We start from the raw sequence: 59,318 nt of genomic DNA, 5'->3' as shown, positions 1-59,318 counted from the left end.
AGGAGGATTTTGTCAACAACAGGACTAAACAAAACTTTAATTGTATTATAAAAGTCACCCAATAAAAACTAAAGCATGAAATTCCGAATCGTGACATGACATATGGAACAGGCAACAGTTGTAGACGGAAAATATTTGATCACTTTAATTCTATGGAAAATAACAGCTTGGAAATTCTGCAATAAATTTCTCTTTTTGAGTTCCACAGAAAGAAAAACAAACAGTTTAACTACTTTGGAACAACATGAGGGAGAGTAAAAGTTGAATTTTCACAACTTTGGGGTGAATTCTAATCAAAGTTTATCAATTGCCAGTTTTTTTAATAAGCTGCCCAGCACATGTGGGACATGGCCATTGTAACCACACTACAATAAAACCATTGAGTACAGTTAGTAGTTGTGATGAAAGAAAACCAATTTGACTTTCATCCAGTATATTAAGCCTGGGATTGTGACCTGCAAATGTACTGCAAAGTAGGAATGACTTAACAGTATTGTGGTATGAAGTGAACGTGACTGGGCAAAGAGGAGTGCTGTCATTCCTTCAGCTCTTTTTCCCACACTTTCTACCCGCAGGGCCAACAATCACAACCAGACCAACCACCACACATGCCTTACCTCATCCAGCACACATTCAACACAAACACATTAAACACTTTCTTGCACTTTCTCTTAAACACAGGATCCAAAAAGGGGATTATGCAGCAATGCCATAGAAGAACCATTTTCTGTTTTCCTAAGAGACTTTCAGTGAACCGTTCTTAAAAGAACCTTATTTTTCTTAGCGAGAAGAACATTATTTATCTAAAGAACCTTTTCCATTATAAAAAAACATTTTGTGTGATGGAAAGGTTCCATGGATGTTAAAGGTTCTTCATAGACGAACATTTTAAAGGGATAGTTCACTTTGAAATTAATTTTTGGTACGTTTTAGCTTACCTCTAGGGCATCCAAGATGTAGGTCTTGGTTAGGGTTGGGTATAGTTTGAATTTGAACGATTCTGATTCCGATTCCTTGTTTCGATTCCGGTTCCTAACGATTCTCGATTCTGATTCTTTTAAGAGGCAGGGTCAAAAAAGTTTAGCTAACCTTGCTAACCAACGGTCTTTCTGAAGGAAATACTCCTTTTGTCACAAATTTTGCATTTTGCCGAGATTTCGTTATTTTTAGAAAAGCGAAGCCACACTTTGGACCACCGACGTCTACCGGAAGTGTTGGCATAGTCATGTTCGACTTGCGCGGTTATGCCAACACTTCCGGTAGACGCTTCTTCGTTGGTGTTGTTCAGCGGTTTCTTCTTCCGCTCGGCGGACTGTGAATATCGAAACTAGGAATCGAAATTTTAAATTTTGAATGATTCCGGGAAAAACGAAAAGTTAGTCCCGGTTCCAATCGATACTCGATTCTCGATGCCCAACCCTAGTCTTGGTTTCCACCGTATTTTCTATTTTGATATTTTTAGGTCAAACTGCTCTTGTCTGTCAGTCATATAATGCAGGTCTATGGTCACCACCTCAAAGAGCATGCACAGAGAAGTCCAAATTAAACATGATTTAATGACTCGTAAATGGAAGTACACATTGATGGCCTAAGACACGAAACGAGCGGTTTGTGTGAGAAAACGAACAGTATTTATATCGTTTTTACCTCTTGAAACCACAGCCGAGTCCAAGTGATCTGAGGACGAGGGCGCTTCGTTCTGCGCAAGCGCCAGAAGTGATCTTTCACGCGTGTACGTCACTCATTGTTTACAAAGAGATTTCAGAAGTTTTATCCTTCACGGTGAAGATCCAAATATATTTAGATATACAGGAAATCGAAATGGAAGACGATTTCGATATATCAACAGACAAGGTTGATTTTTTTTTCCACAACCGCGCCAGAGATCACTTGGACGATAGGACGTGGCTGTGATTACAAGACAGAAAACAATATAAATGCTGTTTGTTTTCTCACACAAACCGTTCGTTTCATGTCTTGGGCTATCAGTGTGTACTTACATTTATAAGTCATTAAATTATTTTTAATTTGGACTTCTCTGTGCATGCTCTTTGAGGTGGTGACCATAGACCTGCATTATATGACTGACAGACAAGAACAGTTTGACCTAAAAATATCAAAATTGAAAATACTGTGGAATCAAAGACACCTACATATTGGATGCCCTTGGGGTAAGCTAAAACATTTCAAAAATTTATTTTAATCCCTTTAAAAGCGGTATCACTTATGCATGACTACACATCTTATACCGATAATAAAATGTGTATGGTTAACTTAACGGCCTGGATAGGACAACACAGTGTAACCAGATATAAGGAACAACAAGAGTGTTCACCTCAGCAACACATAAATAGTAAAAAAAAAAAAAAAAAAAAAAACAACAGCACAATACAAAGCAGTTCGTAGTTTGGAAATATGCTAGGAGCTTATGATCAAATAATGTTTAATACATGCAGAATGGCCAAGTAATACACTGGGGTATTGGGGGAAAACCAGCTAAATGTGTGAGTCATGGTGGGAGTGTCTTCCAGCTGAGCGCCTCTCCTCCGGTCTCTGGGAAAGGGTTCAGTGGGCCACAGAGAAAACAGGAAGTTCTGGAAGGAGGGTGGGGGGAGCGAAGGAAAAAACCCACTGCCCTTGGATTACATAACATGGCAGGAAATCTGCAGAGCTGTAACAGTCTATGCCAAAGTCACATGAAAACCAGCATCTGGATGCACGTACACGCTCTAGCGCGACATTAATATGCAAATTGGCCTGCCAAACACTGTTAGGGATCATACTGTTCCCCACAGAGACATTTTTTAAGTATGCAAACATGAGGTAATTAAGCTCACTAAGAAACCCATACACTCGGTAAATGCATATAAACTTACTGCACTTTTTGCCCTTAGTTTCCTCCTAATAGCAGCATTCACACAAGGACAGAGACACACACAAAGCAGACAGCAGAACCTCAAATGTCTCCCTGCAGGCCTCTCACATCAGATCAGCGGCATGTGTCCTCTCTGACCTAGGCGGAGAATGAAGTATTCCACTTCACATTGCCAACACGCATCCAATCAGATATGCTCCGACACCTAAAGAAAACACTTATTTATTCACACATGACGTATTAAAAGCAAGTCTTTGCACACCTCGGAGATACTAAAAGCCATTACACCACCAAATTGCAACAACATGCTCCAAAGTTTTAAAAAGAACTGCATAAATCTCTCTGGAATGCTTGGTTTTGATTAGGTTGTATAATAACAGCTAAAAATTATTCCATGCTCTTCCCATCAATAATTACACAATTATTGAATAATTATATAAAATAATAATTCAAATATATGTCAATATATTTTTTGAAGTAGTTGTGTATAAAAAAATATTTATATTTTTATTTTATACACTACAATTTAAACGTTTGGGGTCCTATTTTTATTTTATTTATTTTTTTAATAATGTAATACTTTTATTTAGAAAGGATGCATTAAATTACGGCAAAGGCATTTATAATGTTGCAAATATTTCTATTTCAAATAAATGCTGCCCTTTTGAACTTTATTCAAATAATTTTGAATGTCAAATATAAATTATGAATGTCAAACTGTTTGACATTTATAATGTTTCTTAACCCCAAATTAGCATGCATGAATTATTTCTGAAGGATCATGTGACCCTGAAGACTAGAGTAATGACAGGAATAAATCTGATAAAAAAAATATTACTTGTTTACTCTATTTTTAACCATTAAGGGCCAATCCCAATTCTACCCCTTACCCCTTCACTTTCCCCTTCCCCTCCGTTTTGCGCGTCCACGTGAAGGGGTAGGGCTGTGCCAATTCTCTTTTGGTTGGAGGGGGAGGGCTAGGAGGAAGGGCCAGATAGCCCTTCAAACGAAGATTTTTCGGGAGCACACTTCAAACGAAGGGGTATGAGAAGTGTCACGGCTACAGACGCAAAATGGCTGCCCAAGCGAAAAAGGAGACCCATAAATGCAAGTATTTGTGGCTTTAATAAGTATTGTAACGACAAATAATGATTTGCTTTATGTTACATTCAATATTGTGTTCATTATTTACGGTCAGTTTTTTCACAGAAACATTTGTAAAAAAAAAAAAAAAAAAAAAAAAAAAGCGCTAAAATTACTGTAGTTTGCTAGCGATAGTCCCGCAACATATTTTCATGTCTGGCAACTGGTGAATGTAATTGCTGAAGGGAATTGGCTTTATTTTACCTTACATCTGCTATGAACGCATTGTTTTCTTTTGGTTATAGCAGCTATGTGAACACGACAACAGTGCTTGGTGAGTATAATAAGAGACTTCTTTCAAAAACATGCATTAGAGTATGAGTGCAATCTGAACAATGTTAATGCTTATACTGACAGAATAAGTGTAACAGTGTAAACAACAGGAAATGTGAAGCATGCTGACGTAAGGCAGAATTATGTGAGAATGTAACATGCTATTGGGACTGGCATAAAACCCTGTGATGGAGGAGTGTTTTTTCTTTTATTGTGAGAAGGAGAGATGGTGCAAGTGGGAGCTCGGAAAGAACAGAAGTGGAGACGTGGAGTCAGTCTTGTAAAGAAAAGAGGGCCAAGGCGTTATTGAAACATCTGAGACCGTGTTCAGTCTAGCACGGGCCTATTTACATCCACCACTGCTGAACGGACTCATCCTCCAAAAATCTCTAGAGGCAGGAAGGAAGTGAGGATTTGTCTCAGTAAAAGAGGGAGCAAAAGAGCAATATTGGGGAAAAAAAGAGATAAAGGACACATCCAAGTGCTGCATCTTTACATGTGTGAGAGTTGAGAATCCCTAATGCCCAGCCAGCTGGCAATAAGTAGGAGCGAGAACATATGCATGTGGTGTATCCTGTCAAACAAAACCAGAGTGAGTCAGACGCTTGTTTAACAGGTGGCTGATTTCCGTAAGCCTGAGAGGACTGACAACAAACACAAGTCCAGAGATATCCTGCATTAGACCAGCATGCTTCCTCAACAACATGAACTGAAAAAAAAGGACACAAACAGTGGCCTGAAAAAAGAAGAAGTACAAATGGAAGTTGTGGGAGAGTGGCTGCTCTTAAAAAAAACGTGATTTTAGAAGAGTGCAGTTACATAAAGCAACTTGTTATTCTACTCCTGCTAAGGACTCAGAAAAAGACAAGGATTCAAACAAAGCTACTGTTCATCATCCCTTAGTCACAGCTGTGTGTAATCTAATCCAGGGGATTTCAAACATTTTTATGCCATGTATGGGTGTGAATATGTGTGTGTGTATATATATATATATATAATGGCTGTCAGTTAAACGTGCTATTATTGGCATTTTTATCTTGCGATTAACGGTCTTTTTGGCCTAGCAAACTTTGTAGTTTTCTTTCACATGCTTTTGCAACAGGACGCGGGATGTGCGCGCTGCGCTATGAAATCCATTCATTTCAATGGCTTGCGCCGTGCGAGGACGTTTTGTTGAAACTCGTTTGGGCTTGCGAGCTTGCCAATTATTAGTTAACATTACGTTTTGAGAGGATGACGAGCACGAGACACCGAAATGGATGCCAATAAGATTCTGAATGGAAAGTTTACTTTTAAAAAGTTGCAAAATGGTTCCACTGACAAGACCAAAGTGATCAGTGTGTTTTGTCGTTGTGAACTGAGCTATCATCATTGCAGAACGTCCAGTCTGAAATACCACTTGATGATGGCCACACACACACACACACACACCTGATGCAAATTCTCCGCCCCCTCGTCAGGAATATCAGGACCTTGTCAGTATTTCTTTCACACTTTTATTGATGGACAGGGTTACATTGTGTGAGAGATTGTTTGCTCCAAGTGAGAATTTTTTATTGTCAATTTGAACACAGTATATGCCAATGTTGTTTTCAATAAAAAAAGATTTGCACAAAGCAAGCCGATCCACTTTTCCATGTTGATAAGAGCATTCAAATGAGAAAAAAAAATGGGACAAAAGGAAATCAAGAAACATTTAGAATAGATACAAATGTGAGATTAATCCCAAGTTAACTATGACATTAATGCAATTAATCGCGATTAAATATACGTGTCTGTATCCAAAATATTAAGCCACAAAAATGGTTTTCAACATTGATAAGCACCAAAATAAATAACTGAGCACCATTAATAATTGTTAATTAAGCAGCAAATCAGCAAGTAGAATGATCATGTGACACTGAAGACTGGAGTAATGGCAGCTGAAAATTCAGTGGCCAGAGGAATTACTTTTTAAAGTAATTTTTTTCCCCCATTTTTTAAAATAATTATTCACAATAAGACTTTTTACTCTATTTTTGATCATATAAATGAAGCTTTGACAACCATCAACGCCTTCTTATAAAAACATTTTTAACATCTTACTAACCTAAACCTTTTGAATAGTAGTGTATATTCTCAAGAAAAGAGCCATGTCTATTTTGCAACCATAATTTTACTGTATTAATATTTTTTCTGTATTTGCCAAAGTATTAGAAGCATTTTGTTTGTAACAAGTAAACTATGGTAGACATTATTGTGAAACTGCGAGAAGCGAAAGTGGCAAATAGTTATTTTATGACCAGTTGTTGGTCAAAACACATGCCAATCAGACTTTTCTTGACTCAGTGGGGAGTACTAAGCCACAATTAGCAATGTGGATCAAACAAGTCAAAGTTTAGTGCTGTCATGCAAATTTCCAGTTTATCCTTCCACAACATCATCATCTCAGTAGATGATCTCAAACGTTTAGAGGGCGTGTTTATTCCTGGAAAGCCAGTTAACTGTTACGTACTTCATGGTTGTAATGAGCTTCATGCAAATCTGAGTCCTCCTAATTGACCGAAGCAACGCCTAGGGCAGTTTCCCCAGGTTCCACGAACCAGACGTTGAGACCATAAAAACAAGACTGTAACGGTTTATGTTGAGGAAGTGCTGACGACGGGAAAAACCGCCCCCAGACAAGACACAGTGACAAACCACTAGGAGTTTAGAAGGGAACATTGTGCTCTTAAGTGATGGCCAAGATGGTTCCCTGCAGCATTGCTGGTAAAAGCTATTATTGCGAACTGATGGCCTCTTATCGAATAAACCAAGCAAGGCCGCACCAGTGTACCCAATCCAGTGTTATTGAGACATTACCAGGCAAGGTCCTTCCCTCACCACAGGAATGAAAAAAATACGAGTCTCCCTGCTTATTTTGCATGACATTCACGCTGAGAGATGTGTGGAATTCTAGTTCCGCGTTTTAGACCAGATAACAATACCCTGAGGCTTTCTGATAAAGATACATGGGCTCGAATAACAGGATCCATATAGCGTTTAGGGAGTTGCAGGCAAACGTATATAGACGTAAATGTATTGTTAAGTAGCAGGACACCAATGGATCACGGTCAAATGTGGGCAACAAAGTAGCAGACAGGCCGGCAGCCAACTCAAACAAGGAAATGGGTCGTCCAACCACCCTGCCAACATCTGACCACCACATATGCACAAAAAGGAACTGAACAATGGCTCAAATGCACGTTCAATTGAGTTATGCTACTTAGGGAAACGCGTCAGAATTGGCTGGACTCAGTTTGCAACTTATTTTTGTCCAGATTCCATCTAAATCTCATTTGGCTGCAAAGCAACAGCATGAGAAACATTCAAACCAGACTAAATAGCTCAGATATGTTAGGAACCCAGCTGAGAAAAATGTGATGAAATGCCACAAATTACAACCTTGGGAGCATGAATGTGAAAAGATAGTGGGCCCGACCTTCGTTAAAGTGTGGCATTAGTCTTGTGTGTTTGGGTTAGGACTAAAATAGAGATACTGGGTCCCTTATGAAGATAACATGATGTCTTGTGCCAGGAAATAATGTGTTTTCCAGTTGACGACACAGTTATGGTGTTAAAAACAAGTGCTAGCGCTGAAGTCATGGATATTATTAATGTCAACACAGTCCCGTATTACGGGCACTCATGCAAATTAGTTTATGGTGAAAATGAGCGATTACAAACTGCAATGTTTGTGGTAACCTTGCCTCGACGTTACGACACTCTAAATTCTGGTAAATACTATTCACGCTTTCAAGTAAGCTCTTTTGGTCAAAAACAAAGACTGATCTACTCTTCAAGGTTCATTACGAGCGTTTCTAATGTACTTTCACCAATAGAACAATCGCTTTCCGGTTACATCTAGTTCTGTAGGCAGCTAACTGGAATCAACAAACTCTTGCATGTGCCCACACGTCTGTCTGTAGTATTGTTTGTTGCGTGTTAAATTACTATCAGTGTCTGTGTCTGACTGGCCGTGGAGTGTATTAGCTGCATTTGTTAGGATAGCTCCAGATGGCCTGGTGTTTTGTCTAAGGGGATTAGGATTATCTTGTAGACTCAAGACGAGTTTAAGAGCGATCACACTGTCTCTGACTACGCAGGGCTAATCCAAACTCCTCAGAAAAAGAGGGAGTTAATAGTGGAATGGACCACAATTCATGCACACTTGACCTCTGTTATTGATATTGCTGCTCTACTCACTACATAGGCTGCAGCCTTTTAAAGCCCGAAGAGTGCTTTGTTTTTTTATGTGTACACTGCATGTCAAATTTCTTCATCAGCATAGTGAGTGTAGCTACTGTATGTGGCACAGACAATGTTTCTAAAGACCTAGGTATACTTCAGATGACCACAACGTAATACTGGTCCAGTCGAAAAAGAAACTGAAGAGACGAACAACAAACTACTGGAGAAAGCACCAACAGCAGATTCCCGCATTGACAAGCGCTTGTGTGAGTGGGTTATTAAATATATGAATATATGTGTAAAATGTAAACAAGTTCAAACGCATTTTATTTGTGTTAACTGCATATGGTTCGCCTATGGTACAACCCCAACACTTAAAGGGTTAGTTCACCCAAAAATGAAAATTCTGTCAGAATTTACTCACTCTCGTGTTGTTCCAAACCTCTATGCGTTTATTTGTTCTGCTGAACACAAAGGAAGATATTTGGAAGAATGTTTTGATCAAACAGATCTCATTCCCCATTGACTACCATAGTATGTTTTCCTACTATGGTAGTCAATAGGGAATGAGATCTGTTTGATTAAAACATTCTTCCAAATATCTTCCTTTGTGTTCAGCAGAACAAATAAACACATAGAGGTTTGGAACAACATGAGGGTGAGTAAATACTGACAGGATTTTCATTTTTGGGTGAACTAACCCTTTGAAATACACAGCACTCATGCTGTGAGTAAAAACATTGGGATTTTAATTGAGGGAACCTCGATGATACCAACTTTTGGGTTGGCCAACAAAAATACATGAATCACTGCAGTGCTCTGCTAACAAATTGGCCCAAATAAGGTATTTTAGAAGAGCCTTAGTGTTAGTAGCATGCATACTTATGCTGCCTTAAAATGCTGCCTAAGTAGGGAGCTCACTCGGGCTGTTTCTGAAAGCTTAAAAATACTGCCTTTTGAGGATGCATAAAAAAAGGCATCAAGGCAAGTCCGAATCCAATGTCAACTTCACTTCCTGATCATAGATGGGCAGCACAGATGTATGTGCCACAATCCTGTGCTTTCAATTCTGTGCCAGCTAAAAAATAAAGATGGCATCTGAAAGTAGCAGTTGGAGGTCAGTTTGTGTAAATGTAAGTTTTTGACTTTTGATGAGATCTCTTAAATATTTGCTTAGTTATCAACAAAGCTTGCTCTAATTTGCTGTAGATTATTAATCCATTATGCTGCCTCAGACCTGAATCTTGTCCAAAATCAGTTTCCTGAGGAACTTTCATGTGCAAAAGCAATTCATTGCCAGTTTTCAAACACACCCTGTGTTTAGGAAACAGATCACACCAGAAAGCAATACGTGTTCACAAACCCTTTTTCGTCAGAATCTTTGGTTGAAATCATGATATTCAAACAATTTAGATGTGATCGCACCTACATAATGCAATTAATCCAAAGAAAGCTACACACACCTGGTTATTAAACTACGGAGTCATAGTAGAGAATGACAGACAAAACATTTGACGGCGCCCAAGTCCCTGAACGCACACAGATAATATTGTTCACTGTCAGGACTCAGGTCACAGTACAACAGGTTAAAAGGTATGTTATCAGTGTTTATCCGGTTTATGCAATACATTATACACCTTAACTAACACCAATTCTGAGGAAAGACGGTGAGCTTGAAGCGCTGTCTTCCGCATGGCTATTACTAACGTCAACACAAAGCTGACCTCTGGTAAGGACAGGGTGTACAGACTGTTCCACTGCACTCCACAAAGTGATTCATTCTCTAGTTCACACCATCATTACTGCAAAAAAAAGAAAATGAGAGACAGAGATAATGGAGGGAAAACGAGAAATGCTGAGAGAAAAGAGAATATGAAGACATGACCTCCCCATTTAAGTTGATATTCAGGTAATGAAGGGGAAAGGTAAGAGGAGAGGGGGAGTATCAGAGAAAGTGAAGGAGAGAGCGAGATAAGACGATGAAAGGAAACCGAATCATGCATGTCGGTTGGGTTTCGAAGGCTACCGAACCTTGATAGGGGGCCAGCAGAGGGAATGGACTGTGTCTAACCATGACCCTTATTCACTTCACACAGACACACTGTGACACTGCCCTCACCAACACAGGGATGAATCCCAATTCTTATACTTGCAAAGTACAAACTAATATACACTAACTTAAATAAAAAATAATAAACACTTGTATTCAACCAATATGCATTATATCGATCAAAGTGACAATAAAGACATTCATAATATTACAAAAGATTCAATTTAATCCTAAAAAAAAAAAAAAAAAATGTTTCATGGTTTCCAGAAAAATATTAAGCTTCACAATGGGCTCTATGCACGGCGGTATTTCCGGTGAAGAGGATGCTCGATTACTTCCGCCGATCGTAGAGTCCAATGCAATACTGAGAATTTATATCGAATTTTATACTCTATGGCAATAATAAAGAAACGTTAGTCAGAAAAACAGACTAAACAGACACCCCTCGTTGTGTTTATGCTTCTTTTAAAAATTATATTAAATAAACTTAACTATATATAAAATTACATCTAAACGTATGAAAGTTTAATTTCAAAGACGGGAGGACAGTAAATTTTGAAGACTCTGCCATAATACGGTTTTCCCCGGGTTTCCTCCGCTTTAATCTCCACAACCAGAAACAGACGAGCATCCTTGCGTCAAATGCGGAACTTATGCGTGCATATAGCCCATTGATTTAAAAATGTATTATATATAAAAAAAAAAAATTTGAGGACCAAAACAGCGCATTTACTTTCTGAGAGATCATGTGACACACTGACAACAGATGACATACACACAACAAATACTTTACACAATATTTACAAGCAAACCACAAGATATTAAGTAATATAGATATTAGCCTTTTTAGGATTCAGTGCACACTTTCCCAGTTCTTAGTAATTGTGACTTTCTACGTGCATTTTAAATGGACTAGTGGAGATCTAAACACGACTGAAAATAACAGGATAATTAAGCAAACAAACTTGACCCAATTCTCCAGTTCTCAGCGTGGCTTAACTCGGACTATTTAAACATTACATCAGCTGGTTTTCTTTTATTCAAGAATCAGTAGTTAGGAGGGAGAAAGTGGGGGAAAAAAGAGAATCAAGCCAACAAGAAAATAAACTGGCTAATCATCCCAGTGAGAAGTAAACAAATATTCTTGCATAACGAACAAACTGCATTAAAGATAAGAAAAGCAAGCTAAGGGTTGAACAAACATTAAAAGCATTGTAGGAAAGTGTTGCTCACAAAAGCATTTTTTTAAAAGAAAATTTCACTCAAAATATACTGAGTAGTTGAAAACCAAGAAGTTGAAAAGTTTTGAAGACTGTGCAGGTCTTTTCCATGCAATTGCATTTGAATGGGGACTGAACCATAAACATGGTCCGATGATACTGGGCACAAAGTTATCACTGTGAATTCTTGAAATGTAGATCAAAAGTCACATTAAAAGCGTTCAAACACTGAAAACCTTGATACCTCATTAATTGCAACTGCATGATGCAACTTTTTTTTTTTTAAATCACAAGGCAAGCATCTCAACAAAAGAAAGCCAAACATTTCGGCACAACATAAGGATGAGAAAAAAATCCAAAAGTGGTAGTGGTCAGACTAGTAAAGTAGTTAAGTTTTTAGTAGTTAAGTGCAAGGTCAACAAACACCAGCTGTCTGCCGTTTGCCTTCTTTTTCCATTCACTTTCATCCTTGAGAACTCCCTGATCTAAATGTGCTGTTATCCGTCAAGAGGAAGCTCAGCTGACCCACTAAGACTTTCCCGCCAAGCCTTGAACTCTTGTAAAGCTAAAATAAAACTCACATTCACACACACACACATGAGAGGCTGCCTGTCACTCCCCTTATAGCGGAATCACCGGCACCCGCTCAGTCCAAATCAGTGACCCAAATCAGCGCAAATGTGGGACAGGCACTGTGTAAACACTCTCCCTTCCCGTTATTGTATGTGATGTATATTTAGCCTGAACAGGGAGGCTTATGAGGGTTATGTTGTGGACTTGAACTGAAAATTAAATGGCACGCTGGAGCACATTGACATGGAGCAATGATCAAAAGAGAGGGAGAAAGAAAAAAATAGGTAGCTTGTGGCTCCCAGCCAAGGATTACGAAATTGTGTTTCGCGGTATGAGCAGGTATTGGTGGCTCATCGCCCAAGCAACCCTGATGATTTCATGCTAAAAGTTTTCCGACTCATTTGATTAGACAAAACACAAATTTGTTCAGGTGAGTCATTTAAATTATAAAAAAAATTCACTTTAATGACGTTTACATAATTTATGCACTGGAGTTAAAGATCATTCGGTAAAAATCTTGAAATAAAGACACTTAAACCAAAAGGCAAATGCAGCTTAAAATGCGAACTGAGGATTAAGAATATATTTTGAATAATGTTCATGCTGCTCTTTTCCATATAATCTCCAAAAGAAAACATAAAAAGGTAACCCATACAACTCAGGCTATATTCCAAGTTTTCTGGTGCCGGATTATGTCATTTATTCATTGTATGGATAAGAGCTGTGTTTACATTCCTCAAAATGTCTCGTTTTGTGTTCCACGAAATACTGAACGGGTTTGGAAAGGCATATGAGTCGTAGAAAAAGCAAAGGCACTAAGAATCCTAAGGAAAGGACGTCCACGTAAGCTTATCCGATCAGACGATTATATAAATATAATATAAAGACTTCCAATTAAAAGTCAAGCATCAGATTTAATAATGAAAAAATAACCTCCGTTCTTGATCAGCAGGCGAAAATGTGATCCAGTAATCCAACATCAGCAGTGATGAAATTTGAGTTCAGTCAGAACAGCCAAAGAGGTTAGAACAGCTCACCACAGTGTGGTTTAAGAGCACCAGTCGTGGTTAGATGTGGTTAAAAAGTGCACCACTCAGACAAAACAGCAGCGGGGAAGACATCTGTCCAGTGGAAGTATACAAATCCAGACATTAGTAGTAACCCCTGGTCTTTGGCAGATGGGAAAACCCATCAATCCATGTGTCTAAACATCATAGACCCTGAAGTGTGTTCTGCTACTCCAAAGGGAAAGTTGAGGTATCACTGCAAACCAACGAATCTAAAAGCACATTCTTATATTGATCTGAAAAAGACATTACGAGCCCTTCATTTCTTTGGTCCATATGTGAGCTTGACCCCAATAAGCCCCATCAGCGCCTTGAGGTGGGTGCTATAGAACAGGTACCTGCCTGTCAATGACATTTTTATGTTCGGTAGGGTTTGCGTCCTGATCTGAGGCTTGCTCGGCTTTTCTCCTCTTGCGGACTTGATAAAGATGGTTTTTGGACTTCTGGTGTGCTGGAGGTCAGGACAGTTCAAATATTAGCATCAATAGTCTTGTTGTAAGATGTTTGAGAATGCACTGGTTTTCTAGTTTGCAGAAACTTACCCGTCCATTCCAAGTCGCCGATGATCACCTTTTCGCACAGATCGCACATGTGGTGACTCCGTTTGTTGCGAGACTCCACCCCCTCAGCTCTGATTGGCTGTGTGGATGGCTGCTCTCCCTGGAATAGTTTCAAAAGTAGATGTGCTATGAATGGGGATTAGTAATTGGCCTAAACATAATAAACATCCAAAAATCAGTGAGAGGAAACTAGCAACAAAACGATTATGCAGAACCTCCACGGCTGGGTTCACAAGACAAATCATGATCAGAGGGGTGTAAACGGAGACATTATTTGTCAACTAAACAAGAAAAGAAACGAGTCAAACCTTTTGGAGGCAGTCCAGGATCTCTACAGCAGGAGTAAGTACAGTAGTCTCCCAATTGGTCACATCTGTCACATCCAGACCGTAAACAGGAGGCACATTGCTAGAAGGTCCTGAAGATTTTGAAGATAAATGACAAAAGATGAAATGCATTTTGATTAAACTTGCAGAATAATTATGGTGCAATGTAATTGTGTGAACACAGTGAACTCAGTTAACGTTACACCTTAGGCTAATGATTAAATTACTTTCCTTAACTTTCAGCTTGAGTCCACTGGGAAAAACAATGACCACAATTTGCTACTTGCTAATTAGGTATAGGCTCATTATGATTGTCCAAAACATCTGTTCAGTGCAACATACTGATCTTTATTATTTTTGGTCCATTTTCCTGGAAGAGAAAGACTGCAAAGTCGATATCTGCCAAAATTTATTTTATTCTAAGTGAATTTAGTCAATATCCTTTCACGATGAAACGGAAGGAGTTGACGATCTTTTCTTTGGGGGGTAGGGGGGTGGGGAGGTCTTGGTTCAATCCAGTTTTGAGAGGTGGGCGTTGCACTCAAAAGTAAATGAGAACTTGCAGCCGATAGACTAAGTCAAATTTGATTTAACAATTTTCAATTATACTATTAAAAATGTCAAGGACAAGAGGATGGCGTATTCAGTATGGAGTGATGCAGGGAGGGCCTGCAGCAGCCTGAATCTGCTGAATCACTGCTGCTCGATAATCTCCAACAGGATTCTGACACAGTCTGCAGAGACGACCTCACTCTGCCTCCCTCAACGCTATTGATCCATGCACAATACAGCAGACGTGCACAGATAATGAGGACCATACATTAAACACATGCAGAGTAAAAACATACACACGGGTGTTCTGGTCACAAAAAAAAGGATGGTGTTACAGTGTGTGTTATTCTGGTCCCTAGGTATTATTATAGCACATTTCTTCACATGATCTGAGACATCGTTCATGTCTACAGAGCAAAAGGTGTGGGACAAGTTAGGTCCTGAAGTTATATAGGGTTGTGGCCTGTACAAATAACCCAACCTAATGCTTGGCTTAATGAGAAACATGGAGCTTAGAACTTAAAAAACAGGCTTTCTGAAACTTTTCACTTTGAGATGAAAAAAAAAAAAAAAACACATGCCTTTGAGATAAAATCATACATTGCAAGTGGTAAAAATCACACTTGGCCGCCTGGAACACAGAGACACTCTAATTTTAAAAATCTGTCAGCAAGCAATGAAAAACTCATCTTTGTCTTAAAATGAGAGGCCATGACCTGCTGTCATGCTTTACTCAAATCCTCCCACCTCCCTTATTAGACATAATAGACACATTATCCACATCAATTACAGGTTAAACTGCTTAAAAGGGGAATAGAAATGATATAGGAAAGTATTTATATATAAAAAAGTTCCATTAGTTCACATCTCTTTTTTCTTGGCTGGCTAGTGATATCACACACAACTGTGACCATATCATTTTAAGCCAGTACTAGAGACTATCAATCTGTTTGGATTAATACTGAATATATATATACGTACAGAGATTCATGGAATGGGTTTCCCTGGCCGAGTAGCTGCATCCAAGCCTTACATCACCAAGAGCAATGCAAAGCGCCGGATGCAGTGGCGTAAAGCACTCCACCACTGGACTCTAGAACAGGGGACTTCAACGTGTTCTTTGGAGTGACAAATCTATCTTCCCTGTCTGGCAATCCGATGGACGAGTCTGGGTTTGGTGGTTCCCAGGAGAACGGTGCTTCCCTGACTACATTGTGCGAAGTGTAAAGTTTGGTCGAGGGGGGATTATGGTGTGGGGTTGTTTTTCAGGGGTTGGGCGTGGTCCTTTAGTTCCAGTGAAATGAACTCTTAATATACTCAAGCATATACATTTTGGACAATTTCATGCTCCCAACTTTGTGGGAACAGTTTGCACATCCAACATCAGTACCAGACTTCACAAATGCGCTTCAAGGAGAACGGTTAAAAATTCCCATAAACACACCTAAATATTGTGGAAAGCCTTCCCAGAAGAGTTGAAGCTGTTATAACTGCAAAGGGTGGACCAAATTCATGTAAAACCCTAACGATTAAGAATGGGATGTCATTAAAGTTCATTTGCATGTAAAGGTAGACCCATATTAGTTAATAGTATTCTTTATACTCAAATTTACTTCTACAGCATTGGTAACTCTTAATGTTTATTTCAACAACTACAAATAATAATAAATGGCATAATTAAATCATGATGTGGACATAAGCAGTCACAATTTTCCTGCTGTGATAAACAGTTTTAAAGAGGCATCTTTCTGGCTCTATTTTCAAACACTGTCTAGTTGAACTGTCAAACTACTTTGAAATGGCTTGGCATCCTATACATAATGTTTGTTTTTCTTTAAGGTAATGCTTTTCAGTGTTAATAACATGAATATGCAAGAGCTCTCAAGATGTGCAGCCTGTTTATTAATTATAATTGCAGAATTGCACAAAAGATATTTGAGCTTTTTGTGATAAAGAAAAAAAACTGACCTGAAACCAACACATTTTTGATGTGTGAAGCCCTCTTTTTTTAAAAGTAACAGACTTTAGAGGAGCCACCACTTCACAAGGACACTGCTGACAATATCACCAACCCCTTAAATCTGTTTGCCTGAGGCAAATGTTACTCAAGTGCTGAACTGTAACAAAGAGAAAAATGTCCTTAAACTCTTCTTTAAAACAAAAAAAGCTATTAGTTCAAAAAAAGACTATGCAAAAAAAAAACCCACAATAATTTGCATAAAATTCAAAGTACATAACCACTGAACATTGTTTGTAACCGTAGTTAAAGAGAATCAAATTCTTTGTCAAACGGTTACTCCACGTCTGGCAAAAAGGAACAGAGTGTTGCTAATTTAACCCTTGGCCAACCACTGGAATGCCTTCAAATGCAGTCTAGTTCCTTATCTAGATGACACCAATAACTATTACATAATCCAGAACAACAACAGCAGCACCCAGAATATAGGCATTTAAAAACCTAAAATGGTTATCAGATAGTAAAATGTATTAATTAAAAAAATTATTACAATAATAATAATTGAATTATTGAAATACAAAAATAATGTATTCCATCAATTTCAACTGATTAATTTTATTTTTAACAAAACCTTTATCAAAATATAAAATTGAGTTGCAGTGCTACCAAAATAAAAACCCAGGTTATAAACTGACGTCATTTGTTTTAATCATTAAAAGCATTTTATGATCGTCTAGGAAGTATTATTTCATGAAATGTATTACAATGATGATTTAAAAAAATACAATTCAATATCTAATACCTGCTGTCAAATTTGATACATTTATTGAAAATTGTTTAAAATTAGCATACACTATTAAATAGACTGTTGCGTTTTGAAATTTAAAATCAAAATATAAAATCCATTAATTTATCACACTAGGCAAAGATCTCTCAGCAAACCTGAAATTATTCATTACGTTAACATTGTCTTAGAAAGCTTTTGCATTGGCACCAATTGCACAGGTGTTCCTGCACACAAGAGACCCAGCGTCCCACTTAGCTGATGTAAAGCATCTCTTTACCTCAAACTAAACCTTGTTGCATCTTGCTAGCCGTCGCTCCTAATCAAAGACAGTTCTGCAGTCTTTATGTCCGCTTTTGTGCTTATCAGAAAAGAGCGGCAGCAGGTGGGCCTGCACAGAGACACCTGGTCTACCTGAGCCATGTGGGGTGTGGAGGACTTTTTTTGTACCTCTCTCTGGGGTATAGAAATTAGAGGGAACGGGTCAACGATGGCCATCTGGGGGTAAACAGATGCTGAACGGAGGGCTTTCCCCCACCCAAAATTCAAATCTCAGTGAAATCCAAGTCAAGTAATCTTGCCAGACCTGAATGGTGGAAAAGACGAGAGAACAAGGGTTTCTAACCACATAGATCTCAAATATCTGCCTAAAAGGGCACACCTCATTTAAATGAGCTGCGCCACCTCTGAAGTACACCCACGGCAGACAGCCGTGCGGCTGCTGCCTTTTGAGATGTGAAAAGACCCCTCGCTCACCAACTGGCAGATCTTTTCCAGAGTCTCCAAAGACATGGGCACCAGGAAACACACTGAGCAGTCATCGCACCTGCTGCTGTTTGTGTGATAAGAGAGCCTAGGTCAATAAAAAAAACCCGAAGGAGTGGATATGGATGTCAGCACAGGACACCGGCTGTGGGGACTAATCATCAGACATCCAGCTGTAGGTTGTGAACACCAGGTCAACACCTCAACAGCTGTTTTTAACTCCTTTCAATACCTTAATTTAGTTTACATTTGCTTATACATTATGTGGCCATCTTCAGCAAAATCTTCCCTCATATGCCATTCACAAACTCATCAACACACGTTCATGTATAAACACCTATGGACAAAGGTCCATATGCAAGCGGTTGGCATCCGTATTCTTGCGGGAATGCACTTAGGGAGTGTGAGGCGTGTCCTGAGGTGTGTATCTGTGTGTAAGGGGACACTTTTCTATGTTGCACCTGTCGCGCATCTCACTCAGGTTTCCCCTATCGTTGACAAAAGGCAAGAGACTGTTACTTAGTGCTCACATTGCCTCCCTGAGCTGTCGACTGAACTGTTGTCACGGTTACCCCCCAAGCTACTCTCCTCCCCTAGGGAAGCGGAAATGGAGCTCAGGTTCACCCTAATCTCGAATTCAGCTGTCAATAGTAGGGTTCAAACACAGCACAGCTCAAGAAGGTAGCACGCTGACTATTAGCTGCAAGTTAATTGATTTTAATAAGGGCGACATAACAAGAACTTTTCTTCCAAACAATTTTTGATTGCTCTGAAGGTGATGCTCCATTCACAGCGGTCAGCTTGGGGCAACAAGACCAATATATCGAACCGGCTTATTTATATCAGCTCAGAGTGTGTTTCAATTTATAAGCAAAGCCACTGACTGAAAAAGGAAAGAGGGGATGTCGATCGCCCCATAGAGGCCAGGAGGACAATGAATGCAAGTTTGCCCTCAATGAACCCACAGTTCTTATCCCCAAGAGGCCTCCACATAAACTCCAACCTCCTGCCACCGTTCTAAATTCCTATCAGTACTCTAATGCTTGCAGGATTAGACCGGTCAGCTGAGGGCCCCATGAGGCACTAGGATGCGTGGGGTGTGGAGGGAGGGATCAGTATACTGACAGGCAGCCACAGGAGCTTAACCAGACTACAATCAGGTCAGAGTCCAGCAAAGGGTGGGAGAGAGGTGGGGATGGATGCAGGGGGTTTAGTTGCGATGACTTGAGACCTACTGGCCTGGTGAACTTGAAGTAAGGCAACAAGTTTAGACCCAAAAGTTTAGATGCTTCTTAGAAAACTAAAATCATTGTTGTAGTTTATCTCAAGTCCTAGTCCAAGACCATAACTTAGACCAAACATTTGAACTGATTACCATTGGGACTCCAATGAGCTGGTCTCTCTACTAGTCATAGAAAAAAATGGACATGGACTCGAGTACTACAATACTGGCTAACAGAGCTGTTGAAAATACAAAGTGAAATCTAGCCTGCTTCTTATTTAATTATTTTCTTAAATAATTAGGATGGCAAAAGGCTTGGTATACTGCATGGAAAGAGCAGAAACTTGCTACGCTGCAGGACTGATCATTGGTCAAAGCACCAGGAACCATCTGGTGAAGCAAAATACTTTATAAGAACATGACCAAAAGGCTCCTTCTTGCAGAACTCAGGAGAAGATTCTTCAGTAACTAAAGTCAGGACACAACGGTCATAGAGGAAGGCCACATTCCCAGACATTTGACCTAATGCCAGTTGCCCTCGTGTGTAGGGTTCAGCCGCAAATGGTGGGATACAAAACTACCCTTAATAAGGGCTAGCCACTGTCTCTGCCTAATCTCATTATGGCTAACAGGATTGCTGGTAGTCTCCACAGTAATGGGGAGCAAGGGGTAATCCAGGCCAGGATCTTCAGAAACAGGGGTCAGAATCCAAAGGGAATGTTGGGAAGAATGGTAGAGGTGGTGAAGGCCAAGGACTTCCAGGGTAAAGGTAAATCTAAGACATTAGTTTGGTCCCACTCTTTGTAGCTTTTCTGTACACAAGATAGACGTCCTGTGTGAACGTTTCCTGTGCCACGCACATGCACACATTACTTTTAACTTTATAGCTTTTGTTATGCAACAAACTAACATTATTTCACTTCTACACACTCCATTGTTATGAAGTATCCTTTACCTCCTTTCTCTAGATAAACTTCACACGGTGATGTCACCAGCACAAACATACACACACAGCTGTTTAACCACCAAAGAGCTTGCCGATTCGGCTGTTGTCTGTTAGGAAGTAACAGTACAAACTGTTCAGACGGACCGTGTCTTGAAACACCCAAACTTTACAAGCATTTGATCTTTTATCAACCCAAGGCCAGTAAATACTGAACTCTGAGCCTTGGAATTTTGAGGCTGTCTGTGAGGGAGGGGTAGCCTTCAAACACATACACAGGATTTCTCTATGACTGTTTGTGTGTTTAATGGTCTGTGTGAAGTCCATCTCGTTAAAACCAGCTGTGATTACCTGACCATTAGACCGTACTGAAAGAAAACGAAAAAGAGACACACAGCTACAGTTAACCTCTGGGGACGACCGATATACAACAGACAAGCCACAAGTGAAGCCAATATTTCATGACCAGCAATAAATTCAGAATTGAGATGAGTGAATTTAACACTAATGGTGGATGCACTTCCCTTGTGATCAAAATTGAAGCCAGTGGCTGAAATGCACTCTGAACTAACACAGCTGCAGTGTTATGGAGCATCTAGCAGCAGAGACTGTACCTCACAGACAATTAAACCCTCAAACAAGAGAGAAGATGGAAAGGGGAGAACAACAAACTCACGTTAAAGGGGGGTGGAACTTTCATGCAATGTCGTCCATGAATTTATTCCAGGGAAAATATGGCTAGAACAATCTGTGGTTTGGGTTATGGGCATCAGATAAGCTGCCTTTGGAATTTGAACACTGCACAGCACCAAGGAAAAAGTGTATTCAGCGAGACTTACTCTTGAGGAATCGGTTGCGGACCCATTTGTTCTGTTTTCGGGCATAGCGGCGAGTCGCCTGCTTGAGAGACTCGACCCCTGTGAGAGAAACAAATAACAAGATCAATATAAGATCTTGGCCACATCAAGTACTGCAAGAGATGTTTGTGGGAGAAAACACATAAAAAATACAAATAAATAAAAAGGTAATGTGCAATAGGTTGACCAAAACAATTTAAAGTGCTTAATAGCAAAACATAGAGGACAAGGAGAAGAGAAAGGGGCAGTCCCATTAAAAATCTCAGCCACCCCACCCCCTCTCAAATCACTTCCTCTTCAGTATATCCTCTTACCACTGGTGCCACAGTATATTGGGCTGTCTCTGTTAAGGCTACACAATTTAGTCAAATTTATTTATTCTTTCGACAAATATTAGCATTTGTAATGTTATATTTAAAGGGATGGGTTACCCCAAAATTCTAATATGTGATCATTTACTCACCCTCATGTCATTCCAAACAATCAAGAATCTTTTGAAGACAAGTGAACATTTTTTTTAATATCCGTTTTCATCTATTTGAAAGTCCAGGCTAACAAAAGTCTCATGGGTCAAAAATGACAAAAAGTTGTCTTTCTGAAGACACATGATCAATTTAATATGTTGAACAGATTCATTTTAGGATTTTTTATATATTTCAACATTGATCAATGCACATACAATGGAGCACATCAAAAATGATAAATGAAGCTCAAATGTGCTTGCTTGACACACCAGAAGCGTATAGGTTTGTTTTCAGACATCAAGCAAACACAGTTAAGCTTCATATTTTGTAATGTTTTTTTTTTTTTTTGTAATTTTTGATTTGTAAAAGATTTGTCTGGAATGGCATAAGTGTAAATAGATTATTCAGTGATTTTCAATGAACTATCCCTTTAAAAGTGTGCTGCTGCTTATATAAATATATATATATAAAAAAGCCATAACATGTATATATATATGTATGTGTGTGTGTGTGTATATATATATATATATATATATATATATATATCCAAAAAAGCAGATAAATTATTTTAATACAGTAATATGATATATCACAATAATGAACATGCAATGCATTGCACATCACCGCTATATGCTCTGTCAAAGGGGTACGCACATTGATGTTAACAAGGATGAGAAGACTATCGAGTTCACATTGCATTTACATTGTATTTCAAATTGAAAGTGGATAGCGAACTCTTTTTGTATCAATGTAACATGGATTTTTAAAAATAAATATATATATACACACACACACAACACACACCCACTGAATATTAGATTACATGTGAATTACTATTAAAATAACTACTGGAGTTTTATAATGCAATATTAATATCTTAAAAAAAAAAAAATTCATGAAGCACTGCTAGATGGTCCAGCTAACCCTCAATTCCTTTGAGAGTGATCTCAATTTGTGTGCGATTTTTAGTGTGCTCCTCATTCCAAATTAAATAACCTCCGTCTACAAAACTCTGGTGTCATGTTATGTTAAATTTTACAGTAACCCGTGGCACAAAAACCTCAGAAAATATTGCATCATGAGCCCCCTGTGTGCTTGAAGTATGTGCAGTTGACAACAGAACTGAGCTCTTTGCTTTCAGTTTGAAGCACACAGAACATTAACATGATCATACACTAACGTTCAATGGTTTGTTATGTGATATTTTTTAATGTTTTTGAAAGAATTCATTTATGCTCATTAAGGCTGGATGTATTTGATCAAAGATACAATAAAAATAAAAATAAAAATAATTTTGTGAATTTTGACTAAAATTCAAAATAAGTTACTAAGTTAATAAATTTACTCCTGTGAAAGGCTGCATTTTGAGCAGGCATTACTCCAGATTTTAACAGCAATATTATCCTTCAGAAACCATTTTAATATTCGGATTTGCTGCACAAGAAACATTTATTATTAATGTTGAAAACTGTTTTTCAGATACACTACCATTATAGTATTAAATTACTATAATTATTATATTAAAATCATTATAATAATAAGAAATGTTTCTTTAGCATCAAAATCAGAATATTACATTTTTATGCTCAAGAAATATTTCTTATTTATTATCAATGTTGAAAACATTTGCAATATTTTTGATTCTCTGATGAATAGAAAGTAAATATATATATATATATATATATATTTTTTTTTACAATAAAATATATATATATATATTAAAAAAATATATATATTTTTTTTACAATATTTATTTGAATTACATATACACATATATATATATATATATATACACATATATACACATATATATATATATATATATATATATATGCCTGTGACTTCGGATCAATTTAGTGCTTCTTGGTGAATAAAAATAGCACAACACAATATTAGAACAATAGTGTAGCCTGACATAATTTGTCACCATTTATGAGTCCAAACAATCAATCAAAGCTGTGGTACTACCGTAAGAAAAAAATAATACATGATTTTCTAGAACAATTTCATTTTCTATGTTGATTCAATGTGCATACTAACATTTGTGTATTCACCTCACTGGCAGTGGTATCCCCACAAAACTAGAATGAAATGAACAATCCATCATATCAACATGAGAGCAACACGAATCAATCAGAGAGCAGTATTTTCATCTTCATGGCAAACTGAAAAGTCACTAATGCTGAGCACTAAACAAGCGAAACAATCATGAGCTCTCAACAGACATGAGCAACGAATAAGTAATTGATTTTGACACCAATCCGACTGACGGAGAGAGAGAGAGAGAGAGAGAGAGGATGACAAAAAGCTTGACGTCTTCCTCTACAGCCCCTCAGCAGCTGATGACAGACTGAGCGTTCACTCTTAAATGCTAAATGTTTCAGAGATCTGGTCCGACACGAACACCAGAGCAATTCTCAAAGATGGAAATTCAGAAGACAAATACTGGTTTGCTTTATAACAGAGCTGTCAATCGATTACCAGTTTTAACTGAATTAGATATGCTGGTTACATCACATATTTGAAGAGAAATGTTCACAAATGAATAAATAATTTAAGACGTTACATAAAGCGTCTTTCAAAGTCAATATGCTGTTGCCCCGTCCACAGCGACACAATTTGTAATGCATGAAGTAGACTTCCTGTGTGCACTTTTTTTATTGTTGGTTTGTGTACACGTGTCAGACACCTAATTAATCATTACCGTGACAAAAAGTAATTAATCACAAGCAATTAATCATAAACATGTACAATATACTTGTCTGAAGGCGGTAATGATCATTTTGTATTACAATGAAAACGTATTTTAATTAGTGTTGGACAAAGTGTTTTTGCTTCAAATGTGCCGAGTTTGTTTAAGGACCGGTTTGACTGTTTAAAATAAAACTGCTCGGAAAAGCATGAGAATGCTTTCAGAATGAATGTCTAAGATTGTTTCTCTCTCTTTTGTGTGAAGTCAGGAACGGTTTCAAAACTGTTCTGAACCGAACATCAACAATCTCACTCTATGTTCATTCCCAAGGCCTGAACTGAGAGATGTTTGGTTTACAACAAAAGAATGAAGACATTCAAGCTAAAACAAAACGACAGAGTGAATAAATGCTTACCTTTAATTTTCAGTTTATCAAGTTCTTCCTGACTGAGGTTCTCACTAGCGGTCAGGTACTCGTGAAACTCTTTAAAGCCAATAGACTGGAATATGCCATGCTGATAGTCCTGACTGAAAAACACAGAAGAGAAAAACAAATTACTTATGCATACCAAATTATTATACACGCACAAAAACTAAAGACCAGTACTAGATTTTTACAGAAGTAAATATCACTCATCTTTACCCATGAAAAATAGCACCACTATGCTAGAATGTTCTGGGTTATTGCCAGGGAGTTACTATGCAGTTGCCAGAGATATTTACTGGTTGAAGCCAGAATTGCCCGTTTGACAACTATTTTGTCAAGTCCAAGTTTCATAAGGGCAGCCCCCTAATAGTCAAATAAACGTTAGTCAACAAGAAGAGGCTTAGTCCACCAAAATTGTATTGGTCAATGGGCTATATGCACGCATAAGTTCCGCATTTGACGCAAGGATGCTCTTCAGTTTCTGGTTGGGGAGATTAAAGCGGAGGAAAACGGGATTATGGCAGAGTCTACAAAATGTACTGTCCTTCCGTCTTTGAAACGAAACTTTCACACGTTTAGATGTAATTTTGTATATAGTTGTGTTTATTTAATATAATTTTAAAAAGAAGCATAAACACAACGAGGGGTGTCTGTTTTATCTGTTTTTGTGACTAACGTTTCTTTAGTATAACCATGGAGTATAAAATTCAATATAAATTCTCGGTATTGCATTGGACTCTACGATCGGCGGAAGTTATCGAGCATCCTTAAACCTTCACCGGTAATACCGCCGTGCATAGAGCCCATTAGTCACACAAAAAGAAAATTCACCAGGGCGTTAACTTGGCAACACTGAAAAAAAAAATCTGTCAAAGCATCAACCTACTCTTATTAAACTACATCATAATGTCAATAATTGCATAATTATTCAACAGCTCCCTTTGTGGTCATTTTTAAAAATGTATTTCATCATACACTTTAAGCAACTGTAAAGTGACGACACTGAATTTACAGAACAATATTCTAAATATAAGGCCATTTGGGTGAACTCAAGGGTGAAATCGCATCCAATGTTTAATGGGACCCAATTTTAGATGGAAAAGCGGTCACTGGGTGCATCAGAACCCCAGCCCCTGGGGTAAAAATGACTTGTCATACAGCTCAGAAAAGCGAAAGAGAGATCAGCCGGTCACAGGGACACAGACAGTGCAGACGGGGTGAGGGGGAGGGGGTCTATTGACAGGACAGAGCGAGATAGACTGAGAGGGAATGGAAAGGAGAGACAGGCAGAGTCTGACCTTGCTGCCTAGTGACTGCTCCCCGTGTAAGGCGAGAGGGCTGGCGGAAGGGTGGCAGATGCAGACAAAGAAGAGGAAAAGGGGGAGGAAGAGAGTAGGATGACGTGAGGAAACAGGAGAAAAGCGCTTGGGTGGCAAGTTTGCCAGCGAAGACGTCTAAGAGGGGAGGTGGGGTGCGATCGGCTGGACGGAGCGCTGGGCGGCCGGCCGGCCATCAATCGGCAGAAGCCACACCCAGAGCTGCCCAACCCCAGACACTGCTGTGTCATCAACATCAACACACACACCGCAGTGCAGTCCGTCCGCCAATATGCCCGCACAATAAAGCACGTGACAGCACTAACAATCAATAATTAATCACCTTATCAAACAAATATTGTTAGTGCATCCATAAACACAGGCTAAAGCACAGGACGCTGCATCATGGGCTTCGCTCTAGATCTGATTGCTGCAAGATTGGAAGATTGCAGTGTGAACTGCTGTGCCGTAAATTCGCCAACAGCCACTGCACCATGCTTGTCTTTGCAAAACTCACAGCTACAAAGCCAGGGTGTTAATGGTGGTTGCCAGGGCATTAAAATGTGGTTGCTAGGGTGTTGAGTTGTTTTCAGGGCATTTCCATATGGTTGTTAGGGTCTTATGAGTGATTGCCAGGTCATTCCTATGTGGTTGATATGGTGTTATGGGTGGTTGCAAGGCCATTTTCTTGTGATTGATATGGGTTATGATTTCTAAGCAGTTGTGAGTGGTTGCCAAAGAGTTTCTAATAAGGATGGGTAATATGACCAAATACTTTATTTCAAGGTATGAGAAATTATATTTCATGATAACGATATGCATCACAACAATAGTTTTGTTTTCTCATTATTAGCAAAAAAGCAAATTACAAAATAAATGAACAACTATAATATAACAAAAATATGACCCTCAAAAAATAGAACCAATTACATTTTCCAGGTACTATAGGTGTATTTAACATGCATTTCAGAAATTGAATAATTAAATGTAAAAATAAAATGGTGCCTAGGTTTCAATGTAATTCTATATAACGTCATTTTCCCTTTTGTTTAATAAACAATAATGAAACAGAGACGCAGTTTTATTAGGCTGCTTTCCCTTTAAAGGACAAGTTCGGTATTTTACAATTAAAGCCCTGTTTTAAGATCGTTTCTGATGAAATAGAATGGTTAAGATTGTTTTTTAGACAAATGCTGCGGTCCCGAGAATTTTCGAATTCTGTGGTTGCACCCCCACACCTCTACAATGGTAGTATAGGTGCACAGGAACAATCCTTCATAAAACTTTAGTTTACAAAGACGTGAAACTCACAGAGTGGTCTGGGGTGTTATGCACTGATATGCCCAAACAAAAATCGCTGCAAAAGATGCTTTCCAACAGGCGTTTCCAACATTCTTCCGTTGAGAGCTTGAAAAATAGATACTCCAGCCCAGTTGGTGGCGATAATGTACCTTTGCCAATTGCAATCAAACCACCTGAATAGTGTAGCCTACGATACCGCGACTGCATAACACTACAGAAAGAATACAAACAACCCCATTTCCGTTTCCGGAGTAATACCGTGCATCGCAGAACATACAATATAAGTCAATGGTGTTGTAGAAAAACTACGATAAAACCTGTTGGAAAGCATCTTTTGCAACCACAGAACCTGAAAATTCTCGGGACAGCAGCATCTGTCTAAAAAAAAATCTTAACCATTCTATTTCATCAGAAACAATCTTAAAACAGGACTTTAATTGTAAAATACCGAACATGTCTTTTAAGAGTGAATGCACGGATCCATTATACTGATTCACATGCGATTTACACCCAAATGTTTACTTTTACTTAAGACATAGCGGACTGTGTTTACATGAATGCACCACACAATGGGCATTTTGACACACATTGAATGGTGTAATCGACCATTCAAGTGCAATAAGACGTAAAAGAGAACAGAATTCACAATCCCATTCTGAAAGATCCAGCTTTCTGTGCACACACTTTAGGCCCGTGTCAGTCAGCACGAGCACACCATTGAGTTCTTTTTCACAACTTATTGTGATAGTTTCTATGTAATTGTTAGGATGTTCTGAGTGATTGCCTGAGCAATTCTAGGTGTTTACTAAGGTTTTTTTAGAGGCTGCCAAGGCGTTTCTACTTGATTGATATGTTATTGTTATGAATGATTGCCTACTGGTCTAAACCATGAGAGCATATGTTCGAAAGTAATGACATGTTTTACATTTTAAATGGCATATTTAAATACATATGCATGTTGACATATTAAAAGTCTTCATAAATATGGGATGCACAATGGAAAAACTAAAATGAATTTAACGGATAATAAGCCATCCATAACACTCCTATGCCAAGGTCACAGTCACATCAAATGTTAAGCAGCAGTATGGACCAATTCATTTCCTGTGAATTCAAAAGGCACACAAGCGTAAATGCTATGTCAGTCACTTTCAAAATCATTTTACTGGATTCCCGCCATTACTTAAGAGAAAAACCCACAGTAGACAGGAACAGTGGGTGATAAACCTGCTTCAACTTGTTAACTTAAAAGATCTGATGTGCAGAACAGGTTCAGCCTGTGAAACTTAGCTTTCTTGTATTTTTCTGACAGTTGAAGAAAAAGGACAGCCGTGTACCTATTGTGTCACGTAACTTGAGAGATAAATTACATATGGTTCATTCAGAGGTAATACAAGGATTACGAATACAAAACAAACCTGACCTAGTTCCATATACCAAATAGAGGATCTCAAAAAAAAAAAAAAAAAAAAAAATATTATATTATATATTATATATTATAATATTATAGATAATGATAACTCTATGTGGCTGACAAACCATTTTAATTTGTAAATGTGCATTTGCTTGCATCATAGTTTTGTTCTGTGGAGTACATGTTAGCCTAAACCAGACAGCGCAATAATCAAGTTAGCTTACGCTTCTATGTGTTTAAGTATTCAGTATTCATTAGAAGTATTCAGTTACATCAATATTTTTTTCATGAATTAGCTTTTGACTTTATTTAACCCTTGTGTGGTTTTCAAAACCCTATAACACTTTTGATGTTCTTGGTCAAAAATGAGCAGCCTATAAAAAACAGCTTATAAAAAAAAAAATAATTAAAATAAAAATCACTCGTCATGCTATATTATCACCCAATATTGGATTCAATCTTTCTATGGCCCATTGGAACAAAACAAGTGTAACTTTGTGCCATTTAGTACAAAAATAAAAGGTTTTCAAAACAAACTTCCTGGTGATAAATTAAAGTAGACTAGTGTGACAAACAGTGCACTTTTTTTCATATTTCCAAAATTATTCAAAAATGCTTTTTTTACTAATGTCTACTCTCAGATAAATGAGGCCTACGATTAATCAGATGCAAATAGAAATATAAAACCAGTCGTATTTGAAAGAACAAATTGACAAAAATTTACAAAATAAAAGCATTTCAAAACAAACACCCTGATAAAACATTAGAGCACATTAGTTTGATGAACAAAGCAATTTCTCTACATATTTTGTTTAATATTGTGAAAATTATTCATAATGCTTTTTTTACTCAAAAAAAAGATGCCTACTCTCAGATAAATGAGGCCTACAATTAATCAAATGCAAATGGAAATATAAAACCAGCCCTATTCGAAAGAAAGCAAGTTGACGAAAAGATTGAATCCAATATTGGGTGATAATATAGTATAACAAGAGATTTATAAGTTATTTTTTGTAGATACCACAAGTGTAACAAGGTGAAAAATGTTCTTTAACAAAATTACGATTTACCTGCTGTCTTTGATCATCTTCTCATTGAAGCGCACGTGAAAATCTCTGAGCTCATCAATCAGCCCATGCGATAACATCTGATCCACACGCTTGTCCAACCTCTCATCCAGAGCTACAGGGGAGGATGATTGATGAAATTAAATAAAGATACTAAAGACATGTTACAGTCACAATCTACAATGACTGGTGGCTACCATTCATTTTGTAGTGCAGCCAGAAGATGCAAGGGTTCTGGAACCGCAAGGGACCACCAAGACAATCGCCTCCATCCTGCCCTCGCTGCTCCTCCAAAAGCCGACTGTGTGGAACTCCAGTGTCCATATACACCTGCAGACTCCTGTCAATCAACCAATAAATTGACCATATTATACTTAGTCAAAATACTATATGACTTCAGATAAAATAATGCATTTCTCAAATACATTTAAAATATTTCCAAATGCCAAATAATCTCTCAACTGAACATATTATTTGGAAAGAGCACGCCACATACCAAACAAGAACATGATGAACAACAACAACAACAACAACAAAAAGATGAATGATGATGAAGTTTAAGTTTGGTCATGCTGAAGACAAGGTTCATGGGACTCTAAGCAAATCATTTCCTCAGAAGCAGCTGATTCCAGTAAGGAGACATTAGCACTTATAACTGTGAGAGAAGCTCTTCTACCGCAGCAAGTAGAAGCTCTCTTCAACTGCAGACGCAGTGGCACACAGGCTGGCATCAATTAAACAAGCACATAGTTCTGAGAAGAGGTGCTAATCGGCCCCTTGACACCAATCAAACACCAATTGAAGCATGTGAAAACGTGTGTGCAACACACTTAGAAGCCACAGCCTTCAGTTCTCCCACACAGGTGGGAGAATAGATGTAGCCCAACAAATGCCAAAATTTACCACAGTGGACAAAGATCTGGGATGGTACCTGAGAAGGATGTAGGTTCAAACACCAGGAACTTAACTAGTACCTATTCCTCTGTTGGTGTTTGAATTGAAACTAATTAAGAAAATAGGTTTATTTACACACAAAGTGCTGGAGTCAAGACTAGATGCTTCATTGCCGAGACCATTACCCACTAATACAAAGACCCTTCAGATCCAAACCCAAACTGAAAATACACTAAGCTTTTCTGCGAATGGGTGCAGGGAAATTAATCTGTCTGTTTTGTGCGATCACTGAAACAATTACCTTGCAATCTTGCGTGCGTCATGAGGGTGCAATATGGCAGCCATGTCAGGATCCACCTCCTTCAAACGTCTATGAAGTTCAGGACCACCCAGTTTCTCAAGCTCCGCCTTTGATTCAGGAGTCCCAACATTTTCGGATTCTGTGTCACTCCCCTGCTGTAGGTCAAACAGAGGAGGACTCGTTTAGGTTATCTCTGCCAATAGATAAACAGAAAGCCTTTTAATATTACTATGACTTACTAACTCGGTTTCAAATGTAGTCAGCTGCCTTATTGCATATTGCCTTTTAACACAGTGTCTAGGACACTAGTGCAGTGACACGATGAGACAAGGCAATCAAACTCATAATTAGTCATTCTGGTTACAATTCCCTGACTTGATTTTTGATTGATTTAAATGGACCCTTTTCACATTTCCAGTGTTCTCAGAAGCCATCATAGCTGGGTAAACTTCCAGTCAAGTAAACTTCTACTGCTCCAATAGCAAGAGAAAATCCACAATTGTATGACTTTTCCAAACAGGAACAAAATATCGAAAGATTGATTATGATGTTCAGAAAAGAGAAAGATTTGCCATCACTCCCTCAGCCATTGTATTAGAAACAATAACACTCAAAGCCAAGGTAATATTACGTATTCATTTTATTATGACGTTAAGGCCGTGTGTCCACCAAAGCTTTTTTCCACGCGCTTGGCTTATGTTTTCAATGGGAACGCCGCGTTTTGTAAACACCATGAGCGTAACGAGGAGCTGAGCGTCGAGTGCCCAGCGTTTTTTACTGGTCAGCCGTCCAATCACAGTGGAGGAGGGGCGGGGCTAAACCACACTGACTGTCACAACATTCAAACTGTGCTGCGGATATTCTGTATCAACGGAAAAAACGCTGTGCAGCCAAAACGCTCTCAAGCGCCCAAAGCACGGCGTCTTCAGCTGGCTAAAAACGCTTTGGTGGACACATGGCCTAATAATTGTTGAAATGAATCAGACTGTGAAAAGGGTCCATAGTTTGATGTTAGCATGTTGCAAACAGTATGATCCTCCAATGATCTGCACTCTAAAATAATCCATTTTTATTATGCTTTACTTTTTAATCAATACTATAATGCATTCTAATTTTCTTCTCTCTTCGCAAAACAAGGTATCTTTGACAGCAGCATAATTTAGATATCATCCAATCAACAACTGGAGCAAAGAACCAAGTCCCCCACATTTTTTCTTTTTCGATAATCTGTTTCATTAGAATGTACGTCACAATACTGAAGAAAAGAGCTGTTCTACTTTTGCTACATTGCAACTTTGAAAATGCTGCCCACGTAGGCAGATGACTAGGTTTTGGAACAGAGCAATTCTTTATAATAAAAAAAAAAGCATTAAAACTCACATTTACCCCAGTGTCGATGAGCACATTCCATAAAATGGATTCAATGTAGTAGTTTGTGCCTCCAACAATGATGGGCAGCTTTTTCCGATCATGCATGTCCTCTATGTATCACATTAAGGTAGTCAAACTTAATTTTTCAAATAAACATCCTTTGATGCCACAGCTACAAGCACTGCATAAATTATGCACAATGATCATACATGTGCAACCATATCGGGTTAGAGTGCAGAGTGCACCACTCCTATGGTGCTCGGATGAAACAATATCATTCTCAGATCTATAGATGCTCAAACAATAATTCATGTATTGCCAAGTTCTGGTGCTGTGAGAGGGCAGTCAGTTCAACGTGACTGCTGGGATTCTGCTGAAGATTTTAATAAATGGCGTCAGAAGCTCCATGGAGCAACTCGTTAACTGCTTCAATATGAGAAGGCGCAAATACGCGCACAGACACACTTCCAGGTCACATGCATTAATATCAAAGCAGTCTGGCCGAACGCTGTCCACCCCAACTGCATCACTCTGTGATCCCTGGGGAGGGAGGGAGAGAAAACAAAAGAGGAGGAGAGAAGAGAAGGACACGAGGAAAGGGGTGGGGACGAGATTGCGAGACAGAAAGAATAGTCCAGCATGTCTGGATGGTAATGACAAAAATAAGGCTGCACGATATTGGAAAATACTGATTTTGTGATATTCTGTTTTTATGTAATAGTGATATTAAAAGAGAGAGAGAAAAAATAACTTGAATAGCTGTATTTGGGAAGAATAAGCCATTCAAGAGTGAGAGAGGAGATTTAGTTGGGAAATAAGCATAGAAAAATTTTTTTTGATAAATTTTCTCCAACGAAACTTTTTTTAAATGGCAATATCTTTTTTAGGGCTGAATTATTTCAGCGTGAAGCTCATCCCTGTGTGTCCATATAGCTCATGATATCAGGTGTGTGAATGCGTCGCTGAAACAAGTAGCGCAAATAATTTAATTAAATCGCAGCCTCAGCAATATGACAAACCAGACTATGCCATATTGCATTTCATAATACTGTGCAGCCGTAATCCTAATCATGATGATTACTTTATTTGATTCACAGCCCTATTTTAGTGTGTTGTGTAGTAAAATGAAATACTGTACAATATGTAATAATCTCTGTAACTTTCATTTCCTATTATCACTGTAAAGCCGCTTAAGAACAATCCTTTGAAGGGGTGATACAGTATAAATGAAGATGACTTGACTATAGTAGTTATCACTGCTCTTCAGCAAGGCGAGACCGAGAAGCTCTTCACCCATCACTCCTCATTTCGTGTGCATGAGCGTCTGAGGTGTCTGCGACAGCATTCCTCCAGACACTGCGAGAGCCGCCCCACCTCCTCACAGCATCTCCCACAGCTATTAATATCCTCCTCATCTCTCAGCAAACATCTGCAGGAGGAGGGCGTGGAAAACGAGGACAGCGATGCGTCTCTCTCCGTCTCTGGTACACGCATTTCCAGTTATGCCCTTGCATTTACTAAAAGACCATGCAGAGGGAGTACAACCCAGCACCCACTCATAAAATGCCAGAGCCATTTGTGTGGGACGCTGGGAAATGCCACATTCCACAAAAGATGTGAAATTAAAATATGGGGATTTGCATTCAAACAAGGAGCAGTCTTACAAAAGCTGTGTCACTGATGTCAGGGAGGCGATGACATTTTAAAAGAACAATTACTCAGAATGATCATTAAGAAGTTTGCAGATGATATCTTAAAAGGACGAGTAATGGCCCATTAATTTCATCTGCAGAGACAAAATAGGCATTTATATTTAGAAGGGCCTGCCAAATAAACTTGTCAACCAAATGAATCTCTGCAACCATTAATTATAGGGTGTATGGATAGGGCAAAATGGCCAACTAGTCACCCAATCAGGGTTACAGACTGTGTAGAAATTGGCTCCACAAATTACAGGAGACATTAAAAATGGCTCACCGTTCAGTAAGGAAGTTAATTGTAAACACAGTAACTGCTCTGAATGCTTCACTGTGTGTGATTTAAATCCCGTTCACACCAAGACAAATTTCTATAATGATATATATATATATATATATATATATATATATAGTCCACACAAACATCCACACAAACATCCACAAGGTCTTTAATATCCGGTGACCTTGATTGGCGGTCAATGTTTTTGTCGTTCCTAAGCTCGAAAAAAAAAATATTCTGAAAGTTATTCCAAGAATATTATTATAGATCATTACAGATGTGTAGTGAACTTCACTATTTTCATAGAACAAAACCAATTGTTAAAACTTTATAGTTATAGTTATCCTTAGTGTGAACAGGCCTTCCTTCACATGCGAGTAAGAGAGCGCTTAGTGAATCTAATGACGGATTTATCTTTAAAAGCACTTCATAAGAGTCGCAAGGGCATTCACAAAGCCTTAAACAATTTCATTCAATCTGGAGTCGTTTGGGATTTTATTATGAAGGGTTGGGCGTATCATAAAGGATATGAGAGACAAGGCCTTGTTCCTGAAGTCCACCACTGTGTATCCGCTAACCAATGGATCCACAAAGCTGATCATGTGATGGGGACACTGGGCTTGCTCCTCCTCTGTAACCTTATTGGTGATGATGTCCAGTCCTTTGTAAACCTGCAGTGAGAAACCAACCAGATCAATGAAGCATCAAGAAGGTTAATCCAGGTCATAGAAGATAGAAATCTTGAAGAGGAGTAGCAAATGTCACATCCTTCATTTACCACATTTCTGTTTTCACTTGGTTTATCATGACATGAACACTACATGAATCCTTAAACAGGCCCATTTCAAAAACTGGGTCCAGTGTGACCGAGGTCACGGGCACTTCATTACTCTGTCCTACATATCTAGTCATGATTGTTCATGACAAAAGGGAATGTAGATGTGCGTTTTTTTTTTTTTTTTTTAAACGTGAAGTGATGGGACTGATTTAACAATTCTGCTTCTCGACCCAGAGCATTAATGATTTACTACTTTGGTTTAGTACTTTAGATTTGTTTCTTTTTATTTGACTATCATGCAGAAGTAACAAGACGTGCACAGAGCCGTCCTTAGGACAGTGCAACCGGTGTGCCACGGTACCTTGAGGGGGGACCTATGGCAAACATACAGAACCTGATTGCGAATAGTCAGAGAATGGGACAATTACCTCACACTTGGCCCGTCCCATTCGGCTCTGCTTGCGTGCAACCCCATAGAGGGATGTTTGTATATTTATTGTTTTTGACAAAACTCATCCAGACAGTATCCGAATAAACAAGAACAAGTTCTCGATTCCCTATTTTAGTTATGTGGCATCAATCCACAAGTGTTGTCACCATTAAGTGTTGCTGTGTGGTCACTAAAGAACCGTCAGGAGCCACAGCAGGATTTCAGCATCAAGGCATGCGTGCACAGCCATGGCTAAATTCAGTCCAGCTTATCGTAACTCCTCTGCCCTTGCGTGCCCATTTCGGCAAGTTAGAAAGAAACGCTACTGAATTATTAAGATCGTTTCCCCTGTGTTCTCCACAGGACATCCCTGCCAGCGAAATCTTGGTGAGGTGAAGGGAGACAACAGCAAATATGGAGAGACATGAATTTAGCCCATTCTCTCCAGAGGAGGAATGGTAAACTAATAAAGGAGTGTGATTAAAACTTGCAGAAGGCCTTAATCGCCGCAGAACTTGGCATGGTTCTTCCATTTCGTTTTTTTACTGTGCAAGTAAAAACGCCTGCTTTTCAGAGCCAGCCCTCTTGAACTCAAAATTTTGACTTTACAGGCCACTAACTCGAAGGAAACTTGGAATCAATAACAGCTGCTTTTTTTAACATTGAAATAAAACCAAATCACTGAGTTGGGTCAATATAAGCTTGTTAAGCTACACTAACAAAGTGGGAGTTTACCAACAGCCACATAAACTTTTATAAATGTAGATTGAGTACAGAACACTGGTCATTTTAACACTATTGCAAAAAACAATGTTAAAACTTGGGATGTGAATTTCTGGCAAAGATGCCATTCAAAAATCGGAGCAGAAGTCGATAATCGTTAAAAAAAAAAAAAAAAAACACACTCACAATGACAGAAAGGGAAGCCAAAGGTCAATTTTATCTTTAGTAATTTGTCAAACAAACAAACTGTTAATTAAATGAACAAGTAACATGTTTCCATCTGTTTTTTTTTTTACATTCTGGTTGTTAACAAAAAACAATAAGCACGGCAGTCTGTTTTTGCATCACACTTGTAGTAGTGCTTGTAAAATGTATTAGCTAAGCTGAATGAAATGAACTTGAATGTATTGTCCTGTGGAATCAATCATTCATTCACAGACAGCATACGAAGATGTTGAACTAGATCTTAATCGCTGGCAAAAATATGATGCAGCTGCAGATTTGCTATCACTAGACTAACCTATAGGTCCACATCCAGTTCATTCAATGCACTTCATGTTCTTAAATCTTCCTGTTACGACTTTGATGAAGTCTTTGAACAGAATCGACTCAAGAGTGATTCATTTGTAAATTGAGCATCGCTCGTGACCATAAAAAGATACAGCATGCTTGGAATAAACTACGCATTTAACAACATGTACTGTGTTAAAATAAAGTAACGAGAGGAACATTGCCCAACGTAACAAAGTAAATGCAGCCTACTTTGTTACTACCATAGACAGTAAAGGCTACTACCCACCTCTGTTTACGGTCACGACAATGCTCTTTTTCTGTTGTTTGTCCTAGATGGTGCCGTAGGGGGTTTCATTCTTGTTAGCTACACCTTGTGTCCCCGACAGGGAAATACACTGCTGTGCAATCTGTGACAGTAGGTACGCTGTCAACTATGTCACATTAGAATTGCGCGAAAATATAACGATATTTGAAAAAGCAATTATATGATCGAATTTCGAACACAGTTCGACTATTTGAAGATCGCAACTGATCCCGAGTTGAAACTGAAGTTAAGTTGCTAAATACATGTTGATAAAATGTTCATAAGAGGTAATTTGTTAACGTGTCTAGTTAGTTTCCATAAATGGCCTGGATGGACAGTCACATGTAGGGCTTTACCCGATTTTAGAGTTGTAATAAACAAAAAATGGAATAGAATTTACCCGATTAATCAAAAAAATAATCGCCCGATTAATCGATTATCAAAGTAATCGTTAGTTGCAGCCCTAGTCACATGCTCCGTTCCAAAATCTTGTGAAATACGATGGCAGCATTTTAGGACAACTAGAAACACTACAGCACTGACAAAGAACATTGAGACTATAGATGCTCGTCTCCATGTACTCAACTGAGAGTTGCATTAAGACAGATCAATACATGAGTATGCATAAACTAAGATACCCGCATGCTGGGAGCTCCACAGCTCACTAGCAAAGGGCATATCAGGTCAGGTGACATGGACTAACAAATGTTCTATAATGGTGTAACCAGCACCTGATTCGCTTAAAATGTGCTACTATTATTACATTACACAAATAACCACAAATCTCAACATTTCTGGCAAATCTATAGTATATACTATTGTACGTTATGGGGGGGGTGGGGGGCGTGGGGGGGGGTATTGTATGTGTGTGGGCAAAGGAGGACAGAAGGCCCTGTGAATGCCAAGCCTAGTCATGTGGCTCTCATTTGGGGCCGCGTTTCTTAAGTGTTGCCGGCATTAGTGGGTTTTGTTCACTGCATCCGTTTGTCACACCCTTTCGTTAGGCTCAGTACCAGCCTCTAACCGATATCAAGCCCACCCTGTGCTCCAGCCTTCTGACCAGTCGCCCCTTCTCCAGTAATTTCTTTTTTTCGCTCTAGTAGGGCTAGTTAAATTAGTCAGCATATTTACTCTGACGCAAATGCTAACATTCCTGAGAGGAACGGAAGTAACCTTCAGTGTGTTGTGCTTGTGTACCTTGTTGTCAATCATTATACAGATGAAAACTGGAGTGTTGTCACTGAAAATTTGCAAAGACATTTTAAAATGTCTGATTGAAGATTGTTATACAAAATTTGGTCCAGCCAAACGTTTAATAAACATTAGCACAACCGTGCTTCACTGGAAACTGTTTGTTGCGAACTGACCATAAGTTTCTTGTAAAAAAAAAAAGCTAACTTTTGAAAGGATTAGGACTAGGATTGAGATTTCTGTCCATTAAAAATGTTTTGGAAAGATGATTCACACAACAGTTTGAATCAAATTGAAGCACAGTTTGTTCAATGTGTTGTGCTATTATGTACCTTTTTGTCATTGTAAAGATAAAACTGCAATATTTTGTCCACAGAAAACTTGCAGAGAGAGATTTAAAATGGACAACATATTGAAGACGGTTATATAAGAAATGTATTTGACAGAATTTACAGTGTTTTGCAAACAAACAGAAATGTGAGGCATTTTTGTCCACTGGAAATCTGTTGAAAGATTTAGCTGTACAACTATACAACATGGCCAACAAAATATACTTCCTCTTAGCCAAATTTTTGGTTGAATCACATTTTAACCAACTAGTTTTCTAACTTTTTTCTGCTGAAAAATGTTTGATTTAATTGATTAAGATGATTGATGATTCTTATTTACAATGGCTGTTATGATTGCCTCGCTTTTCCTTGTTGATGTCGTGGTGGTGAAGTCCTGCTGTTGGGTCACATGCCCTTCCATGACTTGAATGGCAGGCATCTAATCCCATGCAGCTGCCTGTGTGTGTGTGTGTACATGTTCTAGAGAGCCAGTGTCTAATTGAAACTCATTATTAATGAGGACAACTGGTCCATAGAGGGGGGAATGAAAGAGAGGAGTGAAAACAGGAATGGAACAAATGTGGACTCCATATTTCACATCCACATTTTCACATTGTAAAAAAGACAATACCAGCATTTATGTGGTAGTAACAGTTGCAACATAGTGTGAGAATCCAAGTACTCGCAATCAAAAAGTGAAGAAGAAACGGCCGATAAAGTGGTCACAAGGTTGTGTGTGTTTGCTGATGGGGTGGGGGCAATTTTTCTTTCTGTGAGAATGAAAGAATTCAAAAAATAGAGGGAGACAGAAAGCAAAAGAAAAGGGGGTGAATGAGCAAGAAGGGTGTAGTGAATCCAGTGACCCACACTGCAAACACTCAGACGAGTCCCCAGACAATGGCTTTAGTGTTGAGCTATTACAGCCGTCCGTGGCTGAACCACACAGCACCTCAGGCCACGCACGAGACAGCTGCTCCCCACTATTCATACAGGGGGAAGGGCCAGTGAGTACAAGGACTGAAGAGGAGGAGTGACAGTATAACCAAAAGCAAGACCGACAGGTCGAAAATGGATTAATGAGTCAAGACAACAAACTGAAAATCAAAAATTGGTTTTGCAAAAGCATTCGAAATGTTGTAATCTCTGAGTAGTTCCTTCTTTTGAATAAGTAATTACTTTGCGACAGTTAGAATAGTGTCTATATAATATGAATGTGCGCCGTTGCGTCCGGAGTTCCACATCATCACCCGTGACGTGTTCAGTCAGTCACTGTGAGCAGCATTTACATGCGTGATAGAAATGGTGGCAAGCTAACAAAAACAATTTCAAGCGTTAATTTTGATCATGGCTTTTCTGAAAAGAGAATGAGATGAACTGACCGGCCAGGGACCGGAATTGGCCGATTTTCCATATGATTGGCCCAGATCGGTCTCACGTCTTTCCAATTTCGAGATGGTACGTTTTGCAGTCAGCTGCACAGGCAATAACGTCAGATGCACGTTCTCTCTTCTGTCCAACGGCGAAGCGACACACACCTGCCTCGTTTCACTCACTCGCTCTGGTTAAATAGGGCTTGCATTGCGCGTAATTTTACTTCGGGCAGGTTTTGCGCTCACACCAAGAGTGCACCACTGATCAGTCGGCAAATATCTGTATCGGCAAGTCACACTTACACACTTTTTTGATTTAATGGTTGTCGTAAGACAAGTCACGCTGCAAGACTGTGCCTCAAAACACTGCCAGAATTTTATCTGAGGTCAAATTTGGTCATTAAACGGCTGTCGGCGAACATGTCAAACTAGCAATTAAAGGCTTCAGATTTTGGCCCAGGATCAGAGCAGTCTTTTAGGATTCTCAGATTGTGTCTCAGACAGCCAAATCGTGGCTAAAATCATACACGCTTTAGCAAAAAAAACAATATAATAATTATAATTATTTTATATTCATATTGAATTGACCAAAACTAGTGTGAATATGGCAGAAGAAAAATCAAGTAGAAAGAAATTCTTTATAAATCAGTTTTAAAACTACTTTATGGTTCGAGTTGGTTGTCTTGAGTTTTTGCGCTATAAAGATGCACTCGGTAGCAAAATAACCCAAATCATTCATTGCAGAAAAACTAAATATCTTTAGATATATTCTTCCTAATGCCGTGCAGCCCTACTACTAGATGAAAACGGTTAGTTTAAGTGCTTAGGAAAGGAATTAGCACACCACTAAAATAAATTCATGACATAATTATGGCAATGAGGATGGATGAGAATAAAAAGACGACTGGTGCTTCTGAATCAGGGGTGGAAACTACAAACTGAGATTCTCCAGCACCGTACCTCCCACGACACAGCTGCAACGCCCTAACCGTGCAGTCATTCACGCTGCCCCACTCTCCTGCATCTTTCCAATCGTTATTTCTCTCCTCCAGGAATGGCTCAGTGAAGCCAGGCTAATGAATCATTCACGATCTAGCTCTTTCTCCTCGCTTTAGCGCTATCATGCAGTCATCATTTGTGGAGGCTTTCTGAATCGCACCACACACACACAACACCCCACCCACAACTAACCCATTTCCGCACCCCATTTCAGGCTTTACCATGGGGACAGAACATGGTGCCAGAGGAGATGAGCAATGGAGAATAAAAGAGACATCACTTCTATTTCTCACTTCAGTCTGTTCAGAGAGACTAGAGTGATGGTTTAACTGGTTATCAGGCAGATCGAGCAATGGCGAGGTTTCTCAGACACCAAGATGAATGCAGACGTCACAGCGGGCATGTGCTGTGCCGCCAGTCCTACGAGGCCAGACAGACTGACACAATTGGATTTCATTCATTCAGCTCAAATTGAATTTAGCGGCTAGTGTGTTTGGAAAAAGGGGCGAAATGGTTCCTTCCAAAAGCATTTAGCGCCTGAGTAAATGCAGACAAACGGACCCAACCCTTCAAATGCATAAAAGGTCACATTAACCCTTTTCTTTTCATCTACATCTGACCTTAAGTTAGAAATCATTTGACAGATGTTTACAGGAATAGTTTCTCAGTTGGTCGCACCAGCATTTGATTCGGTAGCACCTTTTTTTTTTTTGCTACATGCCATGGGATTAATCAATGCATGCTGATGAATAGTGGTTTTAATGGACCAAAGCTAGTAAAGGCTTTCTGGGTTGCAGCATAAATACCCGTAATATATTTATTATCATGGGCAAATTTCAGGATTTTGGACGGTAATTTGAACTGTAATTTTAAGCATTTTACATTTGAATTATATAAAAACTATTTACATTTGAATCATAATCTTCTGTGTCTATCTATCTATCTATCTATCTATCTATCTATCTTTTAAAGGTGCCATATGTAATAATTGAGGTAAAAATATCCAAAAAATGAGCTACACGCATCAAAAGAATGAGAAGAAATAAGTGCAATGATGTTATTAAAAAACTGACAAGTTATAGTGCTGCCGAGATATAAACCTAAAAATCTAAACCTAAATATAAAGCTAAAAATCTCCAAATGCTCCACGTGAAACTGCGGTCTTCCAACCTTTTACTATCGTGTCAAATGATTTGAATAATATGTGCGAGAAAGAGAGAGCAAAACAGGCTTCGTTTGTGTTGTTTGAAGACGTGAGAGTGCGCGCGGCCGCGGCACAACTCACTTTCTGGAGGTATACTGCCCCCATCTGTTATGGAATATGATTTGATTTTATGTGCAAGATGGCACCTTGAAAATCATTAAACATTCAAATGTATGCATTACATTTTAAAAGATTAGAGTATTATAATAAGCTAATACAGATTTTTCGTTATCAAAGTTTATAGTTGTAACAAAACTCAGAAATCTCACACTCCTTACCTTCTGCATTTTATAATAATTTCCTTTTCCTCAGTCGAGCGACTACTCTCATCTAATCGCTGAAAAGCAAAGGAAGGGGCACGCTGTTTCGTGAGATATTTTCATTTTTATATGCCTTAATTCGTGAATTTGTAATTGGCACGTTCCACCATCACTGTGCAATGCGCGTGACGTCTACGATCGTCAATAAATAAACTGCACGTGTCTTGCGGAAGAACACTGTAGCCGGAGCTACTTCTCTCCATTAATGTCTATGGCGAGTCACACAGGCACTGGGCAACTCCGCATCTGAGCCTTTTAAATTAATTAAATATTGCATTGGCAACTAACTGAAAAAAAGTTGTTAAATGCTAAAAAATTACGAAATAAAAACGAAAGCTAAAAAGAGATATTATGAAGTAAAGGGAAAGATATTTAAATGATGATTATAATGACATGGTGAACTATTACATTAAAAACTACTCTAATATTAATGCAAAAATTAAATGCAATCAATTCACAGATCAGGAACATGGTGTCAACTGTACATGACTAAACCTCTGGGAATGCATTCATTTGCAAAGCAGATTGATTGCAATAATTGTTGGGTACATCTACATGGCAATGCCCCTGTGGGTTTCCAATGCGGTCCATGCAGTTTTCAGACAGCAGGTTCTGTCTGCTTTGAGGCCTGACCCATTAATCCGCCACACAGGGTGATGTTAGTGCGAACAAGTGCACAAACAGGTGCAACACCTTATCAAAGAGCTCTGAGAAAATGAGCAGAAATCAGACAAATGCTTTAAAAGCCTGCGTCCTGTATTCAAATCAGCTTGATAAATGATTCTCTTTGAATTACAGTTATCCCGTGAAACAGGAGAGCACAAATGTGTCAAGGCCTGTCATTTGTTATGGGGGGGAAGTCAAAGGAAGAGAATGGAAAAGAGGCAGCAAATCCTTCGGTGCAAATCGGTCTTTGAAAGAGTCTTCACATTATGTCATAAGGTTACATAAAGTTCAGGTAAATGTTATTGAGAATGTGAATGGGCCTTCAAGACTCTTAAGCATTGCTGAGTGTCTGTTGAAATTGGTTATCATAGGAGAATGGCAATCAGGTCAAAGTAAAAGCTCCAGAGTCAAGCTGCATTTACAACAAAAAAAGAGCTAAAGAGCACACGTTTGCTCTAGACTGACACTGAAAAGGTAACAAAAGAGAACGATGGTTTAAAAAAAAAAAGAATTAAAAAGTCAACATGACCTACTTGTTAAGTGTTATGCGTTTCATTTATTAGACTAGTCTACTGTTGTCAATAATAGAAAAAAAAGAATGAACAAATTCATTAAAACAAATTGAACTAAAATATTAAATAATAAATCAATAGTAATATTGACACACTTGCCTCTAGACAAGAACTGGATAAAATAAGAATAACAATTTGTTTGTATAAAATAGAGATTCTCTCCCAATTCTGAATAGACAACTAAACACAATAACATGTAATTTACGAGAGGTTCTGACAAAATGATAATTGCTGCAGTCTACCAAAAAAAAAAAAAGAATATTTCATTAATTTGAATTAAACTTTTATCCAAGCACTTCTGTGATCATTTGAATTATTGTAACAAACACTGATACCGTCTAGTTGAAAAGTCTGTTTCATATCTACTAGTGCTGTAGCGGCGCGTCGATGACGTCGATGATTCGACGTCAAAATTGCGTCGACGTCATATTTTTGCGTCGACGCTTCTTTATTTATTTATTTTTTGCATGTTCCCGGCGGTACAGCTTGCCACACACACGTGGGAGACCGAAACATTCCAGAATAGAGGACGAAGACAACTAGAAGTTAAGAACTTAAGAAAAAAAATTGCAATTTAGACGCGCAAACTGGGTGCCGGTGTGGTGAGACGTACAAGTTTGGGAAGATTCGGCTTGAAGTCGTTCCCGGACGCGGCGCCGGGCGCGTTGTTACAAAAAAAGGCATACACACAGCCAGCCACAGTCTTCCTGGTCTTGCGCAGCCAACGGGTCATTTTTGCCGTGCGCACATTCGCGCTCGTGCGGACGTGTCAAGTATAAACCAGGCTTTAACTCCGTGTCAGCACGCGCTCTGATCAGTAGGTGAACTCCGCCTCCGTTTCCCTCCTCAGCTGATATTAATATTTAAACATTCTCTATGATAAAAAATGTTTGTAAAAAATATTTTAATAACACGGTTTTGGCGGTTGTAGAGTTATGATGGTGTTCAAATACATAATATTAGACTAACGTTAGCCAGCTTATAGTATCTTGATTCAGTATGCTAGTATTTATTTGAGATATTGTTTTTTATTAATTGAGCAGCAGAAAAAATATTCTTTATATTAGTCGTCCAATTAGTCATTAGATTAGTCGACTAATCGATAAAATAAACGCCCAACTAATCGTTTAGTTAATAATCGTTTACCCCAGCCCTAATATCTACAGTAGTCTACATGGGGGACCATCAAAATAAAGTGTTAGCAGAGAGTCTACTAATACTCTAAATGACTGGTAGTTGACATGCAGTTGACTAAAGTGGACTATGGAAATGTTACCCTATAATGGACAATAGCATCACTGCTTTATGGATTCTTAACGGCTACTCCATGTTATTAATTACCATTCAGTATAACTGGGCTCCAGTCATTTAGCAGGTCATTGTAGCTCAAACAACAGCGTGGGTGTTTGTACTGGTTTTTCCGGGGTGTCTCGTTTCCGTGTAATCCATGTTACCATGATACCCTTAAACCCTTTGGATTGCTTTCACACTGATCAAAAGCTGACACCAGCAAAGAGTAGTACAATCGGTTCCGCATCAGTGAGCCCAAACACCAACTAAAGTCCATTAATAACCGTTTGCGCTAAAGTCTCCTGGTCCTTCACTCTTGTGAATGGCCTATTAAAAAAGGCTGTTGGGATCTTGAAGACTTTGTGTGAATCCCTTCTTACTTTTCTCCAGTAACATGCCTCAGCCGGGGTTCCCATGAGCAGTTTGTCGACCCGAGGTCCATTGAACCCTGCCCTCCCTTGACCTTTCATGTCACTACTCTCTCCAACAGAAAGAATTTGGGTACCGGACTTCACCAAACCATTATTCAAATACTTAATCCAAACCTGACCACATGAACAATCGGTCGTTCTCTCGGCTAAGTCCCATTCTATCCCTCCGTACAGTACTCCCATTCAAAATGTAAATAGTGCCCTGTGTAAGCTGCATGGCCAATGAAAGCTACTGCGAATAATAGGCATGTAGGCACCAATTCAGCACGTCAATAGCGGCTTCCCAGCATCTAGCCTGCAACAGTGCTCAGAACTCAACGAAAAAACCCAACTCTCCCAAGCACAAACATTCATTATTTATCTATGGACAAATGCAATACTTAAATACAAATACATAAAGCATACATTTACTACTGCTAGCTCAATCCAAAGCTCTCATTGACTCTTTTTGTCTCTTGTGGAGCGTTACACCAGTGAGGGGTCTTGAAGGAGCCAGCTTGCTGCTCAGTGTGTGAGGAGTGTATGCCACTGCACTGCAGCACAAGGGGAGGAATTTTATTAGCGTAACCCAATTAACTGCACCAGGTGACACCCATGCCACTCTCAATAGAGCAATACATCCGCAAGGATGAGAGAAGGACAACTAGTTTCACGTTTTCTATGGAATATAACGTTTGCTTGCCTTTGCAAAAGTTGCTATGTGGTTGCTAAGGTATTGTGATTGTCGTAGAGTATTGTGAATAGATGCTAAGTCAAGAGTCCACGGCCAAACCCAGGACTGCACGATTTATCAAAATGAAGCTGAAATCGAACAAGGCTGCAATTTTATTAAATATATGCGATTTATGTTTCAGAGTGCGAAACGGTGTTCTTTTATCTGTTCATGATTCATTGTTTTCAGACTCTCAGAATGGCTCAATCCGCACTAAAGGTCCCGATATACTTCAAGCGAAATTTAAGAACTAACTGATGTAACATCATAAAAAAATATAAAAAACTGTGTGTGGAGTTCAAAACAGATTGCCAAGCCAAAGCGATGACTGGTAAACACCATTGGCCCACGACAATTGCGTAATAGATAGGTGTGCACAGAGGCTCCGCCTTCTTTCACATCAAAATCTTTTCTGGTTCATTTGTTTTGTTTAGGGCTGCAGCTATCGATTCTTTTTGTAATCGGTTAATCTAGCACCTAATTGATCGATTAATCGGATAATTTGTTTTTGTGTGTTTTTAAACAACCAAAACAAATAAAGTATAACGAAAATGGTTGTAAAATGATCAATCGTCTGGCTTATTTCTTTTAAAAAAAAATAGAGGTATTAATTTCCAACTTCAACATTTGGCTCCAAAACTAAGCCTATTTATTGCAATTTTTACCCATTTAGTGTTCATAAGTGCCAGTGCCAACAATACAGTTAAATCAATTTACTGTAAAACTTTGAATACAATGGTATGGCCATTTGGCCTTAATTTTGTCTTCTTAATACAACATTACAAAAAATCCACCTGAGAACAAAAAAAACTTTTTGCAAGTGTTCAGATCAGCTCGCGCTATGTGATTAACAGCTTGGGCGATTGGAAAGGGATCGTTCTTTGATAGCTTTCTAAATACAAGATAATTTTCATCCTACTAAGAGAAATGATGGGAAGTTGATCGTGCAGTCACTAGCTTGATTTACTCATACATAAACAGTATTGACCGATTTTGAGAGAAAGATTATCTGTCTGAATATTTCTGACTTACACATCAGATATCACTGATCACAGATCAGGCATTGGAATAAACACGGTTACTTGCATGTTTGTGCCGTTGCTGGCAGATCCATACCGTAAAAGTCTGTTTGCAAAGCCTGCGTCGAAACTATGACTGAATTACCAAATAATACATAATGAAATGCACCGAATACAAACAAATAATGCACTGCTGAGACATTCATATTGTTGGGGGGGGGGTTCAATTTCCTAGAATTGGGATCCTTTGGAAGTTATTGGTATTGATTGAGTGTCGATCTCAAATATCTTCCTTTGCTTTGAACTGAGCATTATAACTTTGCAGATCCAGTTTTGCTAAAAAAAAAGTAACATTACACACTAAATAAAGTTAGAAAAGTGAAATCTAATCAAATGTCCCAAAAAAAAATCCACCAATAAAATATGTGAACTCCACCCAATTCATTTTTGGGAATGGGCCAAATTTCCACATCCTGAATGAGGCTTTAATGTATGATTAAAATGACCCAAATTCAAAAGGAGAAAAGTCCCTTTCTACTGAGAATAATAAACAGGCCTATATGCAAATGCAGTACCAAACCTTCACTAAGCCCACCCCGAGTTCCCAGGCATGGTTTCCAGGGAGTCCATACAGACAAAGGCTTTTCATCTATTACTGACACAGACTTCGTGGAGGATGCAGAACCTCAGCTATTTACCTGATCATAGCTGCAAAAAGCTGGATAATCGGGTTCTTGAAATCCATAAAAGTTGAGAATGACGCAGTAAAGCTATAATCAAATTCTTCAATATTTGCAAGAACACCGTAGGCACTAAGGTAACTAGATGAATCAGATTAAATGAAAATGCATTTGTAAGGCTAAAGTGAGTAAGTAATGCATGCCTGGGCGGTCACATAAGTTACAAAAAGTAACTAATAAGCATACAGATTCTCCCTTGTACTGATGATTTAACGGTCTGGCATTGAGCAATGAGCTTCTACTTACACTGCGAACTAAGCCACTGTAATGTTCAGGTCTGACTGATGGAGTAATGAGTCCTAGCAAAAAACTTTTATTTTGCAATTCCACAATTGCGGAACACAACTCAAAATCAAAATGTCACTTTTGCGATACTTCATAATTCATCATAGAGAGCCTAAGTCCCACCCCTCCGCTTCTGGCTCATGGGACCTTATTTCGGAAAAAATATGTATACAGTCAATGGCGAGAGACCGTTCCGTCTGACCTGTGCCCTGAATTACACATATGATGTTTGTCAATTTAAAAGATAATTCTGAAAGTCGAAAACGTCGCCGTTTGTCATAAAACAGAAGAGTAACTTTTAGTTGTATGTGAAAATCGATCAATGAACTACATCTCCCGGGAAGCGAAACAACGAGTGAGATCCGCTGCTCGTGTGTGTACAGCCTGGTACAAAACACTCAGGCATGACGGCGTAACGTTACGATTATAACGTAAGACTATAGAAACAATGACAGACATTAGCATCAGCAAAGTTAGCTTCATTCATTGAGAGAAAATGTGTGCCTTTGGGGTTTGTAGTCTTTGTAATTACGTATTTTCACAGTATTATACCTCAACGGTTTTACATCAAACTGCGACTTTCTTTACTTTAAAATGTATCTTTTAAATTGACAAACATCATATGTGCAATTCAGGGCACAATTCAAACGAGATCAAAATATTTGTTGTCTATCGGCATTGACTACCATACAATATTTTTCAGAAATAAGGTCCCATGGTGGTCGACCAGAAGGGGTGGGACTTAGGCTCTCTATTTCACTGCAAAAAAAAAAAAAAAAAAGGGCTGGGCAAGTTTTTCCCACATTTTCTTAAAACTTAACGTTTTGCCAAAATCTTATTTTTATATCAAGAAATCATGGTTTTGAATAAGAATGTTAGCAAATGTTACATTTAGACATGTTTACAATATAGCAATGATAACAGTTAAGACGATCCAACCATATGATGGCGCACCTGACTAAACGGTCTCGTGTGATTCGCTTTAGGAACGTAGAACACATCGCTAGTCTTAAGCGGCTGTTCCAAAATGTGTAATTGCATTGAAAAAAAAACAAGACACAGTGGAATGGGAAAAAAAAGCAAAGTTATTAGACAAGACTCTTTTTTTTTTAACTTAAGTGCCGTCTTTTTAGAATGCTGTTTCACGGGTGACACACCAAAAGTTATAATACATATATTAGGGGTGGCACGGTACATGAAGAAACATCCAAACCGTTTGGAGTGTGCGTCTTACGGTTCGGTGCATGCACAATGTAGCCTCGTGCAACATGGCATCATTACTTTGCATAAACATACATGCCACTTTCAAGTCAAGTGAGCTATCCACGTGTATGTCCACGCCAAAACGAACTGTCAACTTTTGCATACGAGGTTTGTTCGACTTGAACCGGTAGTGCATGTTGCTGCACAGAGCGATCGATGAATGACATCAAAATACAGCGAGAGTGACGACTCCGTATGCTTTTCAATCACTCTCGCGGTACTTTGATGTCATAAACCGATCGGCCTCTGCAGAACTGGTTTTAAGTAGAACAAGCCAGTAAAAGTGGAGTATGGAGTGCTGCAGGTCACGTCACGCGTAGAAGTGGCAAGTGGGAGAGATACGGGAGTTGGAGGACGCGCGGTGTGTGGGAATATTTTGGATTTCATGTTATGATATTTAAATATATAGCTACAGTGGCACTTTAAGTTTAGATAAGAACTCATATACGAGTCATATGTTTCCAAATGCTGCACTTTATCCTCACTCTCAGGGAACAGAAGCATTGTTTTTGTGTTGAGGTTGAACTTGTTTCACTTTATGATTATGGAATTTGCTATTGCTAATAAATATAGGCAATTATGGGTCATGTATTTTGACTTATTTAAAAGATAGAGTTTTAAGAGTTCCTCTCTTTTTCTTTTAAAAGATAATTTTTTTTGTAAGAGCTACACTCAAGTTGGCAGTTGGATAAATGCAAGTTAATTTCAATCTTGTGTGTGCTAAAAATGCAAATACGTACCTGTAGATATAGTGGTACATTACACATTCTACTTTTTTTGCCAATGTCAATGTCTTCTCTTCCTGTATCAAAATCTCACCTAGCTTTCCTCGGAGATGGTCGCAATATACTTAAAGTCAAGTTAAATTCAGTTTGTGCATGACTGCATAATATAACATTATTTTACTATACTGTATCGTAAACTGTGAATAATTAAGATATATATGTTTAAGTACATTTCTGGAGTGTTAAAGATAAAAATTAAAAATAACAAAAACCGCACAGAACCGAAAACCGTGACCCTAAAACCGTGATACAAAACGAACCGTGGGTTATGTGAACCGTACCAAACATTATATATATATATATGCGCCAGTGGCGTGAATGCAATTAGGATTCTTAGTAATGCAAATGGACAGCTTTCTCCTTGATGTACTTTGGTTTGGATACAAACGTTTGGTATCAGATAGTGGACAGGAGGGAGGACCGGTCATACATGACCTATTGAGCTCATGCAAAAGATTTCTACTGCTTTGATCAAAATTATTCAAACATAACCAAACAAATGATTGACTTACTAGTAGTGTTCAAAATGTCACTAACGTTTAGTGAGACCCATTCAAACAGAGAAGAAAACTGAGCAATGCCACCTTTAGATTATCTATGCATTTGGCAAATTAACAAATCACCCGAAATAAGAAACCAGTTATCAGGCTATATGTTATTTGTCAAAATAGTGGTGGTGGTGGATCAATATACACGACTTTATGACAAATTAATAAATTATGAGCGCGTGGAGCATTGTCAAAAATGGCGACCAGTGATGGGCACGAGGAAATAAAATAACTCTAAATCCTCAAACGTTAACAATGCGCTATGCAAACCATTCACACAACGTTTGCTATAATCTATTTTCGAGAAGAAAGGTAATTATAAGCCTGTAATAAATATTTCGGCAGTCCAAATGCTTTTGGCCTGCTGATGTGGTTATGGCTCAACGCATTATAAAAACTAACGGGTCGTTAGTATAAAAGCTTTGACAAATGACGCTGTTCCTTTATAAAGCATTAACGGTTTAATTTAACGTTAGCCCTGCTGTTTTAAAACGAACTGTCATTTGTTAATTGCAATGCCCTTTCACGTGCTTCCCCGTTTGACAGATGATGCAGCATATCGCTCGACTTACCTGCATGGAATCAGCGCTTATAATTTCTCCATTCAACCTTTTCCCGATCTCGATAGCCAGTTTGGATTTGCCTGTTCCAGTGGCTCCTAAAATCACCACTAAAGACGGAGCGATGCCTTTCTTGAGTACACGCGTGGCGGCCGCCATGACAGGAGCCTCTCAGGAGGGCTGAGGAATGATCTGAGCATGTGCGTTGACTTCGCCTCGGAGGAGGGAACTGTATCCAAGCAACTAAAACTGTTTCCATAGGAACGAGATTGAAGGATTCGGGGAAGGAAATAGTGTTTCATTCAGAGATAGGACAAAAGTTCTTATAGTCAAACAAAAAGTAAAATAAAAACAGGAATCTTGATAAATTGACAATAAAATAGGACTATTCCAAACATGGAGGAATCAAGTTGAGAAAAGATAGCCTACAGATTTCCATCATTCAGAGAAAACTCACTCAGTAGCAAATACCATAGTAATATAGTGAACCTATCATCAGTATCCTTTGCCTTCATTGCAGTAATGACAGCCTTGAGTTTTCACTCACATTATCACTTATATAATGATGGGTTGGTGTAATTTTTACCGTTTAATTTGCAGCTTTGTTGACTTTAACAGGTCAACTCGCGCGCCTTCCGGAAGAACACGGGTATGAATAGCTCTCTTCCGTCTCCATGGCAACTGAGCGTTCTGGGCCAAGGAAAAGAGATGATGATCGTTACCATTACGACGTGTCAACTAAAAGCGGCTCTCGCTAATGAAACGATCGAATCGACTTCACACACTCATAGGTGTTGATGGAGTAGCATATCTCTTTTGTCACATATAGTAAAATCTTGCCCTTTTTTCTGGCATTTCTGAGCCAATATGATATGATGATATGATATAATACTTTAATATCAGACAAGTCAGCAAGTTTCTTGCAAGACAGTGTCTATGTACAATATATAATATTGTAAACATAAGTTATGGCATATTTTAATAACCAATGCTCCTCTAGTCTAGTGTCTCGATATTAAGGGATAGGTTACCCAAAAAAATACAATTCTGCCATAATTTACTCACCCTCAGGTTGTTCCAAGCCTGTATACATTTCTTTGTTCTGTTGAACACTAGAGAAGATATTTTCAAGAATGCTGGAAATTGAACAATTCTGGGGCACCGTTGGGACATTTTTTTCCTACTATGGAAGTCAATGGTGCCCCAGAGCGGTCTGGTTACAGACTTAATTCAAAATATCTACCCCAGTGTTCAGCAGAACAAAAAAATGTATTCAGATTTGGAAGAACTTGAGGTTGAGTAAATGATAACATTTTTGGGTGAACTATCCCTTTAAGAGCTGTCAGAAGATCAAGATGTCTTGAGATCAGCTTAATGTGATAATTCATAACAGACGTCATCGTTTACTCACGGCGATACTGTTCCAAGCCTGTATGACTTTAGTCACAGTCACTATTCACTTTTATTGCATCTTTTTCATACAATTAAAGGAATAGTTCACCCAATTTTAAATGATCCCACAATTAACTCACCCTCAAGCCATCCTAGGTGGATTTGACTTTCTACTTTCAGTCGAACACAGTCAAAGTTATTTTAAAAAACATCCTGGCTCTTCCAAGCTTTATAATGGGAGTGAATTGAGCCTGAGTTTTTGAAGCTCCAGAAAGTGCATCCATCCATCATAAAAGTAATCCATACGGCTCCAGTTGGTTAATAAATGCCTTCTTAACCAAAGCACTGTAAGAAAAAATATGTATTTAAAACTATAATCGCTAGCTTCCGTAAACAGCCATACGCCCGTTCATGAGTGAGTCGAGTTCCTGCAGAAAGGGACCTCTGACCCGACAAATGATGTTTTCCTCTTTCCTCTGCGCTTCCGCATTCATCAATTCTCATCTCAGATTACGCTACGCCTATGTCATGGGTCATACGTCCTACGCCAAACATCGGGTCAGAGGTCACCCTTATGGCAGATATCCTGTGGGAGAAATATAGTTTTTCTTCCCCCACAAACCCATTGCTTCGCTTCAGAAGGCCTTTATTTACCCACTGGAGTTGTATGGATTAATTTTAAGATTGATGGATGCGCTTTTTGGAGCTTCAAAAAAACTCACTATTCAATTCCACTATAAAACTTGGAAGAGCCATGATACCTGTCCGAATGAGTTCGACTGAAACCTGGGATGGCTTGAGGGTGAGTGAATTATAGGATGGTTTTTGGGTGAACTAACCCTTTTGATGGAATGGTCACTGGCATCTCAAGTTCTGTTCAAGTCATACACATTTGGAACAATCTGGGGCCGGTTGCATAAACTTCTTAGACTAATCTTACGAGTTAGTCATCTCATTTTTTTTTCTTTAAGACTTTTCATAACTTTTTTGTTACATAAAAGGGTAGAATGGTCTAATTTGAATCAGAAAACGAAGACTAATTAGCCCTAATTAATTGCTAGTTGGTCAGACTAGTTCTTAAGACCTTTACATAGCTGCTATGTTTATGCGCAACTTATCCCAGGATGCGTAAATGATGATGGAATCTTCATTTGTGGAATAACTTTCACACATTTTATTTATTTTTTGGCTTCTGGGTCATTTGTGTATGTAACCAAATCTAAAAATCAGTTACTTTGAGTTAAATTCAACAAAGAAAGACAAACATGCTGAAGTGATTTGAACTGAATTTATTTATTGTTTACCCAATTTTGAGTTTATGTATATAAGCTTATGAGGTACAGAACACAAAGTGCTTAAACAATGCTGTTGCCATTCTTTTCCCAGTATGACACCTGATGACAAGGGGCAAAAGAGAAAAACAAAACAAAAACAAATCCTGGTGGCATATGCACCCTGGTTATCAAGTACTGTCAATTTCTCATAGTAATTTACCCTTTTTGCCATACAATTTCAAAGCAGAACGAACAAACATAAGTCACAATAAGTCACAATGATTGCTGTGAACACATGACCGTTAACATTCTTAGGCATGAATAACAGTGTGCATAAATTTCTGATGGTCATATTGGGAGATAAGCAAGCATATGCCACCAGTACAACTTTATATTTAAATAGAAATCAAATAATGATACAATCAATTCTGTAAGAAAATATAATTAGTACAAAATTCTTTCAGCATTCTCTTTCTGCCACAAGAGCGATATTAAGCCAAAGAAATTTCAGAACGCAAGGGAACAGGCAGTGAAAACAGCATAAAGTGGCTAGTGATGAAAATGAAATGTTGATAGTGTTGTTTTATTTAACTTTTTGAATTTTTTAAAAACTTTTCTTAACAAAAATAGAAACTTTGAGATACTCTAGGGAAGGCAGGTGGGCCAACCAAGGTTTAGGACAAATGACAGAAAAATAGAAAATAAAGTCTATTAACAGTGCTGATTTTCAGGGTCGAAACACAATGTCCTGTACATCACTACTATTATATACATACGTCCAAAGAATTTGCCACAGTTTATATACACTGAAAGGCTGTGCTGGACACTGTCCTGAATGTTCAAGATAAGAAAAATATATACAATAACAAAAGGAACAAACTCAATATAACAAAAGTAACAGTGATGCAACTTCCTGTCTGTTAAACTTACACTGTCATCATGTGGCAATGGTGGCACACAGCTCTCCTAAAATTTAGGTTAATTTAGGTAACAAAAACCCTATTAACGGAGAAGTTACACGGATCAAAGACACTTAAATATCTTAAACCAGATGAATTCTAGATTCTGCCACAAAACAAAAAAAAACCTTGACGGTTTAGGAGATCAATTACACGTGCATATAAATTGCTACATTTCAAATAACGCCTAATTTGGCATGCTAATTCAATTAAATAATACTTCCCCGCCAAAATACTTTAGCTTTTGCGAGAAAATTTAAGAGAACACACATTCAGGGTCTAAATCGGTACATTTCTAATGAAAATGTCAGAAATAATGACCCTCTTTGGGAAAATTGTTTGAAACTTATTAGGGTCCACTTGAGAACACCAGTACCGCAGTTTCCACAAGTACGTCCCCCTCCCCCAGTTGCGAAGGCAAATGTGCAAAGAACGAAAACTGAAGAACTAATCTCAAAATAGTGTCCATTCCATTAAATATCCCAACGTGGAACTTGGAAAAAAACAACAACAAAAAAAAAGAAAACACACACAGCTCTACAAAGTTCCTATTGAAATCAAGGCTGGACTATGAAGGTTTATGCACGTTTCAGTTCAGCGAGTCTCCGTAGTAACTGCTGTTGCCTGCTTTTCAACTGCTTCTTCTCCTGGGCCTTATGTTTGTCGCCGACATGCAGCGTTCGCAGGTATTCCGTGGCCTTGGTCAAGATCACAACTTTGGGTGTCTTTGGACAGTCAGCAAGGCCTGGGATTTCATCCCGTAAGGCGAGAAAGCGCGAGCGTAGGTCATTGCGTCTCTTCCGCTCCAAGTAGTTGTGCGTCTTACGTTTGTCCGTGTCCTCACAGTCTGAACTCTGAGGGCTGGATGGTTGGGATTTGAAGTGGTAGGATGAGTGCGTTGGAGAAGCGGACACAGTCTGGGATTGGGCGGGGACTGGGGGGGAAGGTAGGGGGTGGTTTCTTTCAGGGGTCTGGGGTGGGGAACTCATTCGTGGCTGCAAGGTCTCTTGCCTGATCTTCTTGCGAGGCGGCTCCTCTTCAGGATAACTGTCGGGCGAGCGGGCAGCATAGTTGTGCTGTTGCTGGTGAATGGAGATGTGGAAACGCTTCATGCAAGGGTCATAAGGGTCTGCATGAACAGTAATGGTCACCGGTTTGCGGGCGTTCACCAAGCGCGACTTGTTCTGCTTATGTTCCACCGTTACAACGTCGATCTCTTCATCATCTGAAGGAACAACAGAAAAAAAATACTTCAGTTTACATATGTCTGGTTTTGCATCCATTGTAGATGGATCATGTGCTCTTTTGCAGCCTTTGTTCAAATTGACCATCCATCCACCAATTCTAGTACTTCAGAATGGAAGATCTATGGGTCATTAAACTACAAAATGAGTATCGTTTCTATTAGTTCCCTACTTTCGGCAAGAGGAAAGTAAACAAGGCTTTGATATGCAATAATGAACTTGGAGTCACCTCTGATGTGTATTTTGATAAGAGAAGCATCTGTTCTGAGTTCCATCTACTCCGATTTCACTACGCAATTACTTCAGTTATTGAGCACAAAGCCAAATGTTTTTGTTGCAAAATCAGAAATTCACTATTAAAAGGAATAATAATCCAAAAATGTTTTTTGGTCCATACAACGAAAGTCAATGTTGGGGTCTAATGTTGGTTTGGACACCATTGACTTTCACTGTATGGTGAAAACATTCTTCAAAATAAGAATAAAGTTTCACAATGACTGACATGAGTAAATTATACCTATTTTTCTATTTTGGGTGAAATTTAAGCCTTTAAAGAATCAACTAGGCTACATCTCTACTGTCAGCTTCACTGTTCATTCATGAACAATTGAGTGACCCTGACCACTTTAGGATTCAAGTACCCTTATTATTGCTGATCATGAACTAGTAGGCACCAGCCACAAGTAAAACAATGTCTCCTTTTGTTTCACTAGGGGAATGTGGAAGCACAACACACTTTTACATTCCACATATATTAAGTAGAATTCAAGGTGAAATGCCAACCTAACTCCCATGGCACCAATGTAACTTTTCTATTCAGCTAGGCAATGTCAGGTTTTGGTATAGTTTGGTGCATAAATCTAAGTAAACAACTGCACAGAGTGATATCGACATCTGTCAGGTGTCAACACAGCTTCAAATTTACACATAGCCTACACTTCAAGGTCTACACGGTTAAGCAAATAAGTGAGTTTTGGTGCTTACCCGAGGAGTCGGTGCGAGATTCCGACCCGGACGACACCTGTTTCTTGCAGCTGCTGGTCAGGGGGAAAGTAAGGACAGCTGCTGGATCCACGCAATCTGTCGCGAAGCTGTTGAGAACAGGAGCGTCCACTGGGACGCACTGCGCTTTGCTGGAGAGTTTCGACTGAGCCGAGCAGGACAAACGCTCGCTGACAACTTTCTCCAGCTGCTGGGTGGCGGAGAAACTGCTCCACATACAGTCCTGAATAATGATGGAGCTCAAGTTCTCCAGAGTCTCCTTCGCGTTGAGTTTGCAGTGTCCCTCCTGCTCGTCGTCCTGCCCCAAAAACTGGGACACCCACTCTAATCTGTCCCCTGGAGATGGACCGGTACCTTCCAGTATCCTGACAGGCGACATGGGCGGGGTTGGCACGAGCTCGAATTTCTTCCAAATGTCTTCGCTTGGTGCGGTTGATTTGAAAAAGTCCTCGTCCAAGTTGTGGTCGTCGTAGAAGTAGTGTTGATATTGGTCGTTTTCCTCCATCTCCCACTTTTTATTTCGCGATGCGTTTGCGGTGATTCCTGGCATTGGTGTCCTCTTTAGAGATCAAGATCTGAAAACCACAATTGATCCGATTTTAAAAACATCGATCTTTATGGTGCTCTGTGAGAGATAATTAACTTAAAGCTCTTTGTTTTATTTTCAATGAGCTTCTAGTACATAATAATTACAGTTTATCGTTGTTTTTTTTATCTTGCAAGTATTTAATATATTAATATAAATAAATGATTCTAAATAATATAGCATGCATTCGTTTTTAATATATGCAAATGTATTATAAAAAAAATATATAAAATTTTAAATAAGTCAAGCAGTCAAAAAAAAAAGACTATAAAGTATGGTCTCCATGCATCTGCTTTACGTTACCAAACTTGAAGTTTCGCAACACATAACGTGTGTTCTGTTACATAACACAACGATGTAATGCTTCATGTAAGTGCATATACTACTACGAGTGTATACTGTCATCAACAGTTGCTCTATTCGTCAGCAAAATGCCTTACTTTTTTTCTCAAAAACGATTAAGATAACCCACATAAATTAGGCAACCACTTACCGTAATACAGGAGCCGAGAGTCAGTATTGCATGTCATTTGAGACACGAAAATAGGTGTTGCAGTTCACCGGTGAGCTCCAGACAAATGTTTTGCAAAAAAGCCTTTCATGTCAACAAGTTAGGAAAGCGTCGTAAGCGGTGTGTTGAATAATCCTGTCTTGTGTTCGTTTTCCAGGCGTGGGTTTTGTATTATCCGGCTGTAGTTTATAAGTTAAGTTGCGAGGATGTTTGCTCATTTGCGGTCCGCCTATTCATGTAAACTTCGCTTCTCTCTGAGTCTGCTCCCTTTATAGCGATGTGTGAACCCTTCTCTAGCCGCGGCTTTCGCTCACTAGTATGGACACCTGAAACGAGTACCGCACTATATTACCCAGCCAAAGTAGTGGGTGGATTTGCATATAGGGCGGGTAGTATGGCCTTTAACCACGCCCATTAAAGCGACAGGGACCTCTAGGTAAATTCAGATGTTGATTGAGAAAAAAAAGTCATATAATAGACATTGCTGTTTCAGATTTGAGAGACTTTTAAATTCTATTCTGTATTTCAGTTCTACAACGAATTGATATATGAAAGAATGAAATATAAAAATGCATTTTAACTATGAGAAATTAAACAGGACTCATACAAACATTCCACATACTTTGACTAGAAATCAAGTTTTTCAAAATGTAGATTATTCTGTTGTAATATCTTGAACATTCTGCTTGTATTTGAGGTGGATTTGATTGTAGCGGC

At 38.7% G+C, this 59,318-nt stretch overlaps 2 protein-coding genes across 6 annotated transcripts; both read right to left on the bottom strand.

The window, feature by feature from the left end:
• Nucleotides 1–10,685: 10,685 nt before the first annotated feature.
• trit1 (tRNA isopentenyltransferase 1) lies at nucleotides 10,686–51,875 on the bottom strand. Of its 5 annotated transcripts, none has more exons than XM_089123332.1 (11): nucleotides 51,646–51,875; nucleotides 35,133–35,272; nucleotides 32,634–32,739; nucleotides 31,254–31,408; nucleotides 30,256–30,398; nucleotides 30,062–30,173; nucleotides 24,948–25,060; nucleotides 21,359–21,436; nucleotides 14,279–14,388; nucleotides 13,953–14,070; nucleotides 10,686–13,861 (listed from the first exon to the last, which is right to left on the bottom strand). In XM_089123332.1, exons 1-11 carry the CDS (start codon nucleotides 51,790–51,792, stop codon nucleotides 13,734–13,736), a joined length of 1,350 nt encoding a protein of 449 aa, XP_088979458.1. In that variant the 5' UTR covers nucleotides 51,793–51,875; the 3' UTR covers nucleotides 10,686–13,733. The 5 variants fall into 5 exon arrangements, with proteins under 5 accessions (XP_088979458.1, XP_088979459.1, XP_088979460.1 ...); XM_089123333.1 differs by having other exon boundaries at nucleotides 31,254–31,405; XM_089123334.1 differs by having other exon boundaries at nucleotides 32,640–32,739.
• A 2,424-nt stretch (nucleotides 51,876–54,299) lies between these two features.
• On the bottom strand, nucleotides 54,300–58,944 carry myclb (MYCL proto-oncogene, bHLH transcription factor b). The gene is made up of 3 exons (XM_039680942.2): nucleotides 58,584–58,944; nucleotides 57,487–58,079; nucleotides 54,300–56,483 (listed from the first exon to the last, which is right to left on the bottom strand). The coding sequence occupies exons 2-3, from the start codon at nucleotides 58,052–58,054 to the stop codon at nucleotides 55,837–55,839; spliced, it is 1,215 nt and encodes a 404-aa protein (XP_039536876.1). The 5' UTR covers nucleotides 58,055–58,079; nucleotides 58,584–58,944; the 3' UTR covers nucleotides 54,300–55,836.
• Between the last annotated feature and the right edge of the window lie 374 nt (nucleotides 58,945–59,318).

Source organism: Pimephales promelas, chromosome 18 (assembly GCF_988280905.1).
Source record: "Pimephales promelas chromosome 18, fPimPro1.hap1.1, whole genome shotgun sequence".
Classification (NCBI taxonomy): domain Eukaryota; kingdom Metazoa; phylum Chordata; class Actinopteri; order Cypriniformes; family Leuciscidae; genus Pimephales; species Pimephales promelas.
This window is presented reverse-complemented; position numbering and strand designations above follow the sequence as displayed.

Excerpts from the sequence above, each read along its gene's own strand:
- trit1 (XM_089123332.1), bottom strand. The coding sequence starts at position 51,792 with ATGGCGGCCGCCACGCGTGTACTCAAGAAAGGCATCGCTCCGTCTTTA. Across the intron at positions 30,174-30,255 it reads GCTGCACTACAAAATGAATG|CTCTGGATGAGAGGTTGGAC; the intron begins GTAGCCACCAGT and ends CCTCCCCTGTAG. Across the intron at positions 13,862-13,952 it reads CGGCGACTTGGAATGGACGG|CACACCAGAAGTCCAAAAAC; the intron begins GTAAGTTTCTGC and ends CCTGACCTCCAG.
- myclb (XM_039680942.2), bottom strand. The coding sequence starts at position 58,054 with ATGCCAGGAATCACCGCAAACGCATCGCGAAATAAAAAGTGGGAGATG. Across the intron at positions 56,484-57,486 it reads ATCTCGCACCGACTCCTCGG|ATGATGAAGAGATCGACGTT; the intron begins GTAAGCACCAAA and ends TTGTTCCTTCAG.